Source organism: Channa argus, chromosome 10 (genome assembly GCF_033026475.1).
Source record: "Channa argus isolate prfri chromosome 10, Channa argus male v1.0, whole genome shotgun sequence".
NCBI lineage: Eukaryota > Metazoa > Chordata > Actinopteri > Anabantiformes > Channidae > Channa > Channa argus.
Window position 1 is genome coordinate 1,804,131 of NC_090206.1, and position 72,089 is coordinate 1,876,219.

The 72,089-nt window shown below is 37.7% G+C and overlaps 3 protein-coding genes across 3 annotated transcripts; all 3 read left to right on the forward strand.

Annotated features, from left to right (window-relative positions):
• Positions 1 to 17,472: 17,472 nt before the first annotated feature.
• LOC137134610 (probable endochitinase) lies at positions 17,473 to 19,625 on the forward strand. Its single transcript, XM_067519552.1, has 4 exons — positions 17,473 to 17,504; positions 17,779 to 17,810; positions 18,696 to 18,722; positions 18,854 to 19,625. Exons 2-4 carry the CDS (start codon positions 17,786 to 17,788, stop codon positions 19,222 to 19,224), a joined length of 423 nt encoding a protein of 140 aa, XP_067375653.1. The 5' UTR covers positions 17,473 to 17,504; positions 17,779 to 17,785; the 3' UTR covers positions 19,225 to 19,625.
• Positions 19,626 to 37,501: 17,876 nt separating this feature from the next.
• Positions 37,502 to 39,647, forward strand: LOC137134607 (probable endochitinase). Its single transcript, XM_067519548.1, has 4 exons — positions 37,502 to 37,533; positions 37,801 to 37,832; positions 38,718 to 38,744; positions 38,876 to 39,647. The coding sequence occupies exons 2-4, from the start codon at positions 37,808 to 37,810 to the stop codon at positions 39,244 to 39,246; spliced, it is 423 nt and encodes a 140-aa protein (XP_067375649.1). The 5' UTR covers positions 37,502 to 37,533; positions 37,801 to 37,807; the 3' UTR covers positions 39,247 to 39,647.
• A 16,543-nt stretch (positions 39,648 to 56,190) lies between these two features.
• On the forward strand, positions 56,191 to 58,343 carry LOC137134606 (probable endochitinase). Its single transcript, XM_067519547.1, has 4 exons — positions 56,191 to 56,222; positions 56,497 to 56,528; positions 57,414 to 57,440; positions 57,572 to 58,343. Exons 2-4 carry the CDS (start codon positions 56,504 to 56,506, stop codon positions 57,940 to 57,942), a joined length of 423 nt encoding a protein of 140 aa, XP_067375648.1. The 5' UTR covers positions 56,191 to 56,222; positions 56,497 to 56,503; the 3' UTR covers positions 57,943 to 58,343.
• The last annotated feature ends 13,746 nt before the right edge of the window (positions 58,344 to 72,089 follow it).

The window sequence follows — 72,089 nt, forward strand, 5'->3', positions numbered from 1 at the left end:
TGTTTTGTATGTTCATCAACTGTGGTTTAACAGGAAAAAGCAGATCAGTCTATGATCATTAATTAAGATTACTAAGATCACTGGGTGTGATTTAGGACATACCCTTGCTGGGAAATAATTTAAAGCATTTAAACCCTTTAAATAAAACACTGTTCATATTGACTCTCAACTTCCTCATTAGGTCATAATCTGTCATTACTTGTGATTGTGAGTAAATACATTTGAAGCCATGACAACTAAATTAAATAGTTTGTACTCTATATTCCAGACAACTGGCAATGCCAAATGTACAGCTATGACAAAGAACAGCCTCACCATTGATTTTAATGACCTGTGCATATTTGTGGTGTGAATTTTCCTAAGAACAGATGTAATATAACATTGACATTGAGTAACCTAAAATTCAACAAAAATTAAGATCTGTGATTTGTCAATATAATTGTCTGCCAAAGGTACAAAGATCTCCAGTGTTTAGTAACCAATTAAAGTATATTTGGAAGGAGAAACAAATGTAGTTTTTGAGTCCTGCATATCTACACTTTAGAAAGAGCATTTTACAAAAAGCCAAACATTTAGAAATGTGATGTATTGTGATGTTTCCTGATGTGCTCGATACCTTAATTTCGCACTCTCAGCACAACACCTATGTCCGGTGCATCCTATTGTTTAAATCTAAAATAAGTCTAGACGACCAATCAGTGTTATTTTTTACTTTGAAACTAGTACCCTCGTCTCTTGCTTATGAATTTCATGGTTTCTCCTGCTGAGATTAGACCAAAGAGTAACCTGAAACTTTCTTTGTCTGCAGGTTTCACAAGAAGACTGTTAATATGCTTCTCTGATTGTCTGACTGACAACTACTCATTATTGACATTGTCAAGGGTCGTGGGGGTCCTGGACCTTTTACTCAATGTGGTGGATTAATGATGATTAATCTTTCAGTCCAAGTACATTGTTGTATTAATGCACTAGATGGGCTGACAGTCCAGGATTCTTCTTAAGTTTATAATCATGATTTGGTGTTAGCTTTACAGATGTTATGAAAAGAAAAACTCAGAACAGAGCAACATATTAAATATTTGTTTCTGCATGGAACCCAGGTTCCTTAGAAATATTGTACCACCCTAGTATAGGGGGGTCTAGCAGTAGCCTAACTTCCCTTAATCCACTCCTTGAACATTATTGTATTATAAATCTGCCATTATTTTCTTACTCCGTGACCTCGATCTTAATAATAGATTAAAATGTTCAGCATGTGTGTGGTTGTGCATGGCAAAGCAGATCAAAGGTGCAGCAAAGAATGACATGAGGAAAAATCAAATGAGGGTAATTAAGGCCATTATGATCGCTGGGTGTGATGAAGGGCACACCTTTGCTAAGGTATAAACAATTTAATTATGATGCTATTTATGTAATATCCCCACTTTATTCTCCCTATTATTATGCTCCAAAAACCATGAAGCCACTTTTTGCTTTCACTGGCCAAAAGTAAAAAAGTCCTTTATTACTGTTATTAATTTTATTTTATTATGTATCTATACCTTAAGTAAGAAAACTACGTATATTTGTTTCTTTCAAATATGTTTCATCTGCCTGCAGAGAAACAAAATAACCCCTAAATACCAACTGATGGGATCATGAAAGCTAAAGAGTACATGAAGTATTCATTTAGTTTTTTATTCATCATGCCCTCCCTGCTGTACAGCATGTGATTGTAAACAATTTTATTTTTATTGCAAGCACAGAGGTAACATTAAAAAAAAAGCTGATACAACACTCCACGCATCCAGTACAATGTCATTAAAGGTCAGTTTTCTTTTTGGTTGGAAATTGAAAGTTAAAAATTCGTCTATTTTAGGTAAATAAGAAAAGTTGTTAATTGACATTGAGAGCTTCTTTAAGATAAAAGTTTTAAAGATGTCTTTGCCCTTTGTGTATATGTTCAGCTTTGGTAGAAAAGTGAAATATCTATATTTTGAACTAATTTTAAATCGTATATTACAAGTTGCTAAATAAAATTATGGCTACAATTTATTTGTAAACATCTAAATTACATTCAATGCTGCCTTGATAACAACAGCACTGAAGGAGCTTCAGCTATCATTAGCCTCCCAGCTGAACCCCCGCAACAATAGTGGAGAACAGTGAACAGACAAACATATGACCAGCTAAACAAAAGGTCCACAAGATCTACAGTGATACCTGCCTCAAATAGATCATAATAGAGACACAATAGAGACACAAACACCTGTGAGTTGCAGGGGACAGAGGGTTTATGTGTGCAACCACAGACTGACAACTAACCACTCTGATATGTTTACCACATTTATCTCTTTTCCTCTTTATCTTATCTGTCTCTTACAGTATGTAACAAGATGAGCAAATTTAATTGATCAGATTTCAAGTGTGAGCAGGAAAACAGTCTATGAAGAACTGAAAAGTCTTTCTGAAGTCACACTAGTGGCAAGAATAGTGGAGGACCTTCTGTGTCAGTGTTGTCAACATTTGAAAAATACTTTCTTTTATCTTTCTATCAACAGGAATACTGGACTTGGATGTGTATGTAGACGTTTAGGACTGCTGTTTGTTTCAGCTTGTGTGCTCAATGTTTCTTCTGTGGGTTAGAATGTTCAGCACATGTGTAATTTAACAGGAAAAATTAGATCAAAGATGCAGCAAAGGATGAGTAATTCTGCCACCACTCTCACTTTTGCTGTCCATCTGAATGCATCCTGCAAAGTTTCCCTTTCTGCAGGGCAAGATAAAGACACAGAGGTGGTGTGGACCTCACATTTCTTTGCCTTCACAAAGAGTCAATATACAACCCTCAGATGCTGGATGTGCTCATCATTCTTCTTATCATCCTTGTTTGTTTTTCTTTAGCATATTTAGGTTTTTCCTGCTATCGCTTTCATTTCTTTCTCACACTGTGACATTGACCTAAAGTGTGTTGTAAAGTTTGGCACATGTTTGAATTACCAGGAAAAAGCAGAAAAGGTGCAGCAAACGAGGAAATGAAGGAAAACTTCTAAAGAATTAAGGGCCTTAATCTCACTGGGTGTGAAATGTTTTATTCCAGATCTCTTCATGTAAGTTCCTTGTCATTATCAGACATTGTTGATACGTAGTCATGACAGATAATTGGCAGCACCAACTGTATCACTATGACAATAAATACAACCTTGCCATTGATTGTCATGAACCTTGGTACTTAAGTACTTTACCGGTGTGACTTACCCTCTAATGCATGAACTTTGCCATTCTTAAAATTAAAATGTTGGGATATGATAAAGATGTAGTGTCTCTCCATACCAATTTACCTCATGGAGGTGGGTTAAAAAACCCGACTATTTTCTTAAATACATAGGTAGTAAAGTAAGAGTCCAAAGTAAGATGGAGGACAGGTGCTTTGGAATCTAATTAGCAAGTTTCTGAGACAACTCATCTCCTATGTGTTCCCTGCTAGCTTCCTGATGAAGCTCTGGTCTAAAGACAGTGCAGACAGAAGGTCTGCTGAGGTCCAAAAGCAGCATTTGGTCACCATAAAGAGGCATTTAGCATTTGTAGAAAAATTTCTCTCACATATCCCCCCTTTTATCATTCTATGATAACTTCAATTCAATTCAATTTTATTTATATAGCGCCAATTCACAACAATATCATCTCAGGGCACTTTACAGAATAAAGTCAAGATTATAAAGATGTATAGAGAGAACCCAACAATTCCCCCTGGACCAAGCCATAGGCAACAGGGGAGAGGAAAAACTCCCTTTAACGGAAGATACCTCCAGCAGAACCTGGCTCAGGTTGGACGACCATCTGCCTTGACCGGTTGGGGTGAGTGGAAAGGGGAGAGAGAAAGGAACAGAGCGACAAAAAGCAACAACAAAACATCAGGCAGATTGGTAGGACCAGTAGCTGCACGCTGGAAGACACACAGCTTCAAAGTCGGGGACACCTGCAGAAAGGGACAGAGAGAGTGGGACAGAGAAGGACAAAGACAACTACAGTAGAGAACACACAGGGTTAATGACATACAGTGGTGACAACTGCGGGGTGAGAGGAGAGGAGAGAGGGTCAAGAGGAGGAAATGAGCTCAGTGCATTGGGGGGTGGGTCCCCCAGCAGTCTAAGCCTATGGCAGCATAACTATAGCTAACTATATGCTTTATTAAAGAGGAAGGTTTTAAGCCTAGACTTAAAAGTAGAGAGGGTGTCTGCTTCCCGAATCTGACCTGGGAGCTGGTTCCACAAGAGAGGAGCTTGATAGCTAAAGGCTCTACCTCCCATTCTACCTTTGGAAATTCTGAGAACCACGAGTAGGCCTGCATTCTGAGAGCGAAGTGGTCTACTGGGATGATATGGTGCTATGAGGTCTTCTATATATGATGGAGCCTGACCATTCAGAGCTTTATATGTAAGAAGCAGGGTTTTAAATTCTATTCTAGATTTAATGGGAAGCCAATGGAGAGAAGCTAGTGAAGGTGAAATATGATCTCTCTTGCTAGTTCCAGTCAGCACTCTTGCTGCAGCATTTTGGATTAATTGCAGGCTCTTTATGGAGTCACTGGGGCATCCTGAAAGTAGGGAATCACAGTAGTCCAACCTAGAAGTAACAAATGCATGGACCAGTTTTTTGGCATCACTTTGAGACAGGATGCTCCTAATTTTGGCAATGTTCCGTAGGTGGAAGAAGGCTGTTCTAGAGATTTGTTTTATATGTGAGTTAAAGGACAAATCCTGATCAAAAATAACTCCAAGGTTCCTTGCAGTAGTACTGGAGGCCAGATTTATGCCATCTAGAGTAACAATATGGTTGGACATCATGTCTCTGAGATTTTTGAGCCCAAATACTATGACTTCAGTTTTGTCTAAGTTTAAAAGTAAAAAATTGTGGGACATCCAGGCCTTTATGTCTTGTAGGCTTGAAGCTTTATTTTACTTTATACTTTATTTTCATCTGGTTCCATAGATAAATATATCTGGGTATCATCAGCATAACAGTGGAAATTTATGGAGTCTTTTCTACTTATGTTGCCTAAAGGAGACATATATAAAGTAAAATAATTTGATGGTCATTAAATAAAACGTCAAAGAAAAGTTGTTAATTGACATTGAGAACTTCTTTAAGATAAAAGTTGTAAAGATGTCTTTGCCCTTTGTGTTTATGTTCAGGTTTGGTAGAAAAGTCAAATATCTATATTTTGACATAATTTTAATTTGAGTATTATCACTAACAGTTGCTAAATAAAATTATTGCTAGAATTTATTTTTTAAACATGTAAATTACATTCAATGCTGCCTTGATAACAACAGCACTGAAGGAGCTTCAGCTATCATTAGCCTCCCAGCTGAACCCCCGCAACAATAGTGGAGAACAGTGAACAGACAAACATATGACCAGCTAAACAAAAGGTCCACAAGGTCTACAGTGATACCTGCCTCAAATAGATCATAATAGAGACACAATAGAGACACAAACACCTTTGAGGTGCAGGGGACAGAGGGTTTATGTGCAACCACAGGCTGACAACTAACCACTCTGATATGTTTACCGCATTTATCTCTTTTCCTCTTTATCTTATCTGTCTCTTACAGTATGTAACAAGATGAGCAAATTTAATTGATCAGATTTCAAGTGTGAGCAGGAAAACAGTCTATGAAGAACGGAAAAGTCTTTCTGAAGTCACACTAGTGGCAAGAATACTGGAGGACCTTCTGTGTCAGTGTTGCCAACATTTGAAAAATACTTTCTTTTATCTTTCTATCAACAGGAATACTGGACTTGGATGTGTATGTAGACGTTTAGGACTGCTGTTTGTTTCAGCTTGTGTGCTCAATGTTTCTTCTGTGTGTTAAAATGTCCAGCACATGTGTAATATAACAGGAAAAATTTGATCAAAGATGCAGCAAAGGATGAGTAATTAGGGTCATTTGGGTCACTGGCTGTAATTTATATCACACCCTTGCAGAGATATTAATTAAGCCATTGATTTTTTAAAATAAAATTTACTGACTTAATTAACTTCCCTACGTTGGACTGCAGTCCGAGTACAGTGTTGTTATGCATTTGCTCGTCCTGTGTTTTTTTTTTTTTGAGGTAGAATACTTTATGTAATACTGTATACGATGAAGTATACAATGGAAATAACAAATGGTCTGCACTCACTTTTACAAACAAAGTGTCAGGATATCACGGCTGGAGTCTGACCAAGTATAAAATGCCAGATGTGCCAGCAGCATTTGTACCCAAAGTGCTTCATGATGCTTCTCATTTACACTCACAATCACACAATGATGAGAGCTGCCATTCATCTAACCTGACCCACCAGAAGAAACTTTTTGTTCAGTGTCTTTATCAAAGATACTTGAAATAAAACATACGATGACAGAATAAGCAAAAACAGAACCACCGAGCCTGCAATTGGTGGACAACTGTTGCAGTCACATTTGCCAGAAAAGAAAGTGGAACAATTTCACTCAGTTGCACATCATGACATTTTATCCAAAGGATCATGTGGCCACGAGTGACTAGGTATTGAAGCACCACCGCTAGGATTCACAGGTGACTGTGCTACCAACTGGTCACGGTCACACTCATAATTATCCTCTTTACATTTACATTGAATGACAAACTGGACAGGTGTTTACAGCCTGTGACATTTCCGCCTGCCTTTCCCATACCCAAAGGCTTCTTTATTGATTACACTTGATGTGACTGTAACCAGAGGTTGTCGAATTTGCCACAACACCTCTTCCAATATGTTCCTTTAATGTGGGGACCCTAGTCTCATATCTCTTTGTACTTCATCACAGGTTTGCCTCCATCCAAAGTTAACACTACAACTTTTCCTGGAATAATTTTTGAATTGAATAATATATTTTGAATTCATGGCTTACATGTTGAAATTGTCTAAGACAGTGGACCCCAGTTCACAGCTTAATTCTGAAAGTAGTTATGCCAGGTACTGGAGGCCTAACAGCTAACAAACAGACTGAGGGCAACCCGGAGTCCGAGAAGTCTCTGCACTGTGTGTGCTCTCATAACCCTCCACTTTTCTAAAAAGGCTACTCTGGGTGGAGTATGCCTCTAAGACCTTGTCCACCTTAACCACATGCTTCACTCAGTTTCAAGGGGGCTATAGATACCACCCACCACTCTTCCCAGCTTAAGAAAGATAAGTGAAGATACCATCAGTCCAAGTCTTTATCTGTCACTGTAGGAGAATCTGGCTAATTGTTTGCAACATGCTGTTGAAGTAATATAGCCAACAAGTGTCAAAGCCTTGCATGACAATATGCTACTGCACAATAAATGTCCTTCCACCTTCGTCGTCTGTATAACTCAAGCTTGACTTGAGTTATACAGACAAAAATTGCCTCTATGTGGGTCCTGCACCAGAATAGGTGGAAAAGTAAGAGGACATCATTCAGCCATGCAGTGAGTGCAGCATTGCCTCATATAGCACTTATCCAATATGTGTCCAGTTGGTAGAGAATGTAGCTTGGAGAGGATGCAGTGTTGAACCAGCCACAGAGAGGCTGGATAGGTCGAGGACCTCATTTGAGTCCAAGTATGAGGGAGGGACAGGTGCCAAGAGTGAGCAAGGACCAATGGAGTCAGCAAAGGGAAGACATATTTTGCTGCCACATTCTATGTTTTGCATGCTAAAAATTTGGTTGGTGAGTGTGAGGCTAATTCTGAAAGCTGTTATGTTCAAAATAAAAATGGCAAGGCAGTGATAGTGAAAGAGAAGGTGCTGAGCCATTTGGATTTTAGGAGGCTGCTAACCCCAAACATCATAAAAGCTAATTGTTGTTGTTAAGGATACATTGATTACCATTGAGGCATGTTAAAAATCTAAAAATTGTTCTTGAATAGCGAGTTACATGATAAAGTAAATATTACTAATCTAAAGGAACTGGTCATCATTTCTTTTTACTATGGAAAGTCACATTAACCCCAACTCTGAGAGAACATGGGGGCCAGCATTCTTTTAGTTGATTGGTCCAACTTACATAAGTTGTGAATATGGTGGTACAAGGATTTACATTTACATGTAGTCATTTAGCGGACGATTTATCCAAAGCGACTTACAAGTGAGGTACAAGGCAGCAAGAATCTAAGTCAAGGAGAAATTATCAAAGCAAAGTCCTATCAGATAAGTGTTTCACGAGATGCAAGTGCGAGAAAGAGCAGATAGATTTAAGTGCATAGGAAGATCCGGAAGAGTTCTGTTTTCAGCAGTTTTTGGTATATTGGGAGTGAGTTTGGTAGCTCGTTCCAACATGGTGGGATCATTGCGGTGAAGAGTTTTGCCTGGTGTCTTCTGTGCGCTGAGGTGAAGAGACATCTTCACATCGGCCTCTCCAAGCCCAAAGTCTCTCATCCGGACAGAGATGTCTGAGAGACGGGCAGAAATGTTTGATGAGAGTCTCCCGGTGAAAAGGACAGGAAGAGCTGTGTGTCATCAGCATAGAGGTGATAGGAAAGACCATGTGAGTGAATGATAGAACCCAGGGATCCAGTATAGACAGAAAAAAGAAGAGGACCAAGCACTGAACCATGCAGCACGCCAGTAGAGAGGCTATAAGAATGAGAAACATGCCCCTGCCAGGATATATGGACAGTTTGAGGCATGTTGGGATCATCTGTGTGTTTTTGTGGACAACTATTTTAATTTAATTTACTTTTTGGAAAAATGCAGGTTCAGTCTGCTTTCACTTTCATTTCTTTCTGACTCTGTGACCTTGACCAAAAATGAGTTGGATGTTCAACATGTGTTGGATTTACCAAGATAAAGCAGATCAATGATGCAGCAAAGGATGATATGAAGAAAAGCCTCTAAATATTAAGGCACTTAAGGTCACTGGGTGTTTATCCCCCAGGGGTAAAAACCGACTAATTACTGATTCTATTCAAGATCTTTTCATATAACATCTTTCTCATTAGATCACACACCGATTACACACAGTTGCACTAGTTTTGTCAATATGTTCACCTGAAAATTCAAGATGATTAAATTAATTATAGTTTTTACTGTACATTCGAGACGATTGGCAGCACCACCTGTAAAGCCATGACGATAATCAGAGCTTTGCCATTGGTTGGCCTGAACTGTGGCAGGTAAAGTACATTATTGGTGTGATTACCCTCTAATATAATTTGGAAACAAAAAACTTTGGCTGTAACATTAATTGAAAACAAGCTATGAAAGATAATTTTAAAAAACAACCTGACATTGGACAGGACATTGTATTTCCATAATGTTGCACTGTAAATTCATTTTAGTTTATTATACATAAACTAGTAATGTTTTTACACCCTAGATTTAGTTTGCTACCTGTGTGGTCACTACCTCAGCATGAAACCTGTTCCCACTGTTCTTGCTTTTGTCTAAATCCAAAATAAGTCTATACAGCTGATGTAGTGTTTCACTTTGAAACAAGTGTCTTTATCTTGGCCTGCAGAGATGACACTCTGAGAAGGAGGTGAGCCAATTGGATTTTAGGAGGTTATATTCAGCTCCACTTCCTGAAAGCTATTTGTTGTTGTTAAGGATACATTGATCACAAAAAAATACAAAAAAATGTTAGATAGTTTGGAGGTTTAGAGTCAGCACGGTTGGATAACGATAAGCAATCAGAACAAGAAGGCTTCAAACAGCTCTCTCAACCTGTGTCATCTCTGCAGCTCCAAAGCTATGGTCCTTTAGTCTTTGACAGAATGATCATGACTCTGCCTCAGCAGTAAACTAAGGCTAATAACTTGCTCCACCTGGTGTATAAATACAGCATTGTAATAAGCTTGTACATCATTTACAGTACTCACAGACTATTAAAGTTATGAAAGGGATTGTAGCATGTTTTTTGCAAATGTTCATGATTTACAGAAATATATATTTGGACATTTTCATTAATACAGGCATCATTTGTCTGTTTTTTTGTTTGTTTTTCTTTAGCATATTTAGCTTCTTCCTACTATATCTTTCATTTCTTTCTCACACAGTTTGGCACATGTTTGAATTACAAGGAAAAAGCAGAAAAGGTGCAGCAAAGGAGGAAATGAAGGAAAACTTTTAAAGAATTAAGGGCCTTAATCTCACTGGGTGTGAAATGTTTTATTCCAGATCTCTTCATGTGACTTCCTTGTCATTATCAGACACTGTTGATACATAGTCATGACAGATAATTGGCAGCACCAACTGTATCACTATGACAATAAATACAACCTTGCCATTGATTGTCATGAACCTTGGTACTTAAGTAGTTTACTGGTGTTACTTAGCCTCTAATATAAATGTATTGAGTGTTGAATAGGGAGCAGTGTAAAGCACTTTGAGTTCCAATAGGTAGAAAAGTGCTATATAAGTGCAGATCATTTGCCATTTGGTTCCAGCAGATATGGTTATGATATCTGTTTTGGTTCTGTCAATGGGAGCTGCAGTTGTTTACCAATCACAGCAGTCGAGGCTTTTTCTGAAGATCAAACCCGATAGGCAGTTGTAATAAGTATAGGGGTTGTTTGGGTTGGCATAGTCCCCTATCAGAACTTTGTATGAGGACCCAAGAGGCAACACTGTGGGAGGGACGTGGGAATTTAATAATTTTATTAGTAAAGAAAAAAGGGACAAATAACAAATCTAAACAGAGACTAGGCCAAATAACAGAGAAAGTACCAACAAACTAAGCACAAGAATCAAGGAACTTGACTAGCAACTAAAATTCCACAATCTGAAACGCAACTTATAACAGAGAGCCAGGGCTAAAAATGGCTGAATGATGTCACTCCAATTCTCTGCAATTGCAGTAAAATAAATAAAATACAATATACAATAAAATAAATACAAAAGTGAAATCTGGCTAATGACATAAAAAGAAGGCTAACAAGCAAGAGCAAAACATAACCAAACCTCAGACCAAAACAGATAACAGAAGTCCATATGAGCATAAGTCAGGAGTCCAAAAACCACGAGGCAAAGAAAACTCGAAAACAGAGTGTGGCAGACGTTGAACCTTGTGTGTTGCATAGGTAACAAAGACGAAGAGCTGACAGGAATCAAGGGGAGAGTTGGGTTTTTAAAAGGCAGGGGAACAGGGGAAAACAATTGTGACTGTTGATAACTGATAAACTGGAGAAATTAACTGGGGACAGGAAGTGGAGAAAAAGAGAGAAAACCGGCAGGAAGTGATTTTGAGGGCCAGATCATAACATCCCCATCACACTTTCCATAACTGAACTCTTGCCTCTTGCCTCCCACCGGAAGCTGGAGCATAAACAAACAAACAAACAAAGATTTCAACGGGTTTGATTAACATTTGAATTTTGTCAGTTTAACTGTTCAAGTCACTGAAAACAATATGTACCTGTTAGTTAGATGGTTATAAACTTACCGAAGCTGGTGATGATCAAACAAAGAGCTTTAAAGTCACAGAAATGGTCAGTATTACATTGAAAATCAATTTAAAAAATTCTAACATATTTAAAAAGTTGCAAGCAACACTCTGGACACTCAACACTTTGTTAACACCAAGAAACTTTATAAAGCTTTTACTGTACATATAACTGGGGCTAAATGTCTAATTTAACATTTATGGACTACAACACATTACCGTGGTTTTCCTCGTGTTTCATTTACAGGTCTGACTGGTGCTATTTTAATGATGTTATCGTGTAACATTTTGTTTCTCTAGCAAGGTTCCTTTTCCTGATTTTCCACATCATAACCTAATTACTGAAACATGTAGATTTGTTATTGTCATCTCTGTTTATAAGGATCCTGTAGCAGTTTCCGGGTTAAACAATGGAACCTACTCATGAAAAAGTAGGCTAAGTTTCATATCTTGAAATTCTATTTATCTTGGCAGCTGCTGTTGGCAGACAACCACTATCTAATTTGGGAATCTGCCAAGTACTGGACTGTCCTTCAACGCCTCATAGCAAAGTTGCAGCTGACAGACAGCTCAAGCTACACCTTCTATAGAGACACAGTGATACTTCCTTAAAATAAAAAGCATTTACATCAAAGTGATTGGCCCTATTACTATAACAGCAGATGAGATATCAGACTTCAAGCATATTTTATTGAATTTCTTAATATGTGGAGACTTCCAAGAGAGGACGGGCGTTTGTATGTTAGTGGGCAGTGGGTTAGTGGGGGAAAGAACCATCTCAGCTTTACAACTGTTACAAGCCTAATATACAGTAAGTATAGAAAAGAATGTATTATAAATATAATATTTTATATCTATTATGTTGTATTTGTTAATAAGCACGTAATACAATACATTCTAATAAAATTTCACCTAAAATAACATCAGCACAACAGTACAATAACACCCTCTGTAGTTTGGTACATCAAGATCCAACCACTTCCAACAAAATAGTAGTAACCTTTGTACTGTGCAGGAGTACAAAGAAGAAAATATGAATTATAGCACACTAGCATCTGCAAAAGCTAAATAGTGGCTAAAGTTTGGAAATTCCTTTAAGTAAAAGTACAATATTTTCCTCCGTAACATATTGAAAATTGTACTTTAGTTTACTACATTAGTCAATCTACTTGGCAAAGTACAACGTCTGGCTGTAGTGGACCTGATGTCAAACGATTAATGAGGGTTTCATCAGTCAGACTCTGAACATGAGAATTGCCCAGCACGTGTTTGCAGATACACAGTCAAAAGATAGTACTGTACTTGGTAATAGATCAGTTAAACCTGAAAGTTTAAAGCATCATGATTGAAATTCTTTTTCTTTATTTTTATTGCATATGTATCTGAAGTATAAGGAAGAGATTTGATCGCTGAGGGAGGAAGAGGTGAGTCATTCTGCAGTTTTCTGGGACTAACTGCCACTCCAGTTATAACGAGAAATACCTGTCCGTACACAACATAGTTTATTTTGTAATTATTTTTTACCCCCTATTGTAATAAACATATCCTGCTAGGACAAATGCAATTCGGCATATTAAATGACAAGATTTTAGCTAATGGAAAACACCTGGACCTATTCTCACCTCCCCTATTATCCACCTAATGAGCCTATTCAGGCCAAGCATGGAACAAAGTCTACTCTGGAGGATATAACTGGGTCACCTAGCCAACTTTCCCTGAGACTCAAAAAGCTGCTGAAGGATAAGCTGCGAAACATTTCTAACCAAGAAGAAAGAAGTACAGTTGACATGATTCAATCTTCGGATAACCAAACATAAATGACTGAGAATCTTCATGTTTTATACACATTCATTCATGGCCTAAAAACACAGATGGAAAAGAAGTTTTTACCAATGAGAAAATCTGGAAATCAAATTGTGGGATTGCTGCCTTTGAGTCTGTCTGTTTGCCCAGATTAACCAGGCACAGCCGTGTTTCCACACCAGTGTTAATCAGACATTTACTTACCTGGTTTTCCTCTGTCCAGTGAATGCATCACTCCCAGCACTCCCCTGCTCTGTTCAAGGTCACTGCAGGCATCACTTCATTGTGATTGTGTGTGTTATATTCTGCCACTCTTTACACTGTTGCAACAAGCTGACTGGTTTCTTAATAGCTGATTTAACAATTCTATGGACATTTGCCTACTTTCTATGTTAAAAACATTCAGCACATACATAGGTGCATGTAGCATTCGATAAACTGTTAAATATACATTTATGATCAATGACATGTTAATTGACAGCAGTAGAAGTATAGTGAACTATAGTATAGTGAAGTATAGTGAGCATTTTCATCTGACACCAGCTTTTATTCTCTAAATGTAATTACTTCCCATTGGCTGAAAGAACTGCAGGTTGGATTTTATGACTTCAGAGTCACACATGCATTCCTGATGCAGCGCCACCATTATTTTGGGTAAAAAGAAGTTTGGGGGGGGGGTTGGGCCTTAATGATGATTCTAGCACTGTTGTACAGGAAGATGTATCTGTAATATTTGGGGGGAGGATCTGGTAAAATCTTCTTTAATTATACATAAATAAAGTCATGAAATTAAAGGAATACTAGGCTCAACAGAACTATGGTTCTTAGTCAGCCTTGCTACAGTGCTGAAAAGAAACTGGGAGTTGTTCTTGTTTTCCTCTATTAATGATGAATAATATGCTGTTCTGGCATCACGGACAACTGTTTTTTCAGGCTAAATGAGATTCTTCTAAATTTCTGGAACGCCACTTCGTTTGTGAACTATGTCATGGAGATCGCCTCTTCTGTTTTACTACATTGCTTGTCAGAAGGGAAACACTATCAAGTATTTTACCTCCATTGTATTCACATATGGAGCAAATGAAGCAAATGAAGAAAGAATTGTTTCTTTGAACTTGTTTACAGCACTTGCACTTGACTGCTAACTTTCTAACTGATTATTGTAAATTCAAATGTTATTTATTTCGTAGTTATAAATGGTCAGACAAAAAAGAATTGTACGGAAACACCTTTAAATTATCAGTTTCAATACAATATGTAACGACAAGGTCTAGGTTCTGACTAAAATAGTGAGTGGGTTTATTTACATTTTGGGAAAAACCAATGAAATGCAGTCTTGAGGGAATTACTGTCAGCATCTACATGAATATTAAAGTCACCTACTATCATGACTTTATCTGTACTAAACACTACATCGGATAGGAAATCTGAAAATTCATTCAAAAACTGAATAAGGGGCTTGAGGAGCATAATAACAAACAGAAGTGTTTTTGAGTTTTCCCGTTTGGTGTGAAAGGCTAAGAGTAAGGCTCTCAAATGAGTTATAACTATGTTTAGGTCAAGTGTTTATTGGTGAGTTTGAGTGGAAGATTGCAGATACCCTTCCACCTCAGCCTGTGCTTCTGGGGACATGATAATATGACTTTGGGGTGGCTGCCTCATTTAGACTGACACATTCTTCCTGCTGCAACCAAGTTTCAGTAAGAAAGAATATATCGAATAGATGATTGTTTAAGTCATTCACTAACGGAGATTTAGACGAGAGAGATCTGATATTTAACAATCCATATTTAATTGTTTTGGGGTTTTGTTCTGTGAGAGGAGTAGTCTTAACTTTTATCAAAGTAAACCTTTTTGGTTTGGAATCGTCAATCGTGGAATGAATCGTCACCCAGCCGGTCTGGCATCGTGGCTGCTCGGGAACTGCCAGGGGACAGCTAACAGGGGCTATGATAGGTTGTCCCGCACCAGCTAAAGGAAGCAGAGGAAAATCTGAACATGAGACACACTGAGCAAGTGAGAGAAGGAGAGACAGAGGGAGAAAGGGAAGCCATTGCTAACAGATGACTGCTAAGCTAGCAGAGCTAAGATAGATAAAATTTGGAAATAGTTAATGATAGCTAGTTATATTTTAGAAGAGCGGGTGCTTGAGTAATACAAGCATATGTCAAGTCTCAAGTAGTAATTCTTGTGTAAATAAACTTATTTAAGTAAGTATTTTACTTTATTTAAGTAAAATAGGAGGTACAATTACTCAGTGAACAGTCCTTTGGCAGAAACCAAAGAGTGTGCAGTAACAGAAAGTGTCACGATACGTTTACCTCAGGAGGAAGTGAGGATCCAACTTTAGTCGCCTTTTTTTTTTCACTTTCATTGAAAAAACAGACTCAGTAGTGTGTGACCCAATAACAAGATGACATTACATGAATAAAACTGAATAGAAAAGGAAAATCTTCTAATTTATACCTTTATACAAGATATGATCCTTCGCCCACACCACGGTCAACCATGATTCACTGCTGTAAAAAAAACAAGAGAGAAACTTCAAAAAGGGGTTAAGTGAGGAATGTGAAAGTCTCATGATTAGAATCTTGATGTTAACTAACACTCATGTCATTTTTTGCTGCATATTTCATCAGCCTTAACCTGGTAAACACTTTTAGGTCAAGCACAGTGAGGACAGCAAAAAAATCATATAGCTCTGTAAAACTATGCTATCTGCAGAAGCATGCAACTCAGAATTCAACTTAAATAAACAATAACTTTACTTCCTATTGGAACTCACCAGTGTATGAACAGTGAGGAATGAGGAAGGTACATGAATAGTCTTGCAAAACAATGCTCGAAAACAATATCCAGTGAGTTTAAGGACCTTTTTCCTCATAACATTTGCTAATTTACACCTGTGCTGAACATTTGACACACGTTTAGTTCAAAGACAGTGAGTGAGAAAGAAATGAAAGAGATTACAGGCAGAACTACCACTTCCCAAAAACTATAGAATAAAATTACAGTAAACATCCACAAAATCCACACTATCTGTGACTGGGCCATAACAAATCCCTGATGGGTCTCTGCTGGTAATGCAAATGATGTAGAAGCCTATTACAATACTGTATGTATGCACCAGGTGAAGCATGCGATTAGTCTTAGTTTACTGCAGAGGCAGAGTCATAATCATTCAGTCAAAGTCTCAAAGACCCAGTTGACCTCACACAGTAAATACAAACTGACCCATGTAAACGGTCTGACAGCATTGTCTGATCAGTTTCTGTTTAATAATCTCTCATTTTCTACATAACAAACTAAAATTATTTTTTATATAAATATGTCATTGTCTTTTCATAAGCTTTAGAATATTTAACACATATATACATACAAACACAGATTTGCATAGGTGCCATATTTTATTTTTTGCTTTTAACACATTTTGATAGTTTGGACAGGACACTAATTCACCTGTGACGGGTCCTTTCACATAAAGGTGTATTTATATCCTTATATTATTTATATTAATCCTTTGAACACATTCACTGCACTTTCTGGGTGTGACTTTTTTTTGCAGTGTATTAAACAGTGTCAAGACCAAGAATATTTGTGTCCCGCACTAACTACCAGCCAGTCCCTTCTGTATAGACATCCCACCTCCCCTGGAAGCTTGGCTTCTCCACATATTGATCGCAAAAAACGATCCAAGAAATCTGACATGATTGACAGGTTTTTATTTCCGTGTGTTTATAGAAGGTGTAACATTTGTCAACTGCTGCTCTGCTTTGACATATTTAATAACATTTCTAGATATGAAACTTAACCTTTTTGCTCAACCCAGAAACCACTACAGGAACTTTATAATCACAGTAAAAAATGACAAACATGTTTTTAGTACTTAGTTTATTTTATGGAACTACACGATGATTAAAAAAAACAATCCCTTTTTGTAGTTAACAAAAAATATATTTAAGGTTTAAAAATTAATAGCTTTAGGAGGGTTCTGGCTCTATGCAATATTAAGTTGCATATTAAGCGATTTTTCCACCTTAGCCACAGTTAAAGCTTTTTTTAACGTTTTCATTTTTTTCTTTGTAGCGTTTACACTGATATGTGTTTAGCCTTCAGATGGCAACATCGTCCAATGTCAAAACCGAAAGCTCCTGGTATGAGATAATTTCCCTCTTCTGTTGGACATTCCAGAATTATCCCCACCCAGTGCCTCACCCTGTCAGCGGCACTAATATTAAGGCCAGACATTCTGTCAGTTATCCATCAGACGCAGGAGAGACACAATCTGCTTTTTGCACCTTTCTCTTTGTAAGTATCTGATTTCACAGACATTATACTTGTTTTGCTGTATACTGCTGTACCTACTCTAACTGTCAAACCTTTTAAAAAATATTTTAGGTCTGGCTGAACCAACAGGTACTGTACAGGTTTTTGTTTCTTTGTGTGTGTGTGTTGTATCTGATGTCATCATGATGATCATTGTGTGTTATAGAAACATGTTGTGATACTTGTCAAGTTTAAAGCTGTTGTCTGCTTGGCACTGTTAATGTATTGATCAAATCTTTTCTGTTTTTACACATAGTAACAACATGTGCAGGCTAATTCTGACTGCAGGTAAGACACACTGAACAACCTAAAGAGTTGGTTCATCCAAATCCCTCTACTCCCTCTAAACTATCTCTAATAATCTTAGATTAACTAATTTAGGTTTGGTTTCTGAAATTTCTCTCCCCTCATCAATACAATGATGAATGGAATTTTGTTCACTTTTAAACTGAAGTAACAAGAAGTGAACTTAAATTTCACTACACAAAAAAGTAGATGATTTGTTTGAATTCAAGTTTAAAGCTAATTTAAAATGTGATAATTCCATTGCAAAATCTAAAATGTATTATATTGTATTTGTTAATAAACACGTAATGCAATACATTCTATTAAAATTTTACCTAAAATAACATCAGCACAACAGTACAATAACACCTTCTGTAGTTTGGTACATCAAGATCCAACCACTTCCAACAAAAAGGTAGTAACCTTTATACTGTGCAGGAGCAACCAACCAAAAGGACTAATGCTCAGAGTTCAGGAGAGTCAGTTATTTTGCTGGAATAAAGAGTCTCACAATGACATTTCATTTCTAAACAATGAGTGATGACCAGAAGGCAGCAACAGCTGTGCACAGATTTGACCTAAGTTGGCCCAGAGAAGACTTCATTGGGCTAGACAGGAGGAACGCAGCCATAAGTACAGTATATATACAAGAGAGCTTTCCAATATGACCCCTGCTTTTTATGGCGTTAGGCGTACATCTTTAAAGTTGTTCTTATCAATAATTTCATGGATTGTGAGAGTAAGAAGGAAAAGATAATCTGTGGCCATTATTTCTGCATGGACACACTACTGTCGCTGAATGTATAACATGTTACACTAAAATTTCATTTAGTTATTCTAGTAATTTGTGTTCAATTTAATACTAACCAAGTCTGTCTGACTTTAAAGGTCTGTGTTTGATCATCGCCACCTTGGGTAAGTTTATAACCATCTAACCAGCAAGTATATAGTGTCTTTACATCAGTGTCAGCAGTAATTAGTATAGGGAATCTGACAAAATACAAAAGCTAATTAAAGCTGTTGAAACCTGGGTTTCTATGTTCCAGCTTCTGGTGCCAGCCAGTTCTGTATCGGAAAGAGTAATGGGGATTACGCCAACGTAAACAACCCAAACTCTTATTACACCTGCTCAGGTGGGCTGACCTACGTCAGATCCTGCCCATCTGGTCTGATCTTCAGACAAAGCTGTAACTGCTGTGACTGGCCCACAACTCCATCTCCCACTACCACAACCAAAGCACCTACTAAAACCACATCTGCTGGACCCATTGATCAGTTCTGTAAAGGAAGGCTTGACGGGGACTATGCCAACCCAAAGAACCCCAGCACTTTTTACAGCTGTTCCAATGGGTTTACCTACCTCATGAAGTGCCAAACAGGTTTGGTCTTCAGCCAAAGTTGTGACTGCTGCCAATGACTCACAACTGCATCTGGCAGCGTCTGAAGTGATGGGCCAAGAGTGTGACCTCAGCTACCACAACTAAATGTAGTTGACCTAGTCTCCTACTACAACAGCTATGACCCTTCCTATCACAAAGACAACTCACAACGTAAAACAGAACATCAACTTGTCTAATCTCCTGTTAGCCACTCTTTACTTGACATGCCTTACTCAATCTTTAACTGTTTGTTAACTGTTAATTGTTGCATAAACACTGCATGTCATTGGATTGTTCTTCTCTAACAATTCGACTTCTGTTGCCATTGTAAACTGCTCATACAAACATATATTGCAAAGCTTTCTGTAATCAACACTCACGCATGGTACTCAATTTTAAAAAATGAATCAATAATAAAATGATTGACAAAATACCACAATCATTCCTGTATAGTTCATTTTTCTTTATAGTTTGCTTATTTTATGGTTTCTTGTTTCCTGATGGACAACAGGAAACAAGCTGACTAAACTAGAGCTAGAGGCAGGCCAGATAGCAAAACATTGATGGAGCTATAAATTATGAGCTTTTACAGGACAACTTTTCAGTTTTGTGGAAATAAACAGAATTTTTGTCAAGATAGTCTTTGCAGGGCCTTTTTAGAAAGTATAAAATACGAAAGTACTAAGAAGGAAATATGAGTTATAGCACACTAGTTGCTTGAGAGTGCTAAGCAAAATGAACAAAGAACTACCAGTACCACGTATTTAGCAGAATTAAGTCCCTTTCCCTTACTATGACCTTTCTTTGCCATCTCCACAGTCAGAGCTGCACATCTTACAAGTCCTCCCCTCTATGTTCAATGGTGTCCATCCCTGCATATATCTGTCTCTGTGGACATTAATCAGAGTGCTAAGGAATACATAGGAATATATGAAGAATATATAACCTTTAACACACTATTAAAAGTAAAAATTTCTACAACACTCAAAACCTAATAACGTCCAGCTGACTAGGGCAACAACTATAATGCTAAAAGAAAACCAAATAAAAAAACATTAAAATACTACTAAATACAAATAATAATAGGGAATAATTTGGGGCCTCCCTGCAGCACAGTTCAGTCTAGTAATCCTGTGTAAATCCCAGGGTTTCTGCAGCTGACCATAAGCAATGTTTCCATAGGGACTTATAATTGATTGGGATTGTATTGTCCACAAAGTAAGATCTCCTAAAGAAGTGTGCAGAGCGTGGTAGAGCATAAAGATTGAAGAAAAGCTGTATGAAAGCAGGGGGAGGAAGAGCTGGGCAGAGCAGAAGTTGAGTTAAGTTGGATATTGTAGCTTTAAATGGCCTCTTTAAAAGATACCAGGGAAAAAAATAAGTGAAATAAATGACACTGGGTGTGGTGTGACATATCTGGTAGATACTGTATATGTAGATCTATAAAACTCTTTAGTATGACACAGTGACTGAACAGCAAAGACTAGACAGAGATGATTAGATTCTTGCAGAGCTGTGGTTCTCTGTTACATAGAGACTAAAACACGAGCTGATAAAGGTGGAGCTGATGTGAACCATGTACTGACAGCTGCTTATTTTAAAATTAGCATTAATTAATTGGTTATATTTTTGTTAAGAATCAGCATCTGCAAAAGCGAAATAGTGGCTTAAGTTTTGTCAAACCTAAAAGTACAATATTTTATTCCGTAACATATTGAAAATTGTACTTTAGTTTACTGCATTAGTAAATCTACGTGGCAACCTACAACGTCTGGCTGTAGTGGACCTGATGTCAAACAATTAATGAGGGTTTCATCAGTCAGACTCTAAACATGAGAATTGTCCAGCAACCTACTTGGCAATAGGATCATGATTGAAATTCTTTTTCTTTTCTTTTTTTATTGTATATGTATCTGAAGTATGAGGAAGAGATTTGATCACTGAGGGAGGAAGAGGTGAGTGATTCTGCAGTTTTCTGGGTCAAACTGCCACCTAAGTTATAACGAGAAATACCTGTCCATACACAACATAGTTCATTTTGTGATTATTTTATATCCCCTATTGTAATAAATGTATCCTGCTGGGACTAATGCAATTCTACAATTGATCCTTTTCATTAATGTGTCAAATTTGCTGTGTAGAAAAAGATACAGTTGAGTTTACGGTCAATACTTTCAAGAACGGAAAGATGACTTTTTGGTTGTTGTTTTTCTAACAGCATGGGTTAAATCAGCATAACCAACTATGTGTCTTGATTGCAAATAAACATCTGAGAATTTGAGCAGCTACAGGATCTGACTTTCCTGAAAAGTAAGCAACAGGTCTGACTTCCACAACGGTCCTGTAACAAAAATAAATGTCATGAATCCATTTCGTTTGTCAACGCTTTGTGTAAATGATCTGGATGGATGAGCCAGTTCCCAAGTAGTTGGATGTAGTTTGCAATGCTTTTTTTGAACCCTTAAAAGCCTGTTTAGCTTCTGGGGTCCACACAACCTGGTCAAGTGACTGCAGTACTTTGTCATGCATAATGGAGCTCAGTGTGGCTTAGTTTGGAGGAGTTAGAGAGTAGTTAAGAATGAAGGTCCTGCAATAAGATCACATTCCCAGAATTGAGTGCACTTGTTTCTTGGTGATAGATTTAGTGATATTTTAAATAGCCTCAGTGTGTTTGGGTGAGAGGGATTTGACCTCAGCTGTGATCACATGACTATATAAACTACTTTTTCTTTAAGTGGGTGCACTGTATTTATTTGATACTTTTTCAGACAGATCAAAAAATCATGCATTTACTGAAGCAGGGCTGATCCTGCTTACGTATTTAATGGCTTAAGATTTCAGTTGATGGAAAACACATGAACCCCATTCTAGGGGATTAGGGGTTTTACCATTGTAATCATTACATTTTGATGACTCCACCCTGTTCTCACCTCCCCTATTATCCACCTAATGAGCCTATTTAGGCCAAGTGTGGAACAAAGTCTACTCTGGAGGATATAACTGGGTCCCCTAGCAAACTTTCCCTCAGACTGACGAAGCTGCTCAAGGATAAGTAGCGAAACATTTCTAACTAAGTACAGTTGACATGATTCCATCTTCGGATAACGAAACCTAGATGACTGAGAATCTTCATGTTTTATACACATTCATTCATGGCCTAAAACACAGATGAAAAACAAGTTTTTACCAATAAGTAAATGTGGAAATCAAATTGTGGGATTGCTGACTTTGAGTCTGTCTGTTTGCCCAGCTTAACCAGGTGTGGTATTTTGGGCACAGCCATATTTCCTAACCAGTGTTAACCAGACATTCCCTTACCTGGTTTTCCTCTGTCCAGTGAATGCATCACTCCCAGCACTCCCCTGCTCTGTTCAAGGTCACCACAGGCATCACTTCATTGTGATTGTGTGTCTTACATTCTGCCCCTCTTTACACTCTTGCAACAAGCTGACTGGTTTCTTAATAGCTGATTTCACAATTCTATGGACATTTGCCTACTTTCCATGTTAAAATCATTCAGCACATACATAGGTGCATGGAGCATTCAATGAACTGTTAAATATACACTTATGATCAATGACATGTTAATTGAAAGCAGCATAATCAACTGCAGCTTTTCATCTGACACCAGCTTTTATCCTCTAAATGTATTTACTTCCTATTGGCTGAAAGAACTGCAGGTTGGATTTTATGACTTCAGAGTCACACATGCATTTCTGATGCAGCACCACCATTAGAGTATCACAAATACCATTGAAAAACCACAGCGCTTTACATTTGTATAAATGCTCATCATAGCATTTCTAAAATCACAACTCTAATGGTTGCCAAAGACTTTTGCACAGTACTGTAAATAGCTTTTTTATGCTAGCAGCAACTGTCGCTGGAGTTATTATGTTTTCAGGTTGTTTTTCCTTCCAGGTGAGTAAGTTGACCAATATATCTCACTTATTTTCCCATCTCTTTGTTCCAGAACTTTTGTGGATTATGGCTGTATTTTTTTGTAAACTCCAACTTGGGTTTTTGATTCTTACTGCTGATACGGGTTTTGCATCTTGTGGTAGGATTTCTGTGTTTTCTTCAACAAATGGAATGTTATATACCTTTACCCCTTTTCCCCCTGCTGTGCAGAGGCTGTTGGTGAAGTCACTGTGTTGTTTTGAAGGTTGTTTTTCCATTAGCCGTCATTAGCCATACTTGTATTTTATCAGTCTCAAGGTTGTATTTAAAATCATTTTATCTCGTTTACAATAATTGTTGCAGAAAAAGGGATTGGCATAACTGCAGAGTCGGCCAAATGAAATCAAGCTATAAATAATGTCAACACTTTGTAATAACGATCAGTTGTCATTTATTTATAAGCCATTAGATAATAATAAACCAATCATTAACAGACATTTATAAATGTTTGTAAATCATTCAAAAATGTTTTGTAAATTTTTTACATATGATTTTGAAGACTTTTGTAAATACTTTACTGAATCTTGCAATGATCATTAACAAATCATTAGTAGATGTACAACAAATAATTTGTTCATATTCTCTCATTCATCTGTAAGTAATTGGAAAGATGTTTTCACAGCTTTTGTAGGTGGAACACATCAAACACAGGTGAGATGACAAGGAATGGCATCCTTGTCATTTCACTACTGATTGGTTGGTGCGCACAGGAGTGGGATCATGAGAATAAAATGAGGATGCATGCTCCTTGCATGCAAGTGAGGAGGTTGGTGACTATGTATTACAGAAGATAGCTGGATAAAAAAAAAAAGATGATTCTAGCACTTTTGTACATGAAGATCTATCTAATATTTGGGAGGAGGATCTGGTGAATTCTTCTCTAATAACTATAATTTTATTCATAAAGAAAGTCATGAAGTTAAGGGAAAACTAGGGTCAACAGAACTATGGTTCTTAGTCAGCCTGGCTATAGTGCTGAAAACAAACCGGGGGTTGTTCTTGTTTTCCTCTATTACTGATGAATAATATGCTGTTCTGGCATCAAGGAGAACCAGGCTAAATTAGATCCTTCTAAATTTCTGGAACGCCACTTCGTTTCTAACTTTCATGTTGCCTTTTTTAAGTTTGTGAACTATACGCCACTTCTGTTTTACTAATTCAAGTCAATTCAACTTTATAGAGCCAATTCACAACAAAGTCATCTCAGGGCACTTTACAGAATAAAGTCAAGATTATAAAGATGTATAAAGAGAACCCAACAATTCCCCCTGGAGCAAGCCAAGGCAACAGTGGAGAGGAAAAACTCCCTTAAACGGAAAAAACCTCCAGCAGAACCAGGCTCAGGGTGGACGGCCATCTGCCTCGACCGGTTGGGGTGAGTGGAAAGTGAAGAGATAAAAGAAAAGAGCAACAAAAAGCAACAACAAAACATCGGGCAGATTGGTAGGACCAGTTGCTGCACGCTGGAAGACACACAGCTTCAAAGCCAGGGGACACCTGGGTATCATCAGCATAACAGTGGAAATTTATGGAGTCTTTTCTAATTATGTTGCCTAAAGGAGACATATATAAAGTAAAATAATTTGATGGTCATTAAATAAAACGTCAAAGAAAAGTTGTTAATTGACATTGAGAACTTCTTTAAAATAAAAGTTGTAAAGATGTCTTTGCCTTTTGTGTCTATGTTCAGGTTTGGTAGAAAAGTCAAATATCTATATTTTGACATAATTTTAATTTGAGTATTATCACTAACAGTTGCTAAATAAAATTATTGCTACAATTTATTTTTTAAACATGTAAATTACATTCAATGCTGCCTTGATAACAACAGCACTGAAGGAGCTTCAGCTATCGTTAGCCTCCGAGCTGAACCCCCGCAACAATAGTGGAGAACAGTGAACAGACAAGCATATGACCAGCTAAACAAAAGGTCCACAAGATCTACAGTGATACCTGACTCAAATAGATCATAATAGAGACACAATAGAGACACAAACACCTGTGAGTTGCAGGGGACAGAGGGTTTATGTGCAACCACAGGCTGACAACTAACCACTCCTCTTTATCTTATCTTTCTCTTACAGTATGTAACAAGATGAGCAAATTTAATTGATCAGATTTCAAGTGTGAGCAGGAAAACAGTCTATGAAGAACGGAAAAGTCTTTCTGAAGTCACACTAGTGGCAAGAATACTGGAGGACCTTCTGTGTCAGTGTTGCCAACATTTGAAAAATACTTTCTTTTATCTTTCTATCAACAGGAATACTGGACGTGGATGTGTATGTAGACGTTTGGACTGCTGTTTGTTTCAGCTTGTGTGCTCAATGTTTCTTCTGTGTGTTAAAATGTCCAGCACATGTGTAATATAACAGGAAAAATTTGATCAAAGATGCAGCAAAGGATGAGTAATTAGGGTCATTTGGGTCACTGGCTGTAATTTATATCACACCCTTGCAGAGATATTAATTAAGCCATTGATTTTTTAAAATAAAATTTACTGACTTAATTAACTTCCCTACGTTGGACTGCAGTCCGAGTACAGTGTTGTTATGCATTTGCTCGTCCTGTGTTTTTTTTTTTTTTGAGGTAGAATACTTTATGTAATACTGTATACGATGAAGTATCTAATGGAAATAACAAATGGTCTGCACTCACTTTTACAAACAAAGTGTCAGGATATCACGGCTGGAGTCTGAGCAAGTATAAAATGCTAGATGTGCCAGCAGCATTTGTACCCAAAGTGCTTCATGCTGCTTCTCATTTACACTCACAATCACACAATGATGAGAGCTGCCATTCATCTAACCTGACCCACCAGAAGAAACTTTTTGTTCAGTGTCTTTATCAAAGATACTTGAAATAAAACATACGATGACAGAATAAGCAAAAACAGAACCACCGAGCCTGCGATTGGTGGACAACTGTTGTAGTCACATTTGCCAGAAAAGAAAGTGGAACAATTTCACTCAGTTGCACATCATGACATTTTATCCAAAGGATCATGTGGCCACGAGTGACTAGGTATTGAAGCACCACCGCTAGGATTCACAGGTGACTGTGCTACCAACTGGTCACGGTCACACTCATAATTATCCTCTTTACATTTACATTGAATGACAAACTGGACAGGTGTTTACAGCCTGTGACATTTCCGCCTGCCTTTCCCATACCCAAAGGCTTCTTTATTGATTACACTTGATGTGACTGTAACCAGAGGTTGTCGAATTTGCCACAACACCTCTTCCAATATGTTCCTTTAATGTGGGGACCCTAGTCTCATATCTCTTTGTACTTCATCACAGGTTTGCCTCCATCCAAAGTTAACACTACAACTTTTCCTGGAATAATTTTTGAATTGAATAATATATTTTGAATTCATGGCTTACATGTTGAAATTGTCTAAGACAGTGGACCCCAGTTCACAGCTTAATTCTGAAAGTAGTTATGCCAGGTGCTGGAATGGTAAATGGTAAATGGTCTGCACTTATATAGCGCTTTTCTACCTATTGGCACTCAAAGCGCTTTACACTGCTTCTTTTTTACCCATTCACACTCACAATCACACACACACTCATACACCGATGGGGGAGCTGCTATGCAGCTGGCCAACACTCACCGGGAGCAACTAAGTTGGGGTTCAGTGTCTTGCTCAAGGACACTTCGACATGTGACCGGAGGAGCCGGGGATTGAACCAACTACTGTGAGATTGGTAGACAACCGCTCTACCTTCCTGTGCCACAGTCGCCCGCTGGAGGCCTAACAGCTAACAAACAGACTGAGGGCAACCCGGAGTCCGAGAAGTCTCTGCATTGTGTGTGCTCTCATAACCCTCCACTTTTCTAAAAAGGCTACTCTGGGTGGAGTATGCCTCTAAGACCTTGTCCACCTTAACCACATGCTTCACCCAGTTTCAAGGGGGCTATAGATACCACCCACCACTCTTCCCAGCTTAAGAAAGATAAGTGAAGATACCATCAGTCCAAGTCTTTATCTGTCACTGTAGGAGAATCTGGCTAATTGTTTGCAACATGCTGTTGAAGTAATATAGCCAACAAGTGTCAAAGCCTTGCATGACAATATGCTACTGCACAATAAATGTCCTTCCACCTTCGTCGTCTGTATAACTCAAGCTTGACTTGAGTTATACAGACAAAAATTGCCTCTATGTGGGTCCTGCACCAGAATAGGTGGAAAAGTAAGAGGACATCATTCAGCCATGCAGTGAGTGCAGCATTGCCTCATATAGCACTTATCCAATATGTGTCCAGTTGGTAGAGAATGTAGCTTGGAGAGGATGCAGTGTTGAACCAGCCACAGAGAGGCTGGATAGGTCGAGGACCTCATTTGAGTCCAAGTATGAGGGAGGGACAGGTGCCAAGAGTGAGCAAGGACCAATGGAGTCAGCAAAGGGAAGACATATTTTGCTGCCACATTCTATGTTTTGCATGCTAAAAATTTGGTTGGTGAGTGTGAGGCTAATTCTGAAAGCTGTTATGTTCAAAATAAAAATGGCAAGGCAGTGATAGTGAAAGAGAAGGTGCTGAGCCATTTGGATTTTAGGAGGCTGCTAACCCCAAACATCATAAAAGCTAATTGTTGTTGTTAAGGATACATTGATTACCATTGAGGCATGTTAAAAATCTAAAAATTGTTCTTGAATAGCAAGTTACATGATAAAGTAAATATTACTAATCTAAAGGAACTGGTCATCATTTCTTTTTACTATGGAAAGTCACATTAACCCCAACTCTGAGAGAACATGGGGGCCAGCATTCTTTTAGTTGATTGGTCCAACTTACATAAGTTGTGAATATGGTGGTACAAGGATTTACATTTACATGTATTCATTTAGCAGACGATTTATCCAAAGCGACTTACAAGTGAGGTACAAGGCAGCAAGAATCTAAGTCAAGGAGAAATTATCAAAGCAAAGTCCTATCAGATAAGTGTTTCACGAGATGCAAGTGCGAGAAAGATCAGATAGATTTAAGTGCATAGGAAGATCCGGAAGAGTTCTGTTTTCAGCAGTTTTTGGTATATTGGGAGTGAGTTTGCTGAGCGTGCAGAGTTTGGTAGCTCGTTCCAACATGGTGGGATCATTGCGGTGAAGAGTTTTGCCTGGTGTCTTCTGTGCGCTGAGGTGAAGAGACATCTTCACATCGGCCTCTCCAAGCCCAAAGTCTCTCATCCGGACAGAGATGTCTGAGAGACGGGCAGAAATGTTTGATGAGAGTCTCCCGGTGAAAAGGACAGGAAGAGCTGTGTGTCATCAGCATAGAGGTGATAGGAAAGACCATGTGAGTGAATGATAGAACCCAGGGATCCAGTATAGACAGAAAAAAGAAGAGGACCAAGCACTGAACCATGCAGCACGCCAGTAGAGAGGCTATAAGAATGAGAAACATGCCCCTGCCAGGATATATGGACAGTTTGAGGCATGTTGGGATCATCTGTGTGTTTTTGTGGACAACTATTGTAATTTAATTTACTTTTTGGAAAAATGCAGGTTCAGTCTGCTTTCACTTTCATTTCTTTCTGACTCTGTGACCTAGACCAAAAATGAGTTGGATGTTCAACATGTGTTGAATTTACCAAGATAAAGCAGATCAATGATGCAGCAAAGGATGATATGAAGAAAAGCCTCTAAATATTAAGGCACTTAAGGTCACTGGGTGTTTATCCCCCAGGGGTAAAAACCGACTAATTACTGATTCTATTCAAGATCTTTTCATATAACATCTTTCTCATTAGATCACACACCGATTACACACAGTTGCACTAGTTTTGTCAATATGTTCACCTGAAAATTCAAGATGATTAAATTAATTATAGTTTTTACTGTACATTCGAGACGATTGGCAGCACCACCTGTAAAGCCATGACGATAATCACAGCTTTGCCATTGGTTGGAATGAACTGTGGCAGGTAAAGTACATTATTGGTGTGATTACCCTCTAATATAATTTGGAAACAAAAAACTTTGGCTGTAACATTAATTGAAAACAAGCTATGAAAGATAATTTTAAAAAACAACCTGACATTGGACAGGACATTGTATTTCCATAATGTTGCACTGTAAATTCATTTTAGTTTATTATACATAAACTAGTAATGTTTTTACACCCTAGATTTAGTTTGCTACCTGTGTGGTCACTACCTCAGCATGAAACCTGTTCCCACTGTTCTTGCTTTTGTCTAAATCCAAAATAAGTCTATACAGCTGATGTAGTGTTTCACTTTGAAACAAGTGTCTTTATCTTGGCCTGCAGAGATGACACTCTGAGAAGGAGGTGAGCCAATTGGATTTTAGGAGGTTATATTCAGCTCCACTTCCTGAAAGCTATTTGTTGTTGTTAAGGATACATTGATCACAAAAAAATACAAAAAAATGTTAGATAGTTTGGAGGTTTAGAGTCAGCACGGTTGGATAACGATAAGCAATCAGAACAAGAAGGCTTCAAACAGCTCTCTCAACCTGTGTCATCTCTGCAGCTCCAAAGCTATGGTCCTTTAGTCTTTGACAGAATGATCATGACTCTGCCTCAGCAGTAAACTAAGGCTAATAACTTGCTCCACCTGGTGTATAAATACAGCATTGTAATAAGCTTGTACATCATTTACAGTACTCACAGACTATTAAAGTTATGAAAGGGATTGTAGCATGTTTTTTGCAAATGTTCATGATTTACAGAAATATATATTTGGACATTTTCATTAATACAGGCATCATTTGTCTGTTTTTTTTGTTTGTTTTTCTTTAGCATATTTAGCTTCTTCCTACTATATCTTTCATTTCTTTCTCACACAGTTTGGCACATGTTTGAATTACAAGGAAAAAGCAGAAAAGGTGCAGCAAAGGAGGAAATGAAGGAAAACTTTTAAAGAATTAAGGGCCTTAATCTCACTGGGTGTGAAATGTTTTATTCCAGATCTCTTCATGTGACTTCCTTGTCATTATCAGACACTGTTGATACATAGTCATGACAGATAATTGGCAGCACCAACTGTATCACTATGACAATAAATACAACCTTGCCATTGATTGTCATGAACCTTGGTACTTAAGTAGTTTACTGGTGTTACTTAGCCTCTAATATAAATGTATTGAGTGTTGAATAGGGAGCAGTGTAAAGCACTTTGAGTTCCAATAGGTAGAAAAGTGCTATATAAGTGCAGATCATTTGCCATTTGGTTCCAGCAGATGTGGTTATGATATCTGTTTTGGTTCTGTCAATGGGAGCTGCAGTTGTTTACCAATCACAGCAGTCGAGGCTTTTTCTGAAGATCAAACCCGATAGGCAGTTGTAATAAGTATAGGGGTTGTTTGGGTTGGCATAGTCCCCTATCAGAACTTTGTATGAGGACCCAAGAGGCAACACTGCGGGAGGGACGTGGGAATTTAATAATTTTATTAGTAAAGAAAAAAGGGACAAATAACAAATCTAAACAGAGACTAGGCCAAATAACAGAGAAAGTACCAACAAACTAAGCACAAGAATCAAGGAACTTGACTAGCAACTAAAATTCCACAATCTGAAACGCAACTTATAACAGAGAGCCAGGGCTAAAAATGGCTGAATGATGTCACTCCAATTCTCTGCAATTGCAGTAAAATAAATAAAATACAATATACAATAAAATAAATACAAAAGTGAAATCTGGCTAATGACATTAAAGGAGGGCTAACAAGCAAGAGCAAAACATAACCAAACCTCAGACCAAAACAGATAACAGAAGTCCATATGAGCATAAGTCAGGAGTCCAAAAACCATGAGGCAAAGAAAACTCGAAAACAGAATGTGGCATGAATTACAAAGATGAACCGAGACGTTGAACCTTGTAGACGGTGTGTTGCATAGGTAACAAAGACGAAGCGCTGACAGGAATCAAGGGGAGAGCTGGGTTTTTAAAAGGCAGGGGAACAGGGGAAAACAATTGTGACTGTTGATAACTGGTAAACTGGAGAAATTAACTGGGGACAGGAAGTGGAGAAAAAGAGAGAAAACCGGCAGGAAGTGATTTTGAGGGCCAGATCATAACATCCCCATCACACTTTCCATAACTGAACTCTTGCCTCTTGCCTCCCACCGGAAGCTGGAGCATAAACAAACAAACAAACAAAGATTTCAACGGGTTTGATTAACATTTGAATTTTGTCAGTTTAACTGTTCAAGTCACTGAAAACAATATGTACCTGTTAGTTAGATGGTTATAAACTTACCGAAGCTGGTGATGATCAAACAAAGAGCTTTAAAGTCACAGAAATGGTCAGTATTACATTGAAAATCAATTTAAAAAATTCTAACATATTTAAAAAGTTGCAAGCAACACTCTGGACACTCAACACTTTGTTAACACCAAGAAACTTTATAAAGCTTTTACTGTACATATAACTGGGGCTAAATGTCTAATTTAACATTTATGGACTACAACACATTACCGTGGTTTTCCTCGTGTTTCATTTACAGGTCTGACTGGTGCTATTTTAATGATGTTATCGTGTAACATTTTGTTTCTCTAGCAAGGTTCCTTTTTCTGATTTTCCACATCATAACCTAATTACTGAAACATGTAGATTTGTTATTGTCATCTCTGTTTATAAGGATCCTGTAGCAGTTTCCGGGTTAAACAATGGAACCTACTCATGAAAAAGTAGGCTAAGTTTCATATCTTGAAATTCTATTTATCTTGGCAGCTGCTGTTGGCAGACAACCACTATCTAATTTGGGAATCTGCCAAGTACTGGACTGTCCTTCAACGCCTCATAGCAAAGTTGCAGCTGACAGACAGCTCAAGCTACACCTTCTATAGAGACACAGTGATACTTCCTTAAAATAAAAAGCATTTACATCAAAGTGATTGGCCCTATTACTATAACAGCAGATGAGATATCAGACTTCAAGCATATTTTATTGAATTTCTTAATATGTGGAGACTTCCAAGAGAGGACGGGCGTTTGTATGTTAGTGGGCAGTGGGTTAGTGGGGGAAAGAACCATCTCAGCTTTACAACTGTTACAAGCCTAATATACAGTAAGTATAGAAAAGAATGTATTATAAATATAATATTTTATATCTATTATGTTGTATTTGTTAATAAGCACGTAATACAATACATTCTAATAAAATTTCACCTAAAATAACATCAGCACAACAGTACAATAACACCCTCTGTAGTTTGGTACATCAAGATCCAACCACTTCCAACAAAATAGTAGTAACCTTTGTACTGTGCAGGAGTACAAAGAAGAAAATATGAATTATAGCACACTAGCATCTGCAAAAGCTAAATAGTGGCTAAAGTTTGGAAATTCCTTTAAGTAAAAGTACAATATTTTCCTCCGTAACATATTGAAAATTGTACTTTAGTTTACTACATTAGTCAATCTACTTGGCAAAGTACAACGTCTGGCTGTAGTGGACCTGATGTCAAACGATTAATGAGGGTTTCATCAGTCAGACTCTGAACATGAGAATTGCCCAGCACGTGTTTGCAGATACACAGTCAAAAGATAGTACTGTACTTGGTAATAGATCAGTTAAACCTGAAAGTTTAAAGCATCATGATTGAAATTCTTTTTCTTTATTTTTATTGCATATGTATCTGAAGTATAAGGAAGAGATTTGATCGCTGAGGGAGGAAGAGGTGAGTCATTCTGCAGTTTTCTGGGACTAACTGCCACTCCAGTTATAACGAGAAATACCTGTCCGTACACAACATAGTTTATTTTGTAATTATTTTTTACCCCCTATTGTAATAAACATATCCTGCTAGGACAAATGCAATTCGGCATATTAAATGACAAGATTTTAGCTAATGGAAAACACCTGGACCTATTCTCACCTCCCCTATTATCCACCTAATGAGCCTATTCAGGCCAAGCATGGAACAAAGTCTACTCTGGAGGATATAACTGGGTCACCTAGCCAACTTTCCCTGAGACTCAAAAAGCTGCTGAAGGATAAGCTGCGAAACATTTCTAACCAAGAAGAAAGAAGTACAGTTGACATGATTCAATCTTCGGATAACCAAACATAAATGACTGAGAATCTTCATGTTTTATACACATTCATTCATGGCCTAAAAACACAGATGGAAAAGAAGTTTTTACCAATGAGAAAATCTGGAAATCAAATTGTGGGATTGCTGCCTTTGAGTCTGTCTGTTTGCCCAGATTAACCAGGCACAGCCGTGTTTCCACACCAGTGTTAATCAGACATTTACTTACCTGGTTTTCCTCTGTCCAGTGAATGCATCACTCCCAGCACTCCCCTGCTCTGTTCAAGGTCACTGCAGGCATCACTTCATTGTGATTGTGTGTGTTATATTCTGCCACTCTTTACACTGTTGCAACAAGCTGACTGGTTTCTTAATAGCTGATTTAACAATTCTATGGACATTTGCCTACTTTCTATGTTAAAAACATTCAGCACATACATAGGTGCATGTAGCATTCGATAAACTGTTAAATATACATTTATGATGAATGACATGTTAATTGACAGCAGTAGAAGTATAGTGAACTATAGTATAGTGAAGTATAGTGAGCATTTTCATCTGACACCAGCTTTTATTCTCTAAATGTAATTACTTCCCATTGGCTGAAAGAACTGCAGGTTGGATTTTATGACTTCAGAGTCACACATGCATTCCTGATGCAGCGCCACCATTATTTTGGGTAAAAAGAAGTTTGGGGGGGGGGTTGGGCCTTAATGATGATTCTAGCACTGTTGTACAGGAAGATGTATCTGTAATATTTGGGGGGAGGATCTGGTAAAATCTTCTTTAATTATACATAAATAAAGTCATGAAATTAAAGGAATACTAGGCTCAACAGAACTATGGTTCTTAGTCAGCCTTGCTACAGTGCTGAAAAGAAACTGGGAGTTGTTCTTGTTTTCCTCTATTAATGATGAATAATATGCTGTTCTGGCATCACGGACAACTGTTTTTTCAGGCTAAATGAGATTCTTCTAAATTTCTGGAACGCCACTTCGTTTGTGAACTATGTCATGGAGATCGCCTCTTCTGTTTTACTACATTGCTTGTCAGAAGGGAAACACTATCAAGTATTTTACCTCCATTGTATTCACATATGGAGCAAATGAAGCAAATGAAGAAAGAATTGTTTCTTTGAACTTGTTTACAGCACTTGCACTTGACTGCTAACTTTCTAACTGATTATTGTAAATTCAAATGTTATTTATTTCGTAGTTATAAATGGTCAGACAAAAAAGAATTGTACGGAAACACCTTTAAATTATCAGTTTCAATACAATATGTAACGACAAGGTCTAGGTTCTGACTAAAATAGTGAGTGGGTTTATTTACATTTTGGGAAAAACCAATGAAATGCAGTCTTGAGGGAATTACTGTCAGCATCTACATGAATATTAAAGTCACCTACTATCATGACTTTATCTGTACTAAACACTACATCGGATAGGAAATCTGAAAATTCATTCAAAAACTGAATAAGGGGCTTGAGGAACATAATAACAAACAGAAGTGTTTTTGAGTTTTCCCGTTTGGTGTGAAAGGCTAAGAGTAAGGCTCTCAAATGAGTTATAACTATGTTTAGGTCAAGTGTTTATTGGTGAGCTTGAGTGGAAGATTGCAGATACCCTTCCACCTCAGCCTGTGCTTCTGGGGACATGATAATATGACTTTGGGGTGGCTGCCTCATTTAGACTGACACATTCTTCCTGCTGCAACCAAGTTTCAGTAAGAAAGAATATATCGAATAGATGATTGTTTAAGTCATTCACTAACGGAGATTTAGACGAGAGAGATCTGATATTTAACAATCCATATTTAATTGTTTTGGGGTTTTGTTCTGTGAGAGGAGTAGTCTTAACTTTTATCAAAGTAAACCTTTTTGGTTTGGAATCGTCAATCGTGGAATGAATCGTCACCCAGCCGGTCTGGCATCGTGGCTGCTCGGGAACTGCCAGGGGACAGCTAACAGGGGCTATGATAGGTTGTCCCGCACCAGCTAAAGGAAGCAGAGGAAAATCTGAACATGAGACACACTGAGCAAGTGAGAGAAGGAGAGACAGAGGGAGAAAGGGAAGCCATTGCTAACAGATGACTGCTAAGCTAGCAGAGCTAAGATAGATAAAATTTGGAAATAGTTAATGATAGCTAGTTATATTTTAGAAGAGCGGGTGCTTGAGTAATACAAGCATATGTCAAGTCTCAAGTAGTAATTCTTGTGTAAATAAACTTATTTAAGTAAGTATTTTACTTTATTTAAGTAAAATAGGAGGTACAATTACTCAGTGAACAGTCCTTTGGCAGAAACCAAAGAGTGTGCAGTAACAGAAAGTGTCACGATACGTTTACCTCAGGAGGAAGTGAGGATCCAACTTTAGTCGCCTTTTTTTTTTCACTTTCATTGAAAAAACAGACTCAGTAGTGTGTGACCCAATAACAAGATGACATTACATGAATAAAACTGAATAGAAAAGGAAAATCTTCTAATTTATACCTTTATACAAGATATGATCCTTCGCCCACACCACGGTCAACCATGATTCACTGCTGTAAAAAAAACAAGAGAGAAACTTCAAAAAGGGGTTAAGTGAGGAATGTGAAAGTCTCATGATTAGAATCTTGATGTTAACTAACACTCATGTCATTTTTTGCTGCATATTTCATCAGCCTTAACCTGGTAAACACTTTTAGGTCAAGCACAGTGAGGACAGCAAAAAAATCATATAGCTCTGTAAAACTATGCTATCTGCAGAAGCATGCAACTCAGAATTCAACTTAAATAAACAATAACTTTACTTCCTATTGGAACTCACCAGTGTATGAACAGTGAGGAATGAGGAAGGTACATGAATAGTCTTGCAAAACAATGCTCGAAAACAATATCCAGTGAGTTTAAGGACCTTTTTCCTCATAACATTTGCTAATTTACACCTGTGCTGAACATTTGACACACGTTTAGTTCAAAGACAGTGAGTGAGAAAGAAATGAAAGAGATTACAGGCAGAACTACCACTTCCCAAAAACTATAGAATAAAATTACAGTAAACATCCACAAAATCCACACTATCTGTGACTGGGCCATAACAAATCCCTGATGGGTCTCTGCTGGTAATGCAAATGATGTAGAAGCCTATTACAATACTGTATGTATGCACCAGGTGAAGCATGCGATTAGTCTTAGTTTACTGCAGAGGCAGAGTCATAATCATTCAGTCAAAGTCTCAAAGACCCAGTTGACCTCACACAGTAAATACAAACTGACCCATGTAAACGGTCTGACAGCATTGTCTGATCAGTTTCTGTTTAATAATCTCTCATTTTCTACATAACAAACTAAAATTATTTTTTATATAAATATGTCATTGTCTTTTCATAAGCTTTAGAATATTTAACACATATATACATACAAACACAGATTTGCATAGGTGCCATATTTTATTTTTTGCTTTTAACACATTTTGATAGTTTGGACAGGACACTAATTCACCTGTGACGGGTCCTTTCACATAAAGGTGTATTTATATCCTTATATTATTTATATTAATCCTTTGAACACATTCACTGCACTTTCTGGGTGTGACTTTTTTTTGCAGTGTATTAAACAGTGTCAAGACCAAGAATATTTGTGTCCCGCACTAACTACCAGCCAGTGCCTTCTGTATAGACATCCCACCTCCCCTGGAAGCTTGGCTTCTCCACATATTGATTGCAAAAAACGATCCCACAAATCTGATATTTCCTCTTCTGCCTATCGCTTATGTATCGGCAGAAGATGTACATGATTTTTTTCTTAGGACAGTATCACTGTGTCTTTATAGAAGGTGTAGCATTTGTCACCTGCTGCTCTGCTGTGACATATTTAATAACATTTCTAGATATGAAACTTAACCTACTTTTTCCTCAACCCAGAAACCACTACAGGAACTTTATAACCACAGTAAAAAATGACAAACATGTTTTTAGTAATTAGTTTATGTTATGAAACTACACGATGATTGAAAAAAAATAATCCCTTTTTTGTAGTTAACAAAAAATATATTTAAGGTTTAAAAATTAATAGCTTTAGGAGGGTTCTGGCTCTATGCAATATTAAGTTGCATATTAAGCGATTTTTCCACCTTAGCCACAGTTAAAGCTTTTTTTAACGTTTTCATTTTTTTCTTTGTAGCGTTTACACTGATATGTGTTTAGCCTTCAGATGGCAACATCGTCCAATGTCAAAACCGAAAGCTCCTGGTATGAGATAATTTCCCTCTTCTGTTGGACATTCCAGAATTATCCCCACCCAGTGCCTCACCCTGTCAGCGGCACTAATATTAAGGCCAGACATTCTGTCAGTTATCCATCAGACGCAGGAGAGACACAATCTGCTTTTTGCACCTTTCTCTTTGTAAGTATCTGATTTCACAGACATTATACTTGTTTTGCTGTATACTGCTGTACCTACTCTAACTGTCAAACCTTTTAAAAAATATTTTAGGTCTGGCTGAACCAACAGGTACTGTACAGGTTTTTGTTTCTTTGTGTGTGTGTGTTGTATCTGATGTCATCATGATGATCATTGTGTGTTATAGAAACATGTTGTGATACTTGTCAAGTTTAAAGCTGCTTGGCACTGTTAATGTATTGATCAAATCTTTTCTGTTTTTACACATAGTAACAACATGTGCAGGCTAATTCTGACTGCAGGTAAGACACACTGAACAACCTAAAGAGTTGGTTCATCCAAATCCCTCTACTCCCTCTAAACTATCTCTAATAATCTTAGATTAACTAATTTAGGTTTGGTTTCTGAAATTTCTCTCCCCTCATCAATACAATGATGAATGGAATTTTGTTCACTTTTAAACTGAAGTAACAAGAAGTGAACTTAAATTTCACTACACAAAAAAGTAGATGATTTGTTTGAATTCAAGTTTAAAGCTAATTTAAAATGTGATAATTCCATTGCAAAATCTAAAATGTATTATATTGTATTTGTTAATAAACACGTAATGCAATACATTCTATTAAAATTTTACCTAAAATAACATCAGCACAACAGTACAATAACACCTTCTGTAGTTTGGTACATCAAGATCCAACCACTTCCAACAAAAAGGTAGTAACCTTTATACTGTGCAGGAGCAACCAACCAAAAGGACTAATGCTCAGAGTTCAGGAGAGTCAGTTATTTTGCTGGAATAAAGAGTCTCACAATGACATTTCATTTCTAAACAATGAGTGATGACCAGAAGGCAGCAACAGCTGTGCACAGATTTGACCTAAGTTGGCCCAGAGAAGACTTCATTGGGCTAGACAGGAGGAACGCAGCCATAAGTACAGTATATATACAAGAGAGCTTTCCAATATGACCCCTGCTTTTTATGGCGTTAGGCGTACATCTTTAAAGTTGTTCTTATCAATAATTTCATGGATTGTGAGAGTAAGAAGGAAAAGATAATCTGTGGCCATTATTTCTGCATGGACACACTACTGTCGCTGAATGTATAACATGTTACACTAAAATTTCATTTAGTTATTCTAGTAATTTGTGTTCAATTTAATACTAACCAAGTCTGTCTGACTTTAAAGGTCTGTGTTTGATCATCGCCACCTTGGGTAAGTTTATAACCATCTAACCAGCAAGTATATAGTGTCTTTACATCAGTGTCAGCAGTAATTAGTATAGGGAATCTGACAAAATACAAAAGCTAATTAAAGCTGTTGAAACCTGGGTTTCTATGTTCCAGCTTCTGGTGCCAGCCAGTTCTGTATCGGAAAGAGTAATGGGGATTACGCCAACGTAAACAACCCAAACTCTTATTACACCTGCTCAGGTGGGCTGACCTACGTCAGATCCTGCCCATCTGGTCTGATCTTCAGACAAAGCTGTAACTGCTGTGACTGGCCCACAACTCCATCTCCCACTACCACAACCAAAGCACCTACTAAAACCACATCTGCTGGACCCATTGATCAGTTCTGTAAAGGAAGGCTTGACGGGGACTATGCCAACCCAAAGAACCCCAGCACTTTTTACAGCTGTTCCAATGGGTTTACCTACCTCATGAAGTGCCAAACAGGTTTGGTCTTCAGCCAAAGTTGTGACTGCTGCCAATGACTCACAACTGCATCTGGCAGCGTCTGAAGTGATGGGCCAAGAGTGTGACCTCAGCTACCACAACTAAATGTAGTTGACCTAGTCTCCTACTACAACAGCTATGACCCTTCCTATCACAAAGACAACTCACAACGTAAAACAGAACATCAACTTGTCTAATCTCCTGTTAGCCACTCTTTACTTGACATGCCTTACTCAATCTTTAACTGTTTGTTAATTGTTAATTGTTGCATAAACACTGCATGTCATTGGATTGTTCTTCTCTAACAATTCGACTTCTGTTGCCATTGTAAACTGCTCATACAAACATATATTGCAAAGCTTTCTGTAATCAACACTCACGCATGGTACTCAATTTTAAAAAATGAATCAATAATAAAATGATTGACAAAATACCACAATCATTCCTGTATAGTTCATTTTTCTTTATAGTTTGCTTATTTTATGGTTTCTTGTTTCCTGATGGACAACAGGAAACAAGCTGACTAAACTAGAGCTAGAGGCAGGCCAGATAGCAAAACATTGATGGAGCTATAAATTATGAGCTTTTACAGGACAACTTTTCAGTTTTGTGGAAATAAACAGAATTTTTGTCAAGATAGTCTTTGCAGGGCCTTTTTAGAAAGTATAAAATACGAAAGTACTAAGAAGGAAATATGAGTTATAGCACACTAGTTGCTTGAGAGTGCTAAGCAAAATGAACAAAGAACTACCAGTACCACGTATTTAGCAGAATTAAGTCCCTTTCCCTTACTATGACCTTTCTTTGCCATCTCCACAGTCAGAGCTGCACATCTTACAAGTCCTCCCCTCTATGTTCAATGGTGTCCATCCCTGCATATATCTGTCTCTGTGGACATTAATCAGAGTGCTAAGGAATACATAGGAATATATGAAGAATATATAACCTTTAACACACTATTAAAAGTAAAAATTTCTACAACACTCAAAACCTTATAACGTCCAGCTGACTAGGGCAACAACTATAATGCTAAAAGAAAACCAAATAAAAAAACATTAAAATACTACTAAATACAAATAATAATAGGGAATAATTTGGGGCCTCCCTGCAGCACAGTTCAGTCTAGTAATCCTGTGTAAATCCCAGGGTTTCTGCAGCTGACCATAAGCAATGTTTCCATAGGGACTTATAATTGATTGGGATTGTATTGTCCACAAAGTAAGATCTCCTAAAGAAGTGTGCAGAGCGTGGTAGAGCATAAAGATTGAAGAAAAGCTGTATGAAAGCAGGGGGAGGAAGAGCTGGGCAGAGCAGAAGTTGAGTTAAGTTGGATATTGTAGCTTTAAATGGCCTCTTTAAAAGATACCAGGGAAAAAAATAAGTGAAATAAATGACACTGGGTGTGGTGTGACATATCTGGTAGATACTGTATATGTAGATCTATAAAACTCTTTAGTATGACACAGTGACTGAACAGCAAAGACTAGACAGAGATGATTAGATTCTTGCAGAGCTGTGGTTCTCTGTTACATAGAGACTAAAACACGAGCTGATAAAGGTGGAGCTGATGTGAACCATGTACTGACAGCTGCTTATTTTAAAATTAGCATTAATTAATTGGTTATATTTTTGTTAAGAATCAGCATCTGCAAAAGCGAAATAGTGGCTTAAGTTTTGTCAAACCTAAAAGTACAATATTTTATTCCGTAACATATTGAAAATTGTACTTTAGTTTACTGCATTAGTAAATCTACGTGGCAACCTACAACGTCTGGCTGTAGTGGACCTGATGTCAAACAATTAATGAGGGTTTCATCAGTCAGACTCTAAACATGAGAATTGTCCAGCAACCTACTTGGCAATAGGATCATGATTGAAATTCTTTTTCTTTTCTTTTTTTATTGTATATGTATCTGAAGTATGAGGAAGAGATTTGATCACTGAGGGAGGAAGAGGTGAGTGATTCTGCAGTTTTCTGGGTCAAACTGCCACCTAAGTTATAACGAGAAATACCTGTCCATACACAACATAGTTCATTTTGTGATTATTTTATATCCCCTATTGTAATAAATGTATCCTGCTGGGACTAATGCAATTCTACAATTGATCCTTTTCATTAATGTGTCAAATTTGCTGTGTAGAAAAAGATACAGTTGAGTTTACGGTCAATACTTTCAAGAACGGAAAGATGACTTTTTGGTTGTTGTTTTTCTAACAGCATGGGTTAAATCAGCATAACCAACAATGTGTCTTGATTGCAAATAAACATCTGAGAATTTGAGCAGCTACAGGATCTGACTTTCCTGAAAAGTAAGCAACAGGTCTGACTTCCACAACGGTCCTGTAACAAAAATAAATGTCATGAATCCATTTCGTTTGTCAACGCTTTGTGTAAATGATCTGGATGGATGAGCCAGTTCCCAAGTAGTTGGATGTAGTTTGCAATGCTTTTTTTGAACCCTTAAAAGCCTGTTTAGCTTCTGGGGTCCACACAACCTGGTCAAGTGACTGCAGTACTTTGTCATGCATAATGGAGCTCAGTGTGGCTTAGTTTGGAGGAGTTAGAGAGTAGTTAAGAATGAAGGTCCTGCAATAAGATCACATTCCCAGAATTGAGTGCACTTGTTTCTTGGTGATAGATTTAGTGATATTTTAAATAGCCTCAGTGTGTTTGGGTGAGAGGGATTTGACCTCAGCTGTGATCACATGACTATATAAACTACTTTTTCTTTAAGTGGGTGCACTGTATTTATTTGATACTTTTTCAGACAGATCAAAAAATCATGCATTTACTGAAGCAGGGCTGATCCTGCTTACGTATTTAATGGCTTAAGATTTCAGTTGATGGAAAACACATGAACCCCATTCTAGGGGATTAGGGGTTTTACCATTGTAATCATTACATTTTGATGACTCCACCCTGTTCTCACCTCCCCTATTATCCACCTAATGAGCCTATTTAGGCCAAGTGTGGAACAAAGTCTACTCTGGAGGATATAACTGGGTCCCCTAGCAAACTTTCCCTCAGACTGACGAAGCTGCTCAAGGATAAGTAGCGAAACATTTCTAACTAAGTACAGTTGACATGATTCCATCTTCGGATAACGAAACCTAGATGACTGAGAATCTTCATGTTTTATACACATTCATTCATGGCCTAAAACACAGATGAAAAACAAGTTTTTACCAATAAGTAAATGTGGAAATCAAATTGTGGGATTGCTGACTTTGAGTCTGTCTGTTTGCCCAGCTTAACCAGGTGTGGTATTTTGGGCACAGCCATATTTCCTAACCAGTGTTAACCAGACATTCCCTTACCTGGTTTTCCTCTGTCCAGTGAATGCATCACTCCCAGCACTCCCCTGCTCTGTTCAAGGTCACCACAGGCATCACTTCATTGTGATTGTGTGTCTTACATTCTGCCCCTCTTTACACTCTTGCAACAAGCTGACTGGTTTCTTAATAGCTGATTTCACAATTCTATGGACATTTGCCTACTTTCCATGTTAAAATCATTCAGCACATACATAGGTGCATGGAGCATTCAATGAACTGTTAAATATACACTTATGATCAATGACATGTTAATTGAAAGCAGCATAATCAACTGCAGCTTTTCATCTGACACCAGCTTTTATCCTCTAAATGTATTTACTTCCTATTGGCTGAAAGAACTGCAGGTTGGATTTTATGACTTCAGAGTCACACATGCATTTCTGATGCAGCACCACCATTAGAGTATCACAAATACCATTGAAAAACCACAGCGCTTTACATTTGTATAAATGCTCATCATAGCATTTCTAAAATCACAACTCTAATGGTTGCCAAAGACTTTTGCACAGTACTGTAAATAGCTTTTTTATGCTAGCAGCAACTGTCGCTGGAGTTATTATGTTTTCAGGTTGTTTTTCCTTCCAGGTGAGTAAGTTGACCAATATATCTCACTTATTTTCCCATCTCTTTGTTCCAGAACTTTTGTGGATTATGGCTGTATTTTTTTGTAAACTCCAACTTGGGTTTTTGATTCTTACTGCTGATACGGGTTTTGCATCTTGTGGTAGGATTTCTGTGTTTTCTTCAACAAATGGAATGTTATATACCTTTACCCCTTTTCCCCCTGCTGTGCAGAGGCTGTTGGTGAAGTCAGTGTGTTGTTTTGAAGGTTGTTTTTCCATTAGCCGTCATTAGCCATACTTGTATTTTATCAGTCTCAAGGTTGTATTTAAAATCATTTTATCTCGTTTACAATAATTGTTGCAGAAAAAGAGATTGGCATAACTGCATGCATGTAATCAAGGTATAAATAATGTCAACACTTTGTAATAACGATCAACTGTCATTTATTTATAAGCCATTAGATAATAATAAACCAATCATTAAAAGACACTTATAAATGTTTGTAAATCATTCAAAAATGTTGTGTAAATTTTTTACATAGGATTTTGAAGACTTTTGTAAATACTTTACTGAATCTTGCAATGATCATTAACAAATCATTAGTAGATGTACAACAAATAATTTGTTCATATTCTCTCATTCATCTGTAAGTAATTGGAAAGATGTTTTCACAGCTTTTGTAGGTGGAACACATCAAACACAGGTGAGATGACAAGGAATGGCATCCTTGTCATTTCACTACTGATTGGTTGGTCCGCACAGGAGTGGGATCATGAGAATAAAATGAGGATGCATGCTCCTTGCATGCAAGTGAGGAGGTTGGTGACTATGTATTACAGAAGATAGCTGGATAAAAAAAAAAAGATGATTCTAGCACTTTTGTACATGAAGATCTATCTGTAATATTTGGGAGGAGGATCTGGTGAATTCTTCTCTAATAACTATAATTTTATTCATAAAGAAAGTCATGAAGTTAAGGGAAAACTAGGGTCAACAGAACTATGGTTCTTAGTCAGCCTGGCTATAGTGCTGAAAACAAACCGGGGGTTGTTCTTGTTTTCCTCTATTACTGATGAATAATATGCTGTTCTGGCATCAAGGAGAACCAGGCTAAATTAGATCCTTCTAAATTTCTGGAACGCCACTTCGTTTCTAACTTTCATGTTGCCTTTTTTAAGTTTGTGAACTATACGCCACTTCTGTTTTACTAATTCAAGTCAATTCAACTTTATAGAGCCAATTCACAACAAAGTCATCTCAGGGCACTTTACAGAATAAAGTCAAGATTATAAAGATGTATAAAGAGAACCCAACAATTCCCCCTGGAGCAAGCCAAGGCAACAGTGGAGAGGAAAAACTCCCTTAAACGGAAAAAACCTCCAGCAGAACCAGGCTCAGGGTGGACGGCCATCTGCCTCGACCGGTTGGGGTGAGTGGAAAGTGAAGAGATAAAAGAAAAGAGCAACAAAAAGCAACAACAAAACATCGGGCAGATTGGTAGGACCAGTAGCTTCACGCTGGAAGACACACAGCTTCAAAGCCAGGGGACACCTGGGTATCATCAGCATAACAGTGGAAATTTATGGAGTCTTTTCTAATTATGTTGCCTAAAGGAGACATATATAAAGTAAAATAATTTGATGGTCATTAAATAAAACGTCAAAGAAAAGTTGTTAATTGACATTGAGAACTTCTTTAAAATAAAAGTTGTAAAGATGTCTTTGCCTTTTGTGTCTATGTTCAGGTTTGGTAGAAAAGTCAAATATCTATATTTTGACATAATTTTAATTTGAGTATTATCACTAACAGTTGCTAAATAAAATTATTGCTACAATTTATTTTTTAAACATGTAAATTACATTCAATGCTGCCTTGATAACAACAGCACTGAAGGAGCTTCAGCTATCGTTAGCCTCCGAGCTGAACCCCCGCAACAATAGTGGAGAATAGTGAACAGACAAGCATATGACCAGCTAAACAAAAGGTCCACAAGATCTACAGTGATACCTGACTCAAATAGATCATAATAGAGACACAATAGAGACACAAACACCTGTGAGTTGCAGGGGACAGAGGGTTTATGTGCAACCACAGGCTGACAACTAACCACTCCTCTTTATCTTATCTGTCTCTTACAGTATGTAACAAGATGAGCAAATTTAATTGATCAGATTTCAAGTGTGAGCACGAAAACAGTCTATGAAGAACGGAAAAGTCTTTCTGAAGTCACACTAGTGGCAAGAATACTGGAGGACCTTCTGTGTCAGTGTTGCCAACATTTGAAAAATACTTTCTTTTATCTTTCTATCAACAGGAATACTGGACGTGGATGTGTATGTAGACGTTTGGACTGCTGTTTGTTTCAGCTTGTGTGCTCAATGTTTCTTCTGTGTGTTAAAATGTCCAGCACATGTGTAATATAACAGGAAAAATTTGATCAAAGATGCAGCAAAGGATGAGTAATTAGGGTCATTTGGGTCACTGGCTGTAATTTATATCACACCCTTGCAGAGATATTAATTAAGCCATTGATTTTTTAAAATAAAATTTACTGACTTAATTAACTTCCCTACGTTGGACTGCAGTCCGAGTACAGTGTTGTTATGCATTTGCTCGTCCTGTGTTTTTTTTTTTTTGAGGTAGAATACTTTATGTAATACTGTATACGATGAAGTATACAATGGAAATAACAAATGGTCTGCACTCACTTTTACAAACAAAGTGTCAGGATATCACGGCTGGAGTCTGAGCAAGTATAAAATGCCAGATGTGCCAGCAGCATTTGTACCCAAAGTGCTTCATGATGCTTCTCATTTACACTCACAATCACACAATGATGAGAGCTGCCATTCATCTAACCTGACCCACCAGAAGAAACTTTTTGTTCAGTGTCTTTATCAAAGATACTTGAAATAAAACATACGATGACAGAATAAGCAAAAACAGAACCACCGAGCCTGCAATTGGTGGACAACTGTTGTAGTCACATTTGCCAGAAAAGAAAGTGGAACAATTTCACTCAGTTGCACATCATGACATTTTATCCAAAGGATCATGTGGCCACGAGTGACTAGGTATTGAAGCACCACCGCTAGGATTCACAGGTGACTGTGCTACCAACTGGTCACGGTCACACTCATAATTATCCTCTTTACATTTACATTGAATGACAAACTGGACAGGTGTTTACAGCCTGTGACATTTCCGTCTGCCTTTCCCATACCCAAAGGCTTCTTTATTGATTACACTTGATGTGACTGTAACCAGAGGTTGTCGAATTTGCCACAACACCTCTTCCAATATGTTCCTTTAATGTGGGGACCCTAGTCTCATATCTCTTTGTACTTCATCACAGGTTTGCCTCCATCCAAAGTTAACACTACAACTTTTCCTGGAATAATTTTTGAATTGAATAATATATTTTGAATTCATGGCTTACATGTTGAAATTGTCTAAGACAGTGGACCCCAGTTCACAGCTTAATTCTGAAAGTAGTTATGCCAGGTGCTGGAGGCCTAACAGCTAACAAACAGACTGAGGGCAACCCGGAGTCCTAGAAGTCTCTGCACTGTGTGTGCTCTCATAACCCTCCACTTTTCTAAAAAGGCTACTCTGGGTGGAGTATGCCTCTAAGACCTTGTCCACCTTAACCACATGCTTCACCCAGTTTCAAGGGGGCTATAGATACCACCCACCACTCTTCCCAGCTTAAGAAAGATAAGTGAAGATACCATCAGTCCAAGTCTTTATCTGTCACTGTAGGAGAATCTGGCTAATTGTTTGCAACATGTTGTTGAAGTAATATAGCCAACAAGTGTCAAAGCCTTGCATGACAATATGCTACTGCACAATAAATGTCCTTCCACCTTCGTCGTCTGTATAACTCAAGCTTGACTTGAGTTATACAGACAAAAATTGCCTCTATGTGGGTCCTGCACCAGAATAGGTGGAAAAGTAAGAGGACATCATTCAGCCATGCAGTGAGTGCAGCATTGCCTCATATAGCACTTATCCAATATGTGTCCAGTTGGTAGAGAATGTAGCTTGGAGAGGATGCAGTGTTGAACCAGCCACAGAGAGGCTGGATAGGTCGAGGACCTCATTTGAGTCCAAGTATGAGGGAGGGACAGGTGCCAAGAGTGAGCAAGGACCAATGGAGTCAGCAAAGGGAAGACATATTTTGCTGCCACATTCTATGTTTTGCATGCTAAAAATTTGGTTGGTGAGTGTGAGGCTAATTCTGAAAGCTGTTATGTTCAAAATAAAAATGGCAAGGCAGTGATAGTGAAAGAGAAGGTGCTGAGCCATTTGGATTTTAGGAGGCTGCTAACCCCAAACATCATAAAAGCTAATTGTTGTTGTTAAGGATACATTGATTACCATTGAGGCATGTTAAAAATCTAAAAATTGTTCTTGAATAGCAAGTTACATGATAAAGTAAATATTACTAATCTAAAGGAACTGGTCATCATTTCTTTTTACTATGGAAAGTCACATTAACCCCAACTCTGAGAGAACATGGGGGCCAGCATTCTTTTAGTTGATTGGTCCAACTTACATAAGTTGTGAATGTGGTGGTACAAGGATTTACATTTACATGTATTCATTTAGCAGACGATTTATCCAAAGCGACTTACAAGTGAGGTACAAGGCAGCAAGAATCTAAGTCAAGGAGAAATTATCAAAGCAAAGTCCTATCAGATAAGTGTTTCACGAGATGCAAGTGCGAGAAAGATCAGATAGATTTAAGTGCATAGGAAGATCCGGAAGAGTTCTGTTTTCAGCAGTTTTTGGTATATTGGGAGTGAGTTTGCTGAGCGTGCAGAGTTTGGTAGCTCGTTCCAACATGGTGGGATCATTGCGGTGAAGAGTTTTGCCTGGTGTCTTCTGTGCGCTGAGGTGAAGAGACATCTTCACATCGGCCTCTCCAAGCCCAAAGTCTCTCATCCGGACAGAGATGTCTGAGAGACGGGCAGAAATGTTTGATGAGAGTCTCCCGGTGAAAAGGACAGGAAGAGCTGTGTGTCATCAGCATAGAGGTGATAGGAAAGACCATGTGAGTGAATGATAGAACCCAGGGATCCAGTATAGACAGAAAAAAGAAGAGGACCAAGCACTGAACCATGCAGCACGCCAGTAGAGAGGCTATAAGAATGAGAAACATGCCCCTGCCAGGATATATGGACAGTTTGAGGCATGTTGGGATCATCTGTGTGTTTTTGTGGACAACTATTGTAATTTAATTTACTTTTTGGAAAAATGCAGGTTCAGTCTGCTTTCACTTTCATTTCTTTCTGACTCTGTGACCTAGACCAAAAATGAGTTGGATGTTCAACATGTGTTGAATTTACCAAGATAAAGCAGATCAATGATGCAGCAAAGGATGATATGAAGAAAAGCCTCTAAATATTAAGGCACTTAAGGTCACTGGGTGTTTATCCCCCAGGGGTAAAAACCGACTAATTACTGATTCTATTCAAGATCTTTTCATATAACATCTTTCTCATTAGATCACACACCGATTACACACAGTTGCACTAGTTTTGTCAATATGTTCACCTGAAAATTCAAGATGATTAAATTAATTATAGTTTTTACTGTACATTCGAGACGATTGGCAGCACCACCTGTAAAGCCATGACGATAATCACAGCTTTGCCATTGGTTGGAATGAACTGTGGCAGGTAAAGTACATTATTGGTGTGATTACCCTCTAATATAATTTGGAAACAAAAAACTTTGGCTGTAACATTAATTGAAAACAAGCTATGAAAGATAATTTTAAAAAACAACCTGACATTGGACAGGACATTGTATTTCCATAATGTTGCACTGTAAATTCATTTTAGTTTATTATACATAAACTAGTAATGTTTTTACACCCTAGATTTAGTTTGCTACCTGTGTGGTCACTACCTCAGCATGAAACCTGTTCCCACTGTTCTTGCTTTTGTCTAAATCCAAAATAAGTCTATACAGCTGATGTAGTGTTTCACTTTGAAACAAGTGTCTTTATCTTGGCCTGCAGAGATGACACTCTGAGAAGGAGGTGAGCCAATTGGATTTTAGGAGGTTATATTCAGCTCCACTTCCTGAAAGCTATTTGTTGTTGTTAAGGATACATTGATCACAAAAAAATACAAAAAAATGTTAGATAGTTTGGAGGTTTAGAGTCAGCACGGTTGGATAACGATAAGCAATCAGAACAAGAAGGCTTCAAACAGCTCTCTCAACCTGTGTCATCTCTGCAGCTCCAAAGCTATGGTCCTTTAGTCTTTGACAGAATGATCATGACTCTGCCTCAGCAGTAAACTAAGGCTAATAACTTGCTCCACCTGGTGTATAAATACAGCATTGTAATAAGCTTGTACATCATTTACAGTACTCACAGACTATTAAAGTTATGAAAGGGATTGTAGCATGTTTTTTTTTAGCAAATGTTCATGATTTACAGAAATATATATTTGGACATTTTCATTAATACAGGCATCATTTGTCTGTTTATTTGTTTGTTTTTCTTTAGCATATTTAGCTTCTTCCTACTATATCTTTCATTTCTTTCTCACACAGTTTGGCACATGTTTGAATTACAAGGAAAAAGCAGAAAAGGTGCAGCAAAGGAGGAAATGAAGGAAAACTTTTAAAGAATTAAGGGCCTTAATCTCACTGGGTGTGAAATGTTTTATTCCAGATCTCTTCATGTGACTTCCTTGTCATTATCAGACACTGTTGATACATAGTCATGACAGATAATTGGCAGCACCAACTGTATCACTATGACAATAAATACAACCTTGCCATTGATTGTCATGAACCTTGGTACTTAAGTAGTTTACTGGTGTTACTTAGCCTCTAATATAAATGTATTGAGTGTTGAATAGGGAGCAGTGTAAAGCACTTTGAGTTCCAATAGGTAGAAAAGTGCTATATAAGTGCAGATCATTTGCCATTTGGTTCCAGCAGATGTGGTTATGATATCTGTTTTGGTTCTGTCAATGGGAGCTGCAGTTGTTTACCAATCACAGCAGTCGAGGCTTTTTCTGAAGATCAAACCCGATAGGCAGTTGTAATAAGTATAGGGGTTGTTTGGGTTGGCATAGTCCCCTATCAGAACTTTGTATGAGGACCCAAGAGGCAACACTGCGGGAGGGACGTGGGAATTTAATAATTTTATTAGTAAAGAAAAAAGGGACAAATAACAAATCTAAACAGAGACTAGGCCAAATAACAGAGAAAGTACCAACAAACTAAGCACAAGAATCAAGGAACTTGACTAGCAACTAAAATTCCACAATCTGAAACGCAACTTATAACAGAGAGCCAGGGCTAAAAATGGCTGAATGATGTCACTCCAATTCTCTGCAATTGCAGTAAAATAAATAAAATACAATATACAATAAAATAAATACAAAAGTGAAATCTGGCTAATGACATTAAAGGAGGGCTAACAAGCAAGAGCAAAACATAACCAAACCTCAGACCAAAACAGATAACAGAAGTCCATATGAGCATAAGTCAGGAGTCCAAAAACCATGAGGCAAAGAAAACTCGAAAACAGAATGTGGCATGAATTACAAAGATGAACCGAGACGTTGAACCTTGTAGACGGTGTGTTGCATAGGTAACAAAGACGAAGCGCTGACAGGAATCAAGGGGAGAGCTGGGTTTTTAAAAGGCAGGGGAACAGGGGAAAACAATTGTGACTGTTGATAACTGGTAAACTGGAGAAATTAACTGGGGACAGGAAGTGGAGAAAAAGAGAGAAAACCGGCAGGAAGTGATTTTGAGGGCCAGATCATAACATCCCCATCACACTTTCCATAACTGAACTCTTGCCTCTTGCCTCCCACCGGAAGCTGGAGCATAAACAAACAAACAATTTCAACGGGTTTGATTAACATTTGAATTTTGTCAGTTTAACTCTTCAAGTCACTGAAAACAATATGTACATGTAGATTTGTTATTGTTATCTCTCTCTCTCTTATAAGGATCCTGTAGCAGTTTCTGGGTTAAACAATGTAACCTACTCATGAAAATATGAATTATAACACACTAGCATCTGCAAAAGCTAAATAGTGGCTAAAGTTTGGAAATTCCTTTAAGTAAAAGTACAATATTTTCCTCCGTAACATATTGAAAATTGTACTTTAGTTTACTACATTAGTCAATCTACTTGGCAAAGTACAACGTCTGGCTGTAGTGGACCCGATGTCAAACGATTAATGAGGGTTTCATCAGTCAGACTCTGAACATGAGAATTGCCCAGCACGTGTTTGCAGATACACAGTCAAAAGATAGTACTGTACTTGGTAATAGATCAGTTAAACCTGAAAGTTTAAAGCATCACGATTGAAATTCTTTTTCTTTATTTTTATTGCATATGTATCTGAAGTATAAGGAAGAGATTTGATCGCTGAGGGAGGAAGAGGTGAGTCATTCTGCAGTTTTCTGGGACTAACTGCCACTCCAGTTATAACGAGAAATACCTGTCCGTACACAACATAGTTTATTTTGTAATTATTTTTTACCCCCTATTGTAATAAACATATCCTGCTAGGACAAATGCAATTCTGCATATTAAACGACAAGATTTTAGCTATTGGAAAACACCTGGACCTATTCTCACCTCCCCTATTATCCACCTAATGAGCCTATTCAGGCCAAGCATGGAACAAAGTCTACTCTGGAGGATATAACTGGGTCACCTAGCCAACTTTCCCTCAGACTCAAGAAGCTGCTGAAGGAGAAGTAGCGAAACATTTCTAACCAAGAAGAAAGAAGTACAGTTGACATGATTCAATCTTCGGATAACCAAACATAAATGACTGAGAATCTTCATGTTTTATACACATTCATTCATGGCCTAAAAACACAGATGGAAAACAAGTTTTTACCAATGAGAAAATCTGGAAATCAAATTGTGGGATTGCTGCCTTTGAGTCTGTCTGTTTGCCAAGCTTAACCAGGCACAGCCGTGTTTCCTCACCAGTGTTAATCAGACATTCCCTTACCTGGTTTTCCTCTGTCCAGTGAATGCATCACTCCCAGCACTCCCCTGCTCTGTTCAAGGTCACTGCAGGCATCACTTCATTGTGATTGTGTGTGTTATATTCTGCCACTCTTTACACTGTTGCAACAAGCTGACTGGTTTCTTAATAGCTGATTTAACAATTCTATGGACATTTGCCTACTTTCTATGTTAAAAACATTCAGCACATACATAGGTGCATGTAGCATTCGATAAACTGTTAAATATACATTTATGATGAATGACATGTTAATTGACAGCAGTAGAAGTATAGTGAACTATAGTATAGTGAAGTATAGTGAGCATTTTCATCTGACACCAGCTTTTATTCTCTAAATGTAATTACTTCCCATTGGCTGAAAGAACTGCAGGTTGGATTTTATGACTTCAGAGTCACACATGCATTCCTGATGCAGCGCCACCATTATTTTGGGTAAAAAGAAGTTTGGGGGGGGGTTGGGCCTTAATGATGATTCTAGCACTGTTGTACAGGAAGATGTATCTGTAATATTTGGGGGGAGGATCTGGTAAAATCTTCTTTAATTATACATAAATAAAGTCATGAAATTAAAGGAATACTAGGCTCAAAAGAACTATGGTTCTTAGTCAGCCTTGCTACAGTGCTGAAAAGAAACTGGGAGTTGTTCTTGTTTTCCTCTATTAATGATGAATAATATGCTGTTCTGGCATCACGGACAACTGTTTTTTCAGGCTAAATGAGATTCTTCTAAATTTCTGGAACGCCACTTCGTTTGTGAACTATGTCATGGAGATCGCCTCTTCTGTTTTACTACATTGCTTGTCAGAAGGGAAACACTATCAAGTATTTTACCTCCATTGTATTCACATATGGAGCAAATGAAGCAAATGAAGAAAGAATTGTTTCTTTGAACTTGTTTACAGCACTTGCACTTGACTGCTAACTTTCTAACTGATTATTGTAAATTCAAATGTTATTTATTTCGTAGTTATAAATGGTCAGACAAAAAAGAATTGTACGGAAACACCTTTAAATTATCAGTTTCAATACAATATGTAACGACAAGGTCTAGGTTCTGACTAAAATAGTGAGTGGGTTTATTTACATTTTGGGAAAAACCAATGAAATGCAGTCTTGAGGGAATTACTGTCAGCATCTACATGAATATTAAAGTCACCTACTATCATGACTTTATCTGTACTAAACACTACATCGGATAGGAAATCTGAAAATTCATTCAAAAACTGAATAAGGGGCTTGAGGAACATAATAACAAACAGAAGTGTTTTTGAGTTTTCCCGTTTGGTGTGAAAGGCTAAGAGTAAGGCTCTCAAATGAGTTATAACTATGTTTAGGTCAAGTGTTTATTGGTGAGCTTGAGTGGAAGATTGCAGATACCCTTCCACCTCAGCCTGTGCTTCTGGGGACATGATAATATGACTTTGGGGTGGCTGCCTCATTTAGACTGACACATTCTTCCTGCTGCAACCAAGTTTCAGTAAGAAAGAATATATCGAATAGATGATTGTTTAAGTCATTCACTAACGGAGATTTAGACGAGAGAGATCTGATATTTAACAATCCATATTTAATTGTTTTGGGGTTTTGTTCTGTGAGAGGAGTAGTCTTAACTTTTATCAAAGTAAACCTTTTTGGTTTGGAATCGTCAATCGTGGAATGAATCGTCACCCAGCCGGTCTGGCATCGTGGCTGCTCGGGAACTGCCAGGGGACAGCTAACAGGGGCTATGATAGGTTGTCCCGCACCAGCTAAAGGAAGCAGAGGAAAATCTGAACATGAGACACACTGAGCAAGTGAGAGAAGGAGAGACAGAGGGAGAAAGGGAAGCCATTGCTAACAGATGACTGCTAAGCTAGCAGAGCTAAGATAGATAAAATTTGGAAATAGTTAATGATAGCTAGTTATATTTTAGAAGAGCGGGTGCTTGAGTAATACAAGCATATGTCAAGTCTCAAGTAGTAATTCTTGTGTAAATAAACTTATTTAAGTAAGTATTTTACTTTATTTAAGTAAAATAGGAGGTACAATTACTCAGTGAACAGTCCTTTGGCAGAAACCAAAGAGTGTGCAGTAACAGAAAGTGTCACGATACGTTTACCTCAGGAGGAAGTGAGGATCCAACTTTAGTCGCCTTTTTTTTTTCACTTTCATTGAAAAAACAGACTCAGTAGTGTGTGACCCAATAACAAGATGACATTACATGAATAAAACTGAATAGAAAAGGAAAATCTTCTAATTTATACCTTTATACAAGATATGATCCTTCGCCCACACCACGGTCAACCATGATTCACTGCTGTAAAAAAAACAAGAGAGAAACTTCAAAAAGGGGTTAAGTGAGGAATGTGAAAGTCTCATGATTAGAATCTTGATGTTAACTAACACTCATGTCATTTTTTGCTGCATATTTCATCAGCCTTAACCTGGTAAACACTTTTAGGTCAAGCACAGTGAGGACAGCAAAAAAATCATATAGCTCTGTAAAACTATGCTATCTGCAGAAGCATGCAACTCAGAATTCAACTTAAATAAACAATAACTTTACTTCCTATTGGAACTCACCAGTGTATGAACAGTGAGGAATGAGGAAGGTACATGAATAGTCTTGCAAAACAATGCTCGAAAACAATATCCAGTGAGTTTAAGGACCTTTTTCCTCATAACATTTGCTAATTTACACCTGTGCTGAACATTTGACACACGTTTAGTTCAAAGACAGTGAGTGAGAAAGAAATGAAAGAGATTACAGGCAGAACTACCACTTCCCAAAAACTATAGAATAAAATTACAGTAAACATCCACAAAATCCACACTATCTGTGACTGGGCCATAACAAATCCCTGATGGGTCTCTGCTGGTAATGCAAATGATGTAGAAGCCTATTACAATACTGTATGTATGCACCAGGTGAAGCATGCGATTAGTCTTAGTTTACTGCAGAGGCAGAGTCATAATCATTCAGTCAAAGTCTCAAAGACCCAGTTGACCTCACACAGTAAATACAAACTGACCCATGTAAACGGTCTGACAGCATTGTCTGATCAGTTTCTGTTTAATAATCTCTCATTTTCTACATAACAAACTAAAATTATTTTTTATATAAATATGTCATTGTCTTTTCATAAGCTTTAGAATATTTAACACATATATACATACAAACACAGATTTGCATAGGTGCCATATTTTATTTTTTGCTTTTAACACATTTTGATAGTTTGGACAGGACACTAATTCACCTGTGACGGGTCCTTTCACATAAAGGTGTATTTATATCCTTATATTATTTATATTAATCCTTTGAACACATTCACTGCACTTTCTGGGTGTGACTTTTTTTTGCAGTGTATTAAACAGTGTCAAGACCAAGAATATTTGTGTCCCGCACTAACTACCAGCCAGTCCCTTCTGTATAGACATCCCACCTCCCCTGGAAGCTTGGCTTCTCCACATATTGATCGCAAAAAACGATCCAAGAAATCTGACATGATTGACAGGTTTTTATTTCCGTGTGTTTATAGAAGGTGTAACATTTGTCAACTGCTGCTCTGCTTTGACATATTTAATAACATTTCTAGATATGAAACTTAACCTTTTTGCTCAACCCAGAAACCACTACAGGAACTTTATAATCACAGTAAAAAATGACAAACATGTTTTTAGTACTTAGTTTATTTTATGGAACTACACGATGATTAAAAAAAACAATCCCTTTTTGTAGTTAACAAAAAATATATTTAAGGTTTAAAAATTAATAGCTTTAGGAGGGTTCTGGCTCTATGCAATATTAAGTTGCATATTAAGCGATTTTTCCACCTTAGCCACAGTTAAAGCTTTTTTTAACGTTTTCATTTTTTTCTTTGTAGCGTTTACACTGATATGTGTTTAGCCTTCAGATGGCAACATCGTCCAATGTCAAAACCGAAAGCTCCTGGTATGAGATAATTTCCCTCTTCTGTTGGACATTCCAGAATTATCCCCACCCAGTGCCTCACCCTGTCAGCGGCACTAATATTAAGGCCAGACATTCTGTCAGTTATCCATCAGACGCAGGAGAGACACAATCTGCTTTTTGCACCTTTCTCTTTGTAAGTATCTGATTTCACAGACATTATACTTGTTTTGCTGTATACTGCTGTACCTACTCTAACTGTCAAACCTTTTAAAAAATATTTTAGGTCTGGCTGAACCAACAGGTACTGTACAGGTTTTTGTTTCTTTGTGTGTGTGTGTTGTATCTGATGTCATCATGATGATCATTGTGTGTTATAGAAACATGTTGTGATACTTGTCAAGTTTAAAGCTGTTGTCTGCTTGGCACTGTTAATGTATTGATCAAATCTTTTCTGTTTTTACACATAGTAACAACATGTGCAGGCTAATTCTGACTGCAGGTAAGACACACTGAACAACCTAAAGAGTTGGTTCATCCAAATCCCTCTACTCCCTCTAAACTATCTCTAATAATTTTAGATTAACTAATTTAGGTTTGGTTTCTGAAATTTCTCTCCCCTCATCAATACAATGATGAATGGAATTTTGTTCACTTTTAAACTGAAGTAACAAGAAGTGAACTTAAATTTCACTACACAAAAAAGTAGATGATTTGTTTGAATTCAAGTTTAAAGCTAATTTAAAATGTGATAATTCCATTGCAAAATCTAAAATGTATTATATTGTATTTGTTAATAAACACGTAATGCAATACATTCTATTAAAATTTTACCTAAAATAACATCAGCACAACAGTACAATAACACCTTCTGTAGTTTGGTACATCAAGATCCAACCACTTCCAACAAAAAGGTAGTAACCTTTATACTGTGCAGGAGCAACCAACCAAAAGGACTAATGCTCAGAGTTCAGGAGAGTCAGTTATTTTGCTGGAATAAAGAGTCTCACAATGACATTTCATTTCTAAACAATGAGTGATGACCAGAAGGCAGCAACAGCTGTGCACAGATTTGACCTAAGTTGGCCCAGAGAAGACTTCATTGGGCTAGACAGGAGGAACGCAGCCATAAGTACAGTATATATACAAGAGAGCTTTCCAATATGACCCCTGCTTTTTATGGCGTTAGGCGTACATCTTTAAAGTTGTTCTTATCAATAATTTCATGGATTGTGAGAGTAAGAAGGAAAAGATAATCTGTGGCCATTATTTCTGCATGGACACACTACTGTCGCTGAATGTATAACATGTTACACTAAAATTTCATTTAGTTATTCTAGTAATTTGTGTTCAATTTAATACTAACCAAGTCTGTCTGACTTTAAAGGTCTGTGTTTGATCATCGCCACCTTGGGTAAGTTTATAACCATCTAACCAGCAAGTATATAGTGTCTTTACATCAGTGTCAGCAGTAATTAGTATAGGGAATCTGACAAAATACAAAAGCTAATTAAAGCTGTTGAAACCTGGGTTTCTATGTTCCAGCTTCTGGTGCCAGCCAGTTCTGTATCGGAAAGAGTAATGGGGATTACGCCAACGTAAACAACCCAAACTCTTATTACACCTGCTCAGGTGGGCTGACCTACGTCAGATCCTGCCCATCTGGTCTGATCTTCAGACAAAGCTGTAACTGCTGTGACTGGCCCACAACTCCATCTCCCACTACCACAACCAAAGCACCTACTAAAACCACATCTGCTGGACCCATTGATCAGTTCTGTAAAGGAAGGCTTGACGGGGACTATGCCAACCCAAAGAACCCCAGCACTTTTTACAGCTGTTCCAATGGGTTTACCTACCTCATGAAGTGCCAAACAGGTTTGGTCTTCAGCCAAAGTTGTGACTGCTGCCAATGACTCACAACTGCATCTGGCAGCGTCTGAAGTGATGGGCCAAGAGTGTGACCTCAGCTACCACAACTAAATGTAGTTGACCTAGTCTCCTACTACAACAGCTATGACCCTTCCTATCACAAAGACAACTCACAACGTAAAACAGAACATCAACTTGTCTAATCTCCTGTTAGCCACTCTTTACTTGACATGCCTTACTCAATCTTTAACTGTTTGTTAATTGTTAATTGTTGCATAAACACTGCATGTCATTGGATTGTTCTTCTCTAACAATTCGACTTCTGTTGCCATTGTAAACTGCTCATACAAACATATATTGCAAAGCTTTCTGTAATCAACACTCACGCATGGTACTCAATTTTAAAAAATGAATCAATAATAAAATGATTGACAAAATACCACAATCATTCCTGTATAGTTCATTTTTCTTTATAGTTTGCTTATTTTATGGTTTCTTGTTTCCTGATGGACAACAGGAAACAAGCTGACTAAACTAGAGCTAGAGGCAGGCCAGATAGCAAAACATTGATGGAGCTATAAATTATGAGCTTTTACAGGACAACTTTTCAGTTTTGTGGAAATAAACAGAATTTTTGTCAAGATAGTCTTTGCAGGGCCTTTTTAGAAAGTATAAAATACGAAAGTACTAAGAAGGAAATATGAGTTATAGCACACTAGTTGCTTGAGAGTGCTAAGCAAAATGAACAAAGAACTACCAGTACCACGTATTTAGCAGAATTAAGTCCCTTTCCCTTACTATGACCTTTCTTTGCCATCTCCACAGTCAGAGCTGCACATCTTACAAGTCCTCCCCTCTATGTTCAATGGTGTCCATCCCTGCATATATCTGTCTCTGTGGACATTAATCAGAGTGCTAAGGAATACATAGGAATATATGAAGAATATATAACCTTTAACACACTATTAAAAGTAAAAATTTCTACAACACTCAAAACCTAATAACGTCCAGCTGACTAGGGCAACAACTATAATGCTAAAAGAAAACCAAATAAAAAAACATTAAAATACTACTAAATACAAATAATAATAGGGAATAATTTGGGGCCTCCCTGCAGCACAGTTCAGTCTAGTAATCCTGTGTAAATCCCAGGGTTTCTGCAGCTGACCATAAGCAATGTTTCCATAGGGACTTATAATTGATTGGGATTGTATTGTCCACAAAGTAAGATCTCCTAAAGAAGTGTGCAGAGCGTGGTAGAGCATAAAGATTGAAGAAAAGCTGTATGAAAGCAGGGGGAGGAAGAGCTGGGCAGAGCAGAAGTTGAGTTAAGTTGGATATTGTAGCTTTAAATGGCCTCTTTAAAAGATACCAGGGAAAAAAATAAGTGAAATAAATGACACTGGGTGTGGTGTGACATATCTGGTAGATACTGTATATGTAGATCTATAAAACTCTTTAGTATGACACAGTGACTGAACAGCAAAGACTAGACAGAGATGATTAGATTCTTGCAGAGCTGTGGTTCTCTGTTACATAGAGACTAAAACACGAGCTGATAAAGGTGGAGCTGATGTGAACCATGTACTGACAGCTGCTTATTTTAAAATTAGCATTAATTAATTGGTTATATTTTTGTTAAGAATCAGCATCTGCAAAAGCGAAATAGTGGCTTAAGTTTTGTCAAACCTAAAAGTACAATATTTTATTCCGTAACATATTGAAAATTGTACTTTAGTTTACTGCATTAGTAAATCTACGTGGCAACCTACAACGTCTGGCTGTAGTGGACCTGATGTCAAACAATTAATGAGGGTTTCATCAGTCAGACTCTAAACATGAGAATTGTCCAGCAACCTACTTGGCAATAGGATCATGATTGAAATTCTTTTTCTTTTCTTTTTTTATTGTATATGTATCTGAAGTATGAGGAAGAGATTTGATCACTGAGGGAGGAAGAGGTGAGTGATTCTGCAGTTTTCTGGGTCAAACTGCCACCTAAGTTATAACGAGAAATACCTGTCCATACACAACATAGTTCATTTTGTGATTATTTTATATCCCCTATTGTAATAAATGTATCCTGCTGGGACTAATGCAATTCTACAATTGATCCTTTTCATTAATGTGTCAAATTTGCTGTGTAGAAAAAGATACAGTTGAGTTTACGGTCAATACTTTCAAGAACGGAAAGATGACTTTTTGGTTGTTGTTTTTCTAACAGCATGGGTTAAATCAGCATAACCAACAATGTGTCTTGATTGCAAATAAACATCTGAGAATTTGAGCAGCTACAGGATCTGACTTTCCTGAAAAGTAAGCAACAGGTCTGACTTCCACAACGGTCCTGTAACAAAAATAAATGTCATGAATCCATTTCGTTTGTCAACGCTTTGTGTAAATGATCTGGATGGATGAGCCAGTTCCCAAGTAGTTGGATGTAGTTTGCAATGCTTTTTTTGAACCCTTAAAAGCCTGTTTAGCTTCTGGGGTCCACACAACCTGGTCAAGTGACTGCAGTACTTTGTCATGCATAATGGAGCTCAGTGTGGCTTAGTTTGGAGGAGTTAGAGAGTAGTTAAGAATGAAGGTCCTGCAATAAGATCACATTCCCAGAATTGAGTGCACTTGTTTCTTGGTGATAGATTTAGTGATATTTTAAATAGCCTCAGTGTGTTTGGGTGAGAGGGATTTGACCTCAGCTGTGATCACATGACTATATAAACTACTTTTTCTTTAAGTGGGTGCACTGTATTTATTTGATACTTTTTCAGACAGATCAAAAAATCATGCATTTACTGAAGCAGGGCTGATCCTGCTTACGTATTTAATGGCTTAAGATTTCAGTTGATGGAAAACACATGAACCCCATTCTAGGGGATTAGGGGTTTTACCATTGTAATCATTACATTTTGATGACTCCACCCTGTTCTCACCTCCCCTATTATCCACCTAATGAGCCTATTTAGGCCAAGTGTGGAACAAAGTCTACTCTGGAGGATATAACTGGGTCCCCTAGCAAACTTTCCCTCAGACTGACGAAGCTGCTCAAGGATAAGTAGCGAAACATTTCTAACTAAGTACAGTTGACATGATTCCATCTTCGGATAACGAAACCTAGATGACTGAGAATCTTCATGTTTTATACACATTCATTCATGGCCTAAAACACAGATGAAAAACAAGTTTTTACCAATAAGTAAATGTGGAAATCAAATTGTGGGATTGCTGACTTTGAGTCTGTCTGTTTGCCCAGCTTAACCAGGTGTGGTATTTTGGGCACAGCCATATTTCCTAACCAGTGTTAACCAGACATTCCCTTACCTGGTTTTCCTCTGTCCAGTGAATGCATCACTCCCAGCACTCCCCTGCTCTGTTCAAGGTCACCACAGGCATCACTTCATTGTGATTGTGTGTCTTACATTCTGCCCCTCTTTACACTCTTGCAACAAGCTGACTGGTTTCTTAATAGCTGATTTCACAATTCTATGGACATTTGCCTACTTTCCATGTTAAAATCATTCAGCACATACATAGGTGCATGGAGCATTCAATGAACTGTTAAATATACACTTATGATCAATGACATGTTAATTGAAAGCAGCATAATCAACTGCAGCTTTTCATCTGACACCAGCTTTTATCCTCTAAATGTATTTACTTCCTATTGGCTGAAAGAACTGCAGGTTGGATTTTATGACTTCAGAGTCACACATGCATTTCTGATGCAGCACCACCATTAGAGTATCACAAATACCATTGAAAAACCACAGCGCTTTACATTTGTATAAATGCTCATCATAGCATTTCTAAAATCACAACTCTAATGGTTGCCAAAGACTTTTGCACAGTACTGTAAATAGCTTTTTTATGCTAGCAGCAACTGTCGCTGGAGTTATTATGTTTTCAGGTTGTTTTTCCTTCCAGGTGAGTAAGTTGACCAATATATCTCACTTATTTTCCCATCTCTTTGTTCCAGAACTTTTGTGGATTATGGCTGTATTTTTTTGTAAACTCCAACTTGGGTTTTTGATTCTTACTGCTGATACGGGTTTTGCATCTTGTGGTAGGATTTCTGTGTTTTCTTCAACAAATGGAATGTTATATACCTTTACCCCTTTTCCCCCTGCTGTGCAGAGGCTGTTGGTGAAGTCACTGTGTTGTTTTGAAGGTTGTTTTTCCATTAGCCGTCATTAGCCATACTTGTATTTTATCAGTCTCAAGGTTGTATTTAAAATCATTTTATCTCGTTTACAATAATTGTTGCAGAAAAAGGGATTGGCATAACTGCAGAGTCGGCCAAATGAAATCAAGCTATAAATAATGTCAACACTTTGTAATAACGATCAGTTGTCATTTATTTATAAGCCATTAGATAATAATAAACCAATCATTAACAGACATTTATAAATGTTTGTAAATCATTCAAAAATGTTTTGTAAATTTTTTACATATGATTTTGAAGACTTTTGTAAATACTTTACTGAATCTTGCAATGATCATTAACAAATCATTAGTAGATGTACAACAAATAATTTGTTCATATTCTCTCATTCATCTGTAAGTAATTGGAAAGATGTTTTCACAGCTTTTGTAGGTGGAACACATCAAACACAGGTGAGATGACAAGGAATGGCATCCTTGTCATTTCACTACTGATTGGTTGGTGCGCACAGGAGTGGGATCATGAGAATAAAATGAGGATGCATGCTCCTTGCATGCAGGTGAGGAGGTTGGTGACTATGTATTACAGAAGATAGCTGGATAAAAAAAAAAAAGATGATTCTAGCACTTTTGTACATGAAGATCTATCTAATATTTGGGAGGAGGATCTGGTGAATTCTTCTCTAATAACTATAATTTTATTCATAAAGAAAGTCATGAAGTTAAGGGAAAACTAGGGTCAACAGAACTATGGTTCTTAGTCAGCCTGGCTATAGTGCTGAAAACAAACCGGGGGTTGTTCTTGTTTTCCTCTATTACTGATGAATAATATGCTGTTCTGGCATCAAGGAGAACCAGGCTAAATTAGATCCTTCTAAATTTCTGGAACGCCACTTCGTTTCTAACTTTCATGTTGCCTTTTTTAAGTTTGTGAACTATACGCCACTTCTGTTTTACTAATTCAAGTCAATTCAACTTTATAGAGCCAATTCACAACAAAGTCATCTCAGGGCACTTTACAGAATAAAGTCAAGATTATAAAGATGTATAAAGAGAACCCAACAATTCCCCCTGGAGCAAGCCAAGGCAACAGTGGAGAGGAAAAACTCCCTTAAACGGAAAAAACCTCCAGCAGAACCAGGCTCAGGGTGGACGGCCATCTGCCTCGACCGGTTGGGGTGAGTGGAAAGTGAAGAGATAAAAGAAAAGAGCAACAAAAAGCAACAACAAAACATCGGGCAGATTGGTAGGACCAGTTGCTGCACGCTGGAAGACACACAGCTTCAAAGCCAGGGGACACCTGGGTATCATCAGCATAACAGTGGAAATTTATGGAGTCTTTTCTAATTATGTTGCCTAAAGGAGACATATATAAAGTAAAATAATTTGATGGTCATTAAATAAAACGTCAAAGAAAAGTTGTTAATTGACATTGAGAACTTCTTTAAAATAAAAGTTGTAAAGATGTCTTTGCCTTTTGTGTCTATGTTCAGGTTTGGTAGAAAAGTCAAATATCTATATTTTGACATAATTTTAATTTGAGTATTATCACTAACAGTTGCTAAATAAAATTATTGCTACAATTTATTTTTTAAACATGTAAATTACATTCAATGCTGCCTTGATAACAACAGCACTGAAGGAGCTTCAGCTATCGTTAGCCTCCGAGCTGAACCCCCGCAACAATAGTGGAGAACAGTGAACAGACAAGCATATGACCAGCTAAACAAAAGGTCCACAAGATCTACAGTGATACCTGACTCAAATAGATCATAATAGAGACACAATAGAGACACAAACACCTGTGAGTTGCAGGGGACAGAGGGTTTATGTGCAACCACAGGCTGACAACTAACCACTCCTCTTTATCTTATCTTTCTCTTACAGTATGTAACAAGATGAGCAAATTTAATTGATCAGATTTCAAGTGTGAGCAGGAAAACAGTCTATGAAGAACGGAAAAGTCTTTCTGAAGTCACACTAGTGGCAAGAATACTGGAGGACCTTCTGTGTCAGTGTTGCCAACATTTGAAAAATACTTTCTTTTATCTTTCTATCAACAGGAATACTGGACGTGGATGTGTATGTAGACGTTTGGACTGCTGTTTGTTTCAGCTTGTGTGCTCAATGTTTCTTCTGTGTGTTAAAATGTCCAGCACATGTGTAATATAACAGGAAAAATTTGATCAAAGATGCAGCAAAGGATGAGTAATTAGGGTCATTTGGGTCACTGGCTGTAATTTATATCACACCCTTGCAGAGATATTAATTAAGCCATTGATTTTTTAAAATAAAATTTACTGACTTAATTAACTTCCCTACGTTGGACTGCAGTCCGAGTACAGTGTTGTTATGCATTTGCTCGTCCTGTGTTTTTTTTTTTTTTGAGGTAGAATACTTTATGTAATACTGTATACGATGAAGTATCTAATGGAAATAACAAATGGTCTGCACTCACTTTTACAAACAAAGTGTCAGGATATCACGGCTGGAGTCTGAGCAAGTATAAAATGCTAGATGTGCCAGCAGCATTTGTACCCAAAGTGCTTCATGCTGCTTCTCATTTACACTCACAATCACACAATGATGAGAGCTGCCATTCATCTAACCTGACCCACCAGAAGAAACTTTTTGTTCAGTGTCTTTATCAAAGATACTTGAAATAAAACATACGATGACAGAATAAGCAAAAACAGAACCACCGAGCCTGCGATTGGTGGACAACTGTTGTAGTCACATTTGCCAGAAAAGAAAGTGGAACAATTTCACTCAGTTGCACATCATGACATTTTATCCAAAGGATCATGTGGCCACGAGTGACTAGGTATTGAAGCACCACCGCTAGGATTCACAGGTGACTGTGCTACCAACTGGTCACGGTCACACTCATAATTATCCTCTTTACATTTACATTGAATGACAAACTGGACAGGTGTTTACAGCCTGTGACATTTCCGCCTGCCTTTCCCATACCCAAAGGCTTCTTTATTGATTACACTTGATGTGACTGTAACCAGAGGTTGTCGAATTTGCCACAACACCTCTTCCAATATGTTCCTTTAATGTGGGGACCCTAGTCTCATATCTCTTTGTACTTCATCACAGGTTTGCCTCCATCCAAAGTTAACACTACAACTTTTCCTGGAATAATTTTTGAATTGAATAATATATTTTGAATTCATGGCTTACATGTTGAAATTGTCTAAGACAGTGGACCCCAGTTCACAGCTTAATTCTGAAAGTAGTTATGCCAGGTGCTGGAATGGTAAATGGTAAATGGTCTGCACTTATATAGCGCTTTTCTACCTATTGGCACTCAAAGCGCTTTACACTGCTTCTTTTTTACCCATTCACACTCACAATAACACACACACTCATACACCGATGGGGGAGCTGCTATGCAGCTGGCCAACACTCACCGGGAGCAACTAAGTTGGGGTTCAGTGTCTTGCTCAAGGACACTTCGACATGTGACCGGAGGAGCCGGGGATTGAACCAACTACTGTGAGATTGGTAGACAACCGCTCTACCTTCCTGTGCCACAGTCGCCCGCTGGAGGCCTAACAGCTAACAAACAGACTGAGGGCAACCCGGAGTCCGAGAAGTCTCTGCATTGTGTGTGCTCTCATAACCCTCCACTTTTCTAAAAAGGCTACTCTGGGTGGAGTATGCCTCTAAGACCTTGTCCACCTTAACCACATGCTTCACCCAGTTTCAAGGGGGCTATAGATACCACCCACCACTCTTCCCAGCTTAAGAAAGATAAGTGAAGATACCATCAGTCCAAGTCTTTATCTGTCACTGTAGGAGAATCTGGCTAATTGTTTGCAACATGCTGTTGAAGTAATATAGCCAACAAGTGTCAAAGCCTTGCATGACAATATGCTACTGCACAATAAATGTCCTTCCACCTTCGTCGTCTGTATAACTCAAGCTTGACTTGAGTTATACAGACAAAAATTGCCTCTATGTGGGTCCTGCACCAGAATAGGTGGAAAAGTAAGAGGACATCATTCAGCCATGCAGTGAGTGCAGCATTGCCTCATATAGCACTTATCCAATATGTGTCCAGTTGGTAGAGAATGTAGCTTGGAGAGGATGCAGTGTTGAACCAGCCACAGAGAGGCTGGATAGGTCGAGGACCTCATTTGAGTCCAAGTATGAGGGAGGGACAGGTGCCAAGAGTGAGCAAGGACCAATGGAGTCAGCAAAGGGAAGACATATTTTGCTGCCACATTCTATGTTTTGCATGCTAAAAATTTGGTTGGTGAGTGTGAGGCTAATTCTGAAAGCTGTTATGTTCAAAATAAAAATGGCAAGGCAGTGATAGTGAAAGAGAAGGTGCTGAGCCATTTGGATTTTAGGAGGCTGCTAACCCCAAACATCATAAAAGCTAATTGTTGTTGTTAAGGATACATTGATTACCATTGAGGCATGTTAAAAATCTAAAAATTGTTCTTGAATAGCAAGTTACATGATAAAGTAAATATTACTAATCTAAAGGAACTGGTCATCATTTCTTTTTACTATGGAAAGTCACATTAACCCCAACTCTGAGAGAACATGGGGGCCAGCATTCTTTTAGTTGATTGGTCCAACTTACATAAGTTGTGAATATGGTGGTACAAGGATTTACATTTACATGTATTCATTTAGCAGACGATTTATCCAAAGCGACTTACAAGTGAGGTACAAGGCAGCAAGAATCTAAGTCAAGGAGAAATTATCAAAGCAAAGTCCTATCAGATAAGTGTTTCACGAGATGCAAGTGCGAGAAAGATCAGATAGATTTAAGTGCATAGGAAGATCCGGAAGAGTTCTGTTTTCAGCAGTTTTTGGTATATTGGGAGTGAGTTTGCTGAGCGTGCAGAGTTTGGTAGCTCGTTCCAACATGGTGGGATCATTGCGGTGAAGAGTTTTGCCTGGTGTCTTCTGTGCGCTGAGGTGAAGAGACATCTTCACATCGGCCTCTCCAAGCCCAAAGTCTCTCATCCGGACAGAGATGTCTGAGAGACGGGCAGAAATGTTTGATGAGAGTCTCCCGGTGAAAAGGACAGGAAGAGCTGTGTGTCATCAGCATAGAGGTGATAGGAAAGACCATGTGAGTGAATGATAGAACCCAGGGATCCAGTATAGACAGAAAAAAGAAGAGGACCAAGCACTGAACCATGCAGCACGCCAGTAGAGAGGCTATAAGAATGAGAAACATGCCCCTGCCAGGATATATGGACAGTTTGAGGCATGTTGGGATCATCTGTGTGTTTTTGTGGACAACTATTGTAATTTAATTTACTTTTTGGAAAAATGCAGGTTCAGTCTGCTTTCACTTTCATTTCTTTCTGACTCTGTGACCTAGACCAAAAATGAGTTGGATGTTCAACATGTGTTGAATTTACCAAGATAAAGCAGATCAATGATGCAGCAAAGGATGATATGAAGAAAAGCCTCTAAATATTAAGGCACTTAAGGTCACTGGGTGTTTATCCCCCAGGGGTAAAAACCGACTAATTACTGATTCTATTCAAGATCTTTTCATATAACATCTTTCTCATTAGATCACACACCGATTACACACAGTTGCACTAGTTTTGTCAATATGTTCACCTGAAAATTCAAGATGATTAAATTAATTATAGTTTTTACTGTACATTCGAGACGATTGGCAGCACCACCTGTAAAGCCATGACGATAATCACAGCTTTGCCATTGGTTGGCCTGAACTGTGGCAGGTAAAGTACATTATTGGTGTGATTACCCTCTAATATAATTTGGAAACAAAAAACTTTGGCTGTAACATTAATTGAAAACAAGCTATGAAAGATAATTTTAAAAAACAACCTGACATTGGACAGGACATTGTATTTCCATAATGTTGCACTGTAAATTCATTTTAGTTTATTATACATAAACTAGTAATGTTTTTACACCCTAGATTTAGTTTGCTACCTGTGTGGTCACTACCTCAGCATGAAACCTGTTCCCACTGTTCTTGCTTTTGTCTAAATCCAAAATAAGTCTATACAGCTGATGTAGTGTTTCACTTTGAAACAAGTGTCTTTATCTTGGCCTGCAGAGATGACACTCTGAGAAGGAGGTGAGCCAATTGGATTTTAGGAGGTTATATTCAGCTCCACTTCCTGAAAGCTATTTGTTGTTGTTAAGGATACATTGATCACAAAAAAATACAAAAAAATGTTAGATAGTTTGGAGGTTTAGAGTCAGCACGGTTGGATAACGATAAGCAATCAGAACAAGAAGGCTTCAAACAGCTCTCTCAACCTGTGTCATCTCTGCAGCTCCAAAGCTATGGTCCTTTAGTCTTTGACAGAATGATCATGACTCTGCCTCAGCAGTAAACTAAGGCTAATAACTTGCTCCACCTGGTGTATAAATACAGCATTGTAATAAGCTTGTACATCATTTACAGTACTCACAGACTATTAAAGTTATGAAAGGGATTGTAGCATGTTTTTTGCAAATGTTCATGATTTACAGAAATATATATTTGGACATTTTCATTAATACAGGCATCATTTGTCTGTTTTTTTGTTTGTTTTTCTTTAGCATATTTAGCTTCTTCCTACTATATCTTTCATTTCTTTCTCACACAGTTTGGCACATGTTTGAATTACAAGGAAAAAGCAGAAAAGGTGCAGCAAAGGAGGAAATGAAGGAAAACTTTTAAAGAATTAAGGGCCTTAATCTCACTGGGTGTGAAATGTTTTATTCCAGATCTCTTCATGTGACTTCCTTGTCATTATCAGACACTGTTGATACATAGTCATGACAGATAATTGGCAGCACCAACTGTATCACTATGACAATAAATACAACCTTGCCATTGATTGTCATGAACCTTGGTACTTAAGTAGTTTACTGGTGTTACTTAGCCTCTAATATAAATGTATTGAGTGTTGAATAGGGAGCAGTGTAAAGCACTTTGAGTTCCAATAGGTAGAAAAGTGCTATATAAGTGCAGATCATTTGCCATTTGGTTCCAGCAGATATGGTTATGATATCTGTTTTGGTTCTGTCAATGGGAGCTGCAGTTGTTTACCAATCACAGCAGTCGAGGCTTTTTCTGAAGATCAAACCCGATAGGCAGTTGTAATAAGTATAGGGGTTGTTTGGGTTGGCATAGTCCCCTATCAGAACTTTGTATGAGGACCCAAGAGGCAACACTGCGGGAGGGACGTGGGAATTTAATAATTTTATTAGTAAAGAAAAAAGGGACAAATAACAAATCTAAACAGAGACTAGGCCAAATAACAGAGAAAGTACCAACAAACTAAGCACAAGAATCAAGGAACTTGACTAGCAACTAAAATTCCACAATCTGAAACGCAACTTATAACAGAGAGCCAGGGCTAAAAATGGCTGAATGATGTCACTCCAATTCTCTGCAATTGCAGTAAAATAAATAAAATACAATATACAATAAAATAAATACAAAAGTGAAATCTGGCTAATGACATTAAAGGAGGGCTAACAAGCAAGAGCAAAACATAACCAAACCTCAGACCAAAACAGATAACAGAAGTCCATATGAGCATAAGTCAGGAGTCCAAAAACCATGAGGCAAAGAAAACTCGAAAACAGAATGTGGCATGAATTACAAAGATGAACCGAGACGTTGAACCTTGTGTGTTGCATAGGTAACAAAGACGAAGAGCTGACAGGAATCAAGGGGAGAGTTGGGTTTTTAAAAGGCAGGGGAACAGGGGAAAACAATTGTGACTGTTGATAACTGATACACTGGAGAAATTAACTGGGGACAGGAAGTGGAGAAAAAGAGAGAAAACCGGCAGGAAGTGATTTTGAGGGCCAGATCATAACATCCCCATCACACTTTCCATAACTGAACTCTTGCCTCTTGCCTCCCACCGGAAGCTGGAGCATAAACAAACAAACAAACAAAGATTTCAACGGGTTTGATTAACATTTGAATTTTGTCAGTTTAACTGTTCAAGTCACTGAAAACAATATGTACCTGTTAGTTAGATGGTTATAAACTTACCGAAGCTGGTGATGATCAAACAAAGAGCTTTAAAGTCACAGAAATGGTCAGTATTACATTGAAAATCAATTTAAAAAATTCTAACATATTTAAAAAGTTGCAAGCAACACTCTGGACACTCAACACTTTGTTAACACCAAGAAACTTTACAAAGCTTTTACTGTACATATAACTGGGGCTAAATGTCTAATTTAACATTTATGGACTACAACACATTACCGTGGTTTTCCTCGTGTTTCATTTACAGGTCTGACTGGTGCTATTTTAATGATGTTATCGTGTAACATTTTGTTTCTCTAGCAAGGTTCCTTTTCCTGATTTTCCACATCATAACCTAATTACTGAAACATGTAGATTTGTTATTGTCATCTCTGTTTATAAGGATCCTGTAGCAGTTTCCGGGTTAAACAATGGAACCTACTCATGAAAAAGTAGGCTAAGTTTCATATCTTGAAATTCTATTTATCTTGGCAGCTGCTGTTGGCAGACAACCACTATCTAATTTGGGAATCTGCCAAGTACTGGACTGTCCTTCAACGCCTCATAGCAAAGTTGCAGCTGACAGACGGCTCAAGCTACACCTTCTATAGAGACACAGTGATACTTCCTTAAAATAAAAAGCATTTACATCAAAGTGATTGGCCCTATTACTATAACAGCAGATGAGATATCAGACTTCAAGCATATTTTATTGAATTTCATAATATGTGGAGACTTCCAAGAGAGGACGGGCGTTTGTATGTTAGTGGGCAGTGGGTTAGTGGGGGAAAGAACCATCTCAGCTTTACAACTGTTACAAGCCTAATATACAGTAAGTATAGAAAAGAATGTATTATAAATATAATATTTTATATCTATTATATTGTATTTGTTAATAAGCACGTAATACAATACATTCTAATAAAATTTCACCTAAAATAACATCAGCACAACAGTACAATAACACCCTCTGTAGTTTGGTACATCAAGATCCAACCACTTCCAACAAAATAGTAGTAACCTTTGTACTGTGCAGGAGTACAAAGAAGAAAATATGAATTATAGCACACTAGCATCTGCAAAAGCTAAATAGTGGCTAAAGTTTGGAAATTCCTTTAAGTAAAAGTACAATATTTTCCTCCGTAACATATTGAAAATTGTACTTTAGTTTACTACATTAGTCAATCTACTTGGCAAAGTACAACGTCTGGCTGTAGTGGACCTGATGTCAAACGATTAATGAGGGTTTCATCAGTCAGACTCTGAACATGAGAATTGCCCAGCACGTGTTTGCAGATACACAGTCAAAAGATAGTACTGTACTTGGTAATAGATCAGTTAAACCTGAAAGTTTAAAGCATCACGATTGAAATTCTTTTTCTTTATTTTTATTGCATATGTATCTGAAGTATAAGGAAGAGATTTGATCGCTGAGGGAGGAAGAGGTGAGTCATTCTGCAGTTTTCTGGGACTAACTGCCACTCCAGTTATAACGAGAAATACCTGTCCGTACACAACATAGTTTATTTTGTAATTATTTTTTACCCCCTATTGTAATAAACATATCCTGCTAGGACAAATGCAATTCTGCATATTAAACGACAAGATTTTAGCTATTGGAAAACACCTGGACCTATTCTCACCTCCCCTATTATCCACCTAATGAGCCTATTCAGGCCAAGCATGGAACAAAGTCTACTCTGGAGGATATAACTGGGTCACCTAGCCAACTTTCCCTCAGACTCAAGAAGCTGCTGAAGGAGAAGTAGCGAAACATTTCTAACCAAGAAGAAAGAAGTACAGTTGACATGATTCAATCTTCGGATAACCAAACATAAATGACTGAGAATCTTCATGTTTTATACACATTCATTCATGGCCTAAAAACACAGATGGAAAACAAGTTTTTACCAATGAGAAAATCTGGAAATCAAATTGTGGGATTGCTGCCTTTGAGTCTGTCTGTTTGCCAAGCTTAACCAGGCACAGCCGTGTTTCCTCACCAGTGTTAATCAGACATTCCCTTACCTG

Bases quoted from the DNA above. Each gene is read 5' to 3' on its own strand.
- LOC137134610 (XM_067519552.1), top strand. From the start codon at position 17,786: ATGTGCAGGCTAATTCTGACTGCAG. The intron at 17,811-18,695 runs GTAAGACACACT...CTGACTTTAAAG, and splicing joins CAGGCTAATTCTGACTGCAG to GTCTGTGTTTGATCATCGCC. The intron at 18,723-18,853 runs GTAAGTTTATAA...TCTATGTTCCAG, and splicing joins TTTGATCATCGCCACCTTGG to CTTCTGGTGCCAGCCAGTTC.
- LOC137134607 (XM_067519548.1), top strand. From the start codon at position 37,808: ATGTGCAGGCTAATTCTGACTGCAG. The intron at 37,833-38,717 runs GTAAGACACACT...CTGACTTTAAAG, and splicing joins CAGGCTAATTCTGACTGCAG to GTCTGTGTTTGATCATCGCC. The intron at 38,745-38,875 runs GTAAGTTTATAA...TCTATGTTCCAG, and splicing joins TTTGATCATCGCCACCTTGG to CTTCTGGTGCCAGCCAGTTC.
- LOC137134606 (XM_067519547.1), top strand. From the start codon at position 56,504: ATGTGCAGGCTAATTCTGACTGCAG. The intron at 56,529-57,413 runs GTAAGACACACT...CTGACTTTAAAG, and splicing joins CAGGCTAATTCTGACTGCAG to GTCTGTGTTTGATCATCGCC. The intron at 57,441-57,571 runs GTAAGTTTATAA...TCTATGTTCCAG, and splicing joins TTTGATCATCGCCACCTTGG to CTTCTGGTGCCAGCCAGTTC.